We start from the raw sequence: 63,740 nt of genomic DNA on the forward strand, positions 1-63,740 counted from the left end.
CCCAGCCAGAAGGAGGAGCAAGGCTTGTAAGACTGGTGAGCCCCTATCCACTCTCTTCCAAAGCATTGTCTTCCCAGGAGGAAATGCGGTGGAGAGCCCCCACTACCTGCTCAGATGTCATCGGGAGCTGTGGGCGAGTCTGAGAGGAGCGTATGTGTGGTCCCAAAGAGGGATGGGGTGGGAGAGCTGAGTTGCTTGGCGCAAAGAGCACTGCCTGGGGTGCTGGGAGCTTGGGGGTCTAGTCTCCGCTCTGCCCTGGACAACTAAGTCAGAGTGCTTAGTCCCTCTGGGCTCAGTTTCCCTGTCTGTAAATTTAGGGAGAAAATGGGGAACTGAATTTGGAAGAATTTAGGAGTTTCTTCCCAGGAAGAAAAAGTGCGACCGTCACCTCAAACGGTCTTTATTTTTAAAGGCTAAGGAAGCTGGTGGTTTAGCTGGCAATGGGTTGGATTTCCAGCTTTTCTACTCGGGGCAAGGAGGCTCCACTTTCATATCCTCACTCCCTTTATATGTGCAATGGAGCCGGTAAGAATCTAAAAACCACCCCACGGAAGAGGAATGGGCCGCGATAATAAACACAGCAGAGCCGGAGGTCCAGGTAGTGAGGAGAATTTATTTCTCACATCTTCCCTCCACTCTCCCAAGGTGTCCCATGGCAACGGGCATTGGGAAGGACTCATTCTTCCATCTTCTGTGGGAGGAAAAAAGTCAGACTCAGGAAATGAGTCAAACGGAAGGCGAGGCAGAGCATCGTCTTCAAGTGGGGCAGCTGGGGAGGCTGGAACTTCAGGAAAATATCAAGGAATGGCGTTATTTCCCTTTGCGCGTTGTCAGAGCCAAGCAGCTGAGCCCCTGGAGATGAGATGAGTCCCCTGGAGACAGGGCGAGTCCCCTGGAAAGCAGGGGCTTCTTGGGCAGCATCTCTCACAATAAGGAGGGTTGGAGATGATAAGGTGTCCAGCCCCTGGTCCCTCACTGCTCCCTCCCCCGAGCTGGAGCACGGGGTCCTGGCTACAGCAGTGGCATCTGTGAGTGCACAAGCAGGGAAGAGGCACCGAGGGCACCCTCCACACTCTCCCTCCCAGTGCTCCCTTGGTCCCGGGTCTCAGGACTTCTGGAGAAGGCTCCTCTCACCTGGCCCCCCACGTCTCGGCTCTTGGCCCGCAGCTTGTTGACCTGGGACTCGGCGATGTCGGCCCTCTCCTCGGCCTCCTCCAGCTTGTGCTGGACCCTCCGGCACCTGGACAGCTGCGTGTTGGCCTGCTCCTCCTGAATGGGAGACGGAGCGGGTAGGAGGCTGAGGAGTCCCTCACTCTGGCTGAGGCCCTCAGTTCCTGAAGGCCTTTGGGGACCCGGGGAACCAGGAGAGCTGGGCCCCAGATTCCCTGCTGGCAGAGGAAGGAAAGCTGAGCTCTCTGGGGTGAGGACAATGCCCCCAGCTCCTGACCCTGTATACTGCCCGGATCACCTTGTGGGTGCTGCTGCCCACCTAGGTGCCCGCTCATGTTTCCCTGCACCCCTCCTCTATGCCGTCTCTCCCACTGGAGCTCTCTGGAGGAGACCCACCTCCGGAGTCCTCCCAAGGCACCCAGAGCTGTCAGAGACCAACGGCCCAAGTCCTCCTCGCCCTGTGCCTACTCTCAGCATCCTGTCTGTGGCCAGGCCATCTGGCAGGTCTATTTGAGTGTGAACCAAGGGTTCCTGACAAAGGTGGCCTGCTGGGCACCCTCCAGGCTGGCCAGTCCTGCTGTGACTGCCCCAATGCAATGGGCATGAATCCCTCCCTGCATTTACCCAGTTGCAATCTGTGTCCCTGAGGTCAGGAGGGAACCAACAGCCTCCTGGGCAGGGAGGAAAGAGAACAAGGGGAGAAGCCATGCGCTCAGTCATTTCTCCAGGGCAGGGTCCCCCTAGTTTTGTTCCTCAGAATCCTAGTCATGTGTGATACTCTGCATATGATAAAAAGGTTCCCAGGTCCATTAAGGGTGGGACATGCTACATTCTAGAACGCCTCTTCCCCTTCAAAGAGTCAATTACATTTTACCTACAAAATCTGAGGAGTCCTTGAAGTAAAGCAACGAGTTCAACTTTGATTAACCCAGAGTTTCCAAAATGATTTCTTTTCTATGAAGAAAAAGTGCGCCCCTCAACCCACCTCAACCCCGCTTCCTGCTATTAATATTCCTCACACCCAGCATCCCCAGAAGATACTCTGGAAAACACCAGTTTCAGCCCACTCCATTTCCTTCCTGTTGGTTTCACCTATTTGACCAAGGGCAGATGGAAAAGGATGGACTCCAGTGGGAGTCAGGGAGGGCCCGGGAAGGACGAGGTGGTGGGGACCAGGGAGAGGGGCGAGGTGGGATGATGTGAATTAGGATGAGGGGCCTCGGGCCAGGTCACAGGGGCTGGCAGGGCTGGTGGGGTGGGCTGAAGTGGTTAGGGAGTCAGGGCGAAGCGAGGCCGGCAGGGTGGGCTAAGACGCCCTGGGGTGGGGGGGTAGGATAAAGTGAGCGGGCTGCGGCAGAGGGTGGGGACGGAGGGGGCTGGGCCGCGTGGGGTGATGCACGAGGCCCAGAGGAGATGGAGGGGACAGGTTTGTTTAAGGCAGACCAGGGCCGGGAGGAGGAGAGGCGGCCCTGTGTTTACAGCCTGCAAATGCAAACTCAGGCCCTGGGAACTCTAGGAAACAGGAACGCACTCCCGCTCAGAGCTGGGGGCAGCCAGGCCAGCGTGGGCTCCGGGGACCCCCGTACTCACGGCCTCCTCAGCCTGCCTCTTGTAAGCCTTCACTTTGGCCTGCAGCTTGTCCACCAGGTCCTGAAGCCGGAGGATGTTCTTGCGGTCCTCCTCGGCCTGCAAACACAGCACCCGTGCAGGGCCCAAACCCACTGCGGCTTCCGATGGGGTCTGAGCAGCAAAGCGCTTGGGGAGGTTTCTGAGACCTCTACCTGGTAAGTCATTTCCTTGACTTTTCGTTCGTATTTGTGGGCCCCCTTTAGAGCTTCAGCTCCCCTCTTCTGCTCAGCGTCTAGCTCATTCTCCAACTCGCGCACCTGGGTGAGGCGAAGAGACCACAGAGTTCAGGTTGGGTCCCCGGGCTTCTCTGATGGACTTGTGTGTTAGTCATTGCAGGGTGAACTCAAGATCCTCTAACCATATTTTGCAAATGCGTCTCCTCCTAGGGCTCAAGAACCAAACTTTGTTCATAAGGCCAGCACTAGTCCCTGCAGTAGCTTTGTGCAAATGAGAATAAGATGCCCTCTTTGGGCAGAGGCACGCCCAGGTGCACACAGCTTGGCTACTGGGCTGGACTTTGCAAAAGATACCCCTTCCTGGGGTCACACAGTTTGGCGAAGACCGTGCTTCAGACCTGACTTGTTCCTGTAGGCGAAACCTGCATGGCCCTTCATGGTGGCCCTGATTCCTGGTCAAGTAAGGCAGCAGGGGTCATGGAGAGAACCTGGGCCAGGAATAGTCAAAGGCATGTTCAAGCCCCAGGTCCAGCTGATCAATTGACCAGCAAGTCAGCTGCCGTCTCTGTGAGTCTCTGTGTATTTAGGATGGAGGTTATAATTCCTGCCCAACCTACCTCAAATGTGGGGCTCTAATTAGACAGAGTACATGAAGGTATTTTTTAAATGATAAAGAGCTACACAGGCGTTGTTAATTCCATAGCTTCTTATGCCTTTCCTGAAGTCTTGAGGTGAGAGGACAGCCATCGAGAATGCAGGTCACCAACTGTGACCCAACTCTACAGTCCAGAGAGAGCCAAGCAGCAGGGGTGGTGGCCGGCCACTGGGAATCCCAGTGGCTGCGGAGAGTAGGTGACTTTGGCCTTGTAGGCTCACTAGAAACCCTGAAATTTACCAGTGGAATAGGCTGACTCTGGGCGCTGCTCCCACAAAGATCCCACCTCCCATCCCTACCCTCTGGGGGCTGGGAAGCTGTCTCCCACCAGCTTCTACAAAACATTTGTTCCCCTGGGAATGCGCTCAAGGCCTCTGTAAGGTCTACGGAACTAAGACAAGTGGGCAGCTGGGAACCGGTGCAGTCAAGGTGCCTTACCATGCGAGGGGGAGAGGAATCAGAGAATCATAGAGGGTGGCAAGGATCTAATCTCTCCCATGATGGAGGGATCCAGGAGGAGGACAGGCTCAAGCTCATTTTAGTGGAACAGGACTGGGAATAATTAAACATAAGCATTTAAAGAAATTTTTGGGAAGCTCTATCTTCCCTGACATTTACTTTTGTTACTCATGTGTCCATGGCCTAGTAGATTTTAGGCAAAAAATCCTTTCACATTTAAAGTGTACAAATGTGGGTGACCACATCCTTAGAGGCTGGCATAAAGAATGACTGCATTTTGGGGCTTTTCTGCTGGGGAAAGTTGCTTCCTTCTCTTTGCCTGCTCCTCATCCTCTTTGCCTCCCACTCTTTCACTTCCTCTCATCCAGGGACAACAGAGACGTTCTAACAACCTCCTCCGCGCAGCCCTTCTCCAAAATGTCAACTGGTAGTGGAGCCCATTTTGAAAAGAAATGAAATAAACTATCCCAGGTCTAAGGGAAAAGCAAGGGTACAGGTAACGAAGGGAGCAATCAGCAAAGGAACTAACCAAGTGCAAAATATGCTCCAGATAAAGAAAAAGCAGGACTGTCCTATTTGGGGCATTGAACTCCCTGGCGCATTAGCCTGGAGGAAGCGCCAATCACCCCGTTCAGGATGGGGTGAGAAACACACCAACACTGCAGATCGTGGTTAGGAAATCTGGGAAGGGAGTGAGACCTGGGAGTGGGGAGATAATGGAGAATACAGATTTTATGTAGGATGGGCCATTGTTTATCAAAGTGGAGTTTGGTCCAAAATGTAAATTACACCAAAATGTGGAATTTTATGACTGTAAAGTACATTTACCCCATTTATGTAGATCTGAATCTGTGTAAAAAACAGAACGTGAACATTTAAAAATGTCATTACACTACAGTTATTGAGGCAAAAGCATTCTGAAGTGGATTTGTGCTCATTGTGGGAGAGGAACCCGTGAAGGAGAAATAGGCGGGAAATTTGGCTCACAGAGAGTTTTGCAAGTAGTCCTCAAACTAAATTTGCAGTCAACTCAATCAGTGGTCACTTTCCCGCAAGCTAAATTTCCGGATTGTGGTTCTGCCTGTAGTGGCTGAACCGGTGTCATTTTGAGGATGAGAGTTGTCTCAAGCCACTCTACCCGGTTCTCCAGTTTCTGGATCTGCTTCTTCCCACCCTTCAGGGCCAGCTGCTCAGCCTCATCCAGACGGTGCTGCAGGTCCTTCACCGTCTGCTCCAGGTTCTTCTTCATCCGCTCCAGGTGGGCGCTGGTGTCCTGCTCCTTCTTCAGCTCCTCAGCCATCATGGCCACCTGGTTAAGTTCACAGGAAATATCAGTGGGCCATCCACCCATCCCTACCTGGAGCATAGGGAAGATGCTGTAAGACTGGTTCTGTACATGCTGACATGTGCCTCCCACTCAGCCATCACTGACTATCCATAGCACGTTGCCTCTCCTGAGACTCCATCTCATTCCGTTTTTCCAAGTTTACTAACTGACTGTAGGCGGTAAGGAGATGAAATCTACTTGTCATGCTCTGGCTTAGAAGCCCCTTTCTTATCTCCAAACACCATCTCTGAAAAGGAAGAACAGAGCTCACATCTGTGATGGCCTTCTTGGCCTTCTCCTCCGCATTCCTGGATTCCTGGATAGAGTTCTCCATCTCCGCCTGGCACTGGGCTATGTCAGCTTCCAGTTTTTTATTCGTATTTATCAGGCTCGTGTTCTACAAGAAAAATGAGACACCGAGGTATAGGTTATATTTGGACACTTAAAACAACTGGAAGGGAGAGAGTTGGGCGGGGAAGGAAATAAATCATGATCTATTTCTTATTTTTCACATGGGGATTTGCTAGACACTGTTTCATTCTTGATCAAACAGAAAGTCCTGAAACAGACCCAGGAATTATACATAAAAGAGCTGAATGAGTGATAAAGGTAGACTTTCAAATATTTGAGGAAGGATAGATTATTCAATAAAAGGCGCTAGAACAAGGAAATGATTGATAGACATAACCATATAAAGTAAAAAATAATTCTCATGATCAAAATATGCCATAAATAGAATTGAAAGGGTGATGACAAACTGGGAGACACTTGCAGTGTATATTGCTGAAAAAATATTTCCTTCCTTAACATTTAAAAAAGACAAATCATGCAAATAAGAAAAAAGGGCAAAAAGCACAAATAGGTAAAACACATCAGAAGACATACAAATGGCCAAGAAATATGATGAAACGTTTCACCTCATTAGTAACCAAAGAAATAAGAATTTAAAAAATGATGTATTTTTCAACAATAAAATTGGTGACAATTAAAAAAATAATAGCTAGGGTCTTGAGAATTTATAGGAAAGAGCTCTTACATATTTTCCCAATGGGAATGAAAATTGGGACAACCTTGTTAATGATCAATTAACAATATACTGCAAATGTCTTCATTGTTTTGACTGTGAAATATTGCTTCTAGGAATGTATTTACTTCTAGGAATATTAATAATAGTGGATATATGTGAAAATTTAGTTATGAAGAAGTTCATCATAGCAATCTTCCTAATAGTAAAAAATTTTATTGAAATCACTTTAAAGTATCCAACACAGAGGATTGATTAAATGAAAGTACTGTAATACACAACTATAATAGACTACTGTTCTGCCATTAAAAATATTCAGGAGCTGGCCTGGTGGCGCAGTGGTTAAGTTTGCATGTTCCACTTCAGCGGCCCAGGGATTGCTGGTTTGGATCCTGGGTGCAGACCTATGCACTGCTTGTCAAACCATGCTGTGGCAGGCGTCCCACATATAAAGTATTGGAAGATGGGCATGGATGTTAGCTCAGTGCCAGTCTTTCTCAGCAAAAAAGAGGAGGATTGGCAGCAGATGTTAACTCAGGGCTAATCTTCCTCAAAAAGAAAAAAAATTCAAGAAGACTATTTAAAGATGTAGAAATATGTTCATGATACATTTTTAAAATGAAAATAAGTTGCAAAAAGATTGATCACATTTTTTCCAAAAATATACTTATGTACACAGACAAGGGCTTAGAATGAAAGATCTCAAAATGTTAACAATATGGTTATTTTTCCTCTTTTGGTTCATTTGTATTCTCTATTTTTTTTTTGCTGAGGAAGACCAGCCCTGAGCTAACACCTGTTGCCAGTCTTCCCCTTCTTTTCCTTTTTTGTTGCTTGAGGAAGACCAACCACAAGCCAACATCTGTGCCAATCCTCCTCCACTCCGTATGTGGGTTGCTGCCACAGCATGGCCAATGAATGGTGTAGGTCTGCACCTGGGATCTGAACCCCCAAACCCGGGCAGCTGAAGCTGGAGTGTGCCAAATCCAACCACTACACGACTGGGTTGGCCCCCTATTCTCGATTTTTTTATAACAAGGAATTTTAAAAATCTTTCATAAAAATAATCAAAATAATTATTTCAAAAACAATCCTAATTCTAAGATTGCAGCTTAAATGTTACTTCCTCTGTGAAGACTTCTTCAGCCCCTTTATGTAATAAATTTATCCTTCCTCGCTCTGATTTCCCCACAACATGCATGACCTTCTTTCTTCAGATAAAAGAAAGCTCAGAAATCTGTCCATCTGGAGTCAAAGTTATTCCAAGAACTAAGCTTAACGAAACTTGGTCTTGACTGCTAGTCTGGGAGGAACGGCGGGTGCTCCTTTCCACTTCGCGGAGTCCATCCTGCCCCGAGGGTGGACCCTGAGTGGAGGAGGATGGGCACACCTGGGAGTGCAGGAGCTGCACGCGGTCGCTGGCATCCAGCAGCTCCTGTTCCGACAGCCTGCGGGTCCTCTCCGTCTGCTCCAGGGCCACCTTCATCTCCTCCAGCTCCTCCAGCAAGAGGCCATTCCTGCGCTCCACGATGGCCAGCTGCTCCTTGAGGTCCTCGTTGCTCCTCAGGGCGTCGTCCAGGTGCAGCTGGGAGTCCTTCAGGAGAAACCAGGAGTGAGGCCAGAGCCCAGGGCAGGCTGAGGGCCAGGCCAGGTCCAGCACAGGCCGCCTGCTCACCTTGAGCTGGCCCTGGACTGTGCGCAGGTGTTTCTGGGTTTCTCCCGCCTGGCGGGTGGAATGGCCCAGCTGAATCTCCATCTCGTTGAGATCTCCCTCCATCTTCTTCTTCAGCCTCAGGGCGTCATTCCGGCTCCGGATCTCAGCATCCAGCATGCTCTGCGTGGCCTCTGCGGCCCGCTGGCTGTTTCTTTTAAGTTGCTCGATTTCTTCATCCTTCTCGGTGACCTTGCGGTCAAGCTCGGCTTTCACCTGGCTCAACTCTAGTTGGACACGCAAAATCTTGCTCTCCTCGTGTTCCAAGGAACCCTGATAAAAGCAAAGCAGTGATTGGGAGTGCCGTGGGCAGCCATATTCTTGAATGAGTATTTTTATCCCCATTAAGATAAAATGGGTATTATCATACCCATGTTACGGATGAGTAGAACAACACTCAAAAAGGTCAAACGATTTGCTCCCAAATGTCCCTACTAGTAATGAAGCTGGAACTGAAACTTTGTATTTGTCATTAACAAACAATCTTATGTCTTGGGGAGACAGAGCATCTTTTTGAATTAGTAAAAATTTTATTGGGTGTCTATTTTAATAGTGACCATAAGTCAGAGCCAATCCATTCTCTGAAATGACAGAGCAACTGATCTCTCATTATCCTGCGTTATGGAGATATCCACAGAAACATCTCGACCATCCGCCCTGCACTGGCCACCACTGATTATTACATCAGGACCCTGCACTACTTTGATCCTACAGATTTCCCAATAGCCAGAGACGATCGTGGGCAACTCTCTGTCAAAACGGAGGGATTCTGAGCCGGCTCTCACGATGTTTGGTGATTGATTTCTCGCTTCTTGAGAGGAAGATATTGAGGGCATAATGAATAAATTTTTTTATTTTCCAAAGGAGAAATACGATGGACTAGCGGACACCCAGGAGGTGAAGCAGCGGGGCCTGGCTGTTTCCCCAGGGATGGCTGGATGTTCTTCCCCAGTGGAGCCTCAGCTCCTCCTGGCAGGAAGCGCCCAAAGGGGCGGTCGAGTTGCCCTCCTTCAGTGTCCCATCCTTCTGAGCTCCCCCGTGTCGGATCCCAGACACTTGCCTCCGCCTCCTCCAGGGCGGCCTGGAGGTCTGACTTCTCTTGTTCCACTTGTTTCTTGCTCTTTTCCATCTCCTGAAGATTCTTGCTGGTCTCTGCAATCTGCTCAGTTAGGTCAGAAATCTCTTCTGCAAAGGACACGCTCAATTTAGGCTGTTGCAACAGGCTCCGGTTGGCAGCACAGGCATTGGGGACTGGCTGTTCATGCACAATATTTATATCAAAGAGAATGCAGTAGAGCCCTTTGGGGGAGGTGTTGGCAGGGTACAGGCATGTCACCTCACCTGAACTATGCAGAGAGAACAGCAGCAAGAACTCTGGACAGCCCTAAAACCTCACAGAGGATACGGATGGTCACAGAGTGGACCAGAGGGGAGACTGGTGGGCAAAAATCCATAGAATCGTAGTCTTTTGGAACTAGAAGTGGCTTTAAGGCACATTGGACGGGTCTCATTTTGTTGGTCAGGAGTTTGAGGTCCTAAGGGATTTAGTGATATGCCCGAGGACACGAAGCCATGTGGAGACAGAATCCGTGGAAGATCTTGTTCTCTCACAGAGCGGACAGCTTAGCAGCCCACTGTGCCCTCCGCCCTCAAGGACATGATGTGGCTGCCACTGTGTCCCACATCAGGACGTCAACTGAGTCAATGCGTAAATGCGAGCATTTTGTGGGCAGTAGGAAGGAGGCCACGTTTGGAGGCGGCTGTGGCCAAGTCGGGGAGAGGTGGCAGGAAGAGCAGGGGACCATTACACGCCTGTGGTGGGGAGAGCTCACCTTGCAGATTTTCATTCTCCCGCCTCAGCGTCTCTAGCTGATCCACCACCTCCTCGTAGGCATTCCGCATCTTGAAGAGTTCAGTACTAAGTGACCTGGACTCTTTCTGAGCAGCTTCCAACTCAGCTTTGCTCTCGTCCAGCTTTTGCTTCCAGTCTGCAAGGACCTAGAAGATGAAAAGGGACATGTGAGAGGCAGAAACGGCCCAGGGACTTGAAGAGTCCGTGTAACCAGGGCTGTCAGCAACGCCAAGGTTACCCATCCATCCTTAGGGACCAAAGACACAGGGTGGGCCGCACTCTAGATCACAATAGCACTTCGGGTGATCTGCCGCATTCTTAAAAACACATTTTGATCTCAGAGTCATCTGAATTAGCTTTAAGTAAAAATAAAGTTCCCTTTGGAGGGACCAGCACAAAATTAAAGAGACACTGCAAATCCCACCCCTCTCCCAAACTGGGCCTTGATGCTCCCGCTGCGGGCCTCCCGGAACGTATGTGCATCTCACACATCCAGGCCTGAAAGGCTGTGGCTTTCATCACTGCTATCAAGAGCTTGGGACGGACCTTATCGAAGTTCCTCTGCTTCTTGTCCAGGGTGGTACAGGCGGTGTGGGCCCGCTCCAGATCCAGCATGAGGTCATCCACTTCTCCCTGGAGCCTCTGCTTGGTTTTCTCCAAGGAAGCACACTTGGAGCTCACCGCCTCTGTGTTTTCCTCGGCCTCCTGGAGCCTCTGGGCCAGTTTCTTCCTAAGAGAACCAGACCTTTTCTATTGTTGGCAAAGGTAGACTATTTTAGAAGTAACTGTCAAATCTAAAGAGAAATGAGCAGTCTATATGGGACTGGCACTTGAGAAGACCCAGACCTAGAGTTTCATGAATGGACGGGATCTAAGAATCACCTGGAGAGTCCCAAAATTCTTGGTGGCAAAGCAGGTCACCAAGGAAGCACCAAGGGAAGCAGGTGGAATGGACAGTTCCAAGGCAGGGACAGAGAGACCCTATCTGAAAACTTAAGAAAGCTCGAAGGCCTGGGTAGGAAGAGAGATTCTCCCAAGGTGGGAAGAACTCTTTGTCCCTTCACTTGTGTCTTAGGGTCACCTCTCCTACAGTAACCTGCGAGCCCATACTTGGCCTCCTCCAGCTCCTCCATGCGCTGGATGGCGTCCGTCTCGTACTTGGTCCTCCACTGGGCAACCTCGCTGTTGGCCTTGGACAGCGCCCTCTGCAGCTCGGCCTTGGATTCCTGCTCCTCCTCGTACTGTTCCCGCAGCAGGTCACAGTCGTGGCGGGAGGACTGCAGGGCGTGGGCCAGGGCGTTCTTGGCCTGCCGAATTACAGTGGTGACCAAATCGCAAAAACCTTTGGCCATTTTCCAAGTTATTTTCATTTAAACTGGCGTTTCCCAGCTTGAATCGTTTCCATGCTGCCTTCACAAATTTTTCTCTACTAGCGTATTGCCTGTTTTATTTGCTGAATTTTTAAAAAGTTGGCTCTTTTATTATATTCAGATATATTTATTTAAAAAGTAAATGACTATACTACAGTAACTGGAAAACCATTAACGTTTGCCATAAATAGAAGGTAAACATAAGAACAAACGCAATGGAAATAAAGCAACGTTATCACCTTCCAGGTAGGCACTCGGCTGCTGTGCTCTGTGCCTGAGGCCTACTCTCTATTGCTTAATAAGGAACATGAGCATGTGCTGGAGAGACGCATCCAAGGTGAGACCTCTTCCTTGATGGAATCAGAAGAATTGAGGCAGAATTAGAAAGGGAAGAATTTTCTCCCTGCTAGGTGCAATGTTATGAAATGCTGTGACCATGAAAAACCTAAAAGCGTCTTTTGGGGTCACCAGGGGGCTGTGTGCCCACACCGGGGAGCTCTGATTCGAGCTGCACCGTCTCCGTGGCTCTGCCTCCTCTTCCTGAGCAGGGAAGGACACGCCGGAGGCCTCCATGACTCCCTCCCGTCTGGTTAGGAGGACAGTTCAGCTCTCATCATGACGGTCACATCGAAGAAAGAGTTTTGTTGACGCAACGCAGTCATCTGTACATCAGTACAGATGATGTACATTGGTACATTTTCATTCTTTTCAAACACACATAAACAGCAAAACTTTGCCCAGGAAGGAAAACTTCGCTGCTACTGAATCCTGGCCTCGCTCCTGGGATGGACCTTCTCACTGCTCATCCAGACTCTGATTCTCGCCACTCCCCGCACCCCCTCGGTCCACCAAAGAGCCTTACCATGCACTAGAAAGATGGAGGCAAACATAGTGCTCGTTCTTTTTTGGAAGAGGCAGATGGATTTTGTGAGAATTCCAAAAGATTTCCTTGTAAGTCTTAGCTGATGCGTGGCAACCTCAGAATTACATTTACACAGTTTTGCCAATGCCTGGATTCCTATTCTAATACTTGGACACACATCGGCAGCATTTACTAAGCATCTGCTGTGTGCACCGTTCTACTGTGCGCTGTTCCTGCTGTTTACTATGACAGTGGGGAAAAATTCCTCTTGCCCTCCAGGAGGTTACAGATCAGTGGGGAGGCAGGCATTACAAACATGCGCATCTGGACATTGACGTCAAGAACACGATGATGATGGTGTTTGTGTTTACACAAATGTCCCAAGGGTGCCTCTAAAACCATGCAGTCTTTTTGGAGAAGAGGAGCTTAAAATCAGGTGTTGTAGTAGGTAATACACAAAGTGTGATGTAGAAGAAAGAGGAGGGCATTTCAAGCAACCTGGATGCACTGCGGGGCAGAGTAAAGGAACACAGAGGCAGAGATGGTCCAGCTAGTGCAGTGACATGGAGGGGATGGCCCTGGTTGGAGAGCGGATTTTATCAGACCATTCTGTGGGGCCAGAAGAGCCCAGAGGATGGACCACCCTTGCAGTTTTCTAGTTCTAAGGAGGGAAACCCAATGCCAAGGTCCTCTAACCTCAAAGAACGGGTTCCTACCATACTACAAGGCAGAGAGAAGAAGCATCAGACTTGGCGATGTAGCTCTGCCTCCAACCAGCTTCGTGGCTTCTTGGGTTCTTTCCGACTCTGCCATTCCAAAAAGAGGCATCCTCACCTTGGTTTCTTCTTCCAGTTGCCTCTTAAGATCCTCCAGCTGCTGGGTCAGGGCCTGCTTGCTCTTGGTCAGCTGTGAGATCAGAGACTCCTTCTCCTCCATTTGGTGGCTCAGCTCCCCTACCAAACAGATGCGGCCCCCGTGTCAGTGCCGCTGAGCATCCTCTCCCACGGCCCAGCTGGACCACAGCGCCCTGCCCATCCTCACCATTTTGGGTCTGCAGTCTTGCCTTCTGCATGTTCAGATCATGGATTAACTGTGTCTGTTGGTCATCCTTGGCTTTGATTTCATTAAATTGGTCTTCCACAGTTCGGCACATTCTTTCTATGTTACTCTTTAAAAAAAAAAAAGAATCAACATGAATGGGAAAAATGGATTCCTGGTGCTCAATATTGAACTGGGCAATCTGACGGTTTAGCTTCTTGTCAGGTAAAACAAAAATACAAATACAGAACACATAAAGTCAGTTTAAAAGGTCATAATCATTTCACATTTGTTTCACTTTTATTTGTATTGCTGCTTAATCACCAATAGCTTGAAAATCAGCTTTTGGTAGATAAGTACTTAATGATTTGTAAACAAACATTTGAGAAGATGCCACTCAAAGAAACCCGGGATCTTCTTGTAACATAAGCAATTTTATTGCCATGTGCATAATATTGTCTTGGATGTGTCTGTTTGCAAGCAATACATTCAGGTGACACTGTTGAGTGGTTCATTTAATTATATAAATGGTTCCCTACAGTGGAGGCAGTGTGGAGGGGTTCTCATCCTCGGCTTCTAGTCAGCCTGTATTTTTGTGAAATTTGTTTAAAACCTTGCATGTGTTGTAGAATTCTTCCCTCCTCCTCCTCCACCTCATATAATATAAAATAAATCTATCAAGCATATATTTTTCCTTCGACTGTGAAGTAGGAGATGGCAGCAGAAGAGGCAGGAATGTGAAATCCAAAGGAAGTTCTCAAGGGGCTTAGGGTATCTTTGAGAAGATGACATACGAACACAAAAGAATCTAATCTGGGGAAGCTGAAAAAGCGAGGGGGACTCAGAAGGAGAAAAAGCAAAGGATACAACAACTTAAAAAGTGTAAAGAAATATAAAATGCTTCTTCTACTGGGTTTTAAAATTGGAAACAGAGAGCAGACAGCAATGATGGAGACAGGGAGGTTGTAGGGAGGGACTGGCCATAGGCACGGCACGTGGGTGCTGCTGGAGCCACTCCTAACGCAGCCGACTCTGTAATCTAGCCTGGCTTGCTACAGGGGAGAGAGATGGTAGCAGAGGGAGGGAGAGAGAGAGAATGGGGAGGGAGGGTGCAGAATATACATACAGACACAACTTCTCAGAGAAAGGAAAAAAACCAAGACAGGCAGAAAAATGGGGAAGCAGGAAGGAGAGAGAAAGGAGTTGCAGTCAGGGAGTGAGGAAGAAATCAAGAGAAAGCACGGCTGTGTGGACCCAGACTGGACCCACACAAGGACAGCAAGGGGCAGCGTGGAGACCACCTTCATTCTCTGACCGGTATCTCCCACTCCTTTTCTCCACAGACAGCCTGACCTTCTGGGCACCCTCTGCCCAAGGCCCACGGCTCGCTCTCTGGGGTCACTGCTTCCAGCCCAGCTCAGCAGCCACAAGTACAGCTCTGAGCCCCCTGGAGGGAGGGCCACTCTTGAATCCAGGAGCACGCGGTCGTGCTCTGAGGACACCTTTGCTTTGAAGTCACACGCAGAGGTGGTTTACCACAAAGCTGGTGAAGTCTAAGCTTCCGGGCCCTCATTTGCATGGGCCCCAGAGTGTGCAGGTTGCTGTAGAAGGGTCCAGGTTGGGAGGGGAAGCGGGTTGCAAGCAGAATATATTTCTAGGTAAGCATTTCTGAAAAATGGCTAAAGAGGTCTTAGAAGACAGGGACCTGAGTGTCCAAGGCGCCAGTAATTTGTGACTTATTTTTCTCATTCTAAATAAATACTTATTTACCCGCTTAATTTTGCATTCACAATTTTGCGTATACTTTCTTTAAGAGTCCTTCTGGGGTTTTATATGCTTCGAGTGCCACCACACCTGGATCCACCCCAGCTCTCATGCATATCCTCACGGTGGTTGTGCCTCCCAGGGACTAATAGTATGGGCTAAGACAGAGACCTGTAGAAAACCACACCCAGCAAGGCCCCGTGGTGTGATCCATCCACAGGTTTAGTTCTAGAAAATGCCAGATGGATCAGAAGCTTTCTGAAAGGTTCCGGAAGGCTGATGAGACCTTGAGTCGTAGCATATCATTGGATCAAGCTTGACTGACTTGAATGAATTTGGGGGATTGGGAGCAGGCAGAAGTGGGGGAGAGGGTTTCAGTTTAGAACACGCAGGGAGTTTGGGGTACTGAATTACACAAGCGCCCTGGGCAGCCAGATATGTTGGCCTTGCATTTGCCAAGAGCAGAAGGGGCAGGTACCTTCGACTTGGAGACAGTCTCCATGTTGCTGGCCATGTCGTCGATCTCCATCTTCAGCTCGCTCTTCTCCTTCTCTAGTTTCTGCTTGACCCTCTGCAGGTTGTCTATCTGCTCCCCGAGCTCGGCCACACTGTCCGTGTGCTTCTTCCGCAGAGCGGCAGTGGTGGCTTCATGCTGCAGGGTGGCCTCCTCCAGGTCCCTGCGGAGTTTCTGGAACTCAGCCTCCCGCTTCTTGTTCATCTCAATCTGGGCTGAAGTCGCCCCACTGGCTTCTTCCAGCCGCTCGCTGATCTCCTCCAGTTCTCTGGCCAGATCCGAGCGCTGCTTCTCAATCTTGCCTCTGAGAGTGTGTTCTGCTTCAATCTCTTCCTCCAGCTCTTCTGTGCGGGCCTGAAAGTGTCACCGTATCAGGAATGTTGTGGGGGCAGCAGCCCACTCTGGGAGGGGTGGGTAGTGAGGGTTGGGAGTAGGCACGATAAAGTAAAGAATATACTGTCTCATTAAATTAGTGAAAAAAACTTGGCAACAATCTCAATGTGCATCAACAAGGGAATGGTCAAGTCAGCTGCGTTGGCGCCATGCTCCAGGGTCCATGAAGCAGCCAGATGTCCACCCACGTCTACCATGGACAGCTCTGCAGAATGCACTGCTGTGTGAAGAGAGCAAGCTGCAGAATGATCGTCTCAGTATGATAATATTTAGGCCGAAAAATATAAAGGATTAAATAGTTCTTGTTCCTTTATATTTTATGTATATATTTTTATGTGTTTATATCTTATATATTTCTGTATAGATATACATATACATATATTTTATGTGTACATTATATATATTTTATGTTCTTATTCCTTTATATTTTTATGTATATACATATACATATATATGTGTGTGTATATATATATGTCTTATATATATATATTTTTAAAGATTGACACCTGAGCTAACAACCATTGCCAATCTTTTTTTTTTCGTTTTCCTGCTTTTTCTCCCCAAATCCCCTCAGTACATAGTTTTATATCCTAGTTGTGAGTGCCTCTGGTTGTGCTATGTGGGACGCCACATCAGCATGGCCTGATGAGCAGTGCCATGTCCGTGCTCAGGATCCGAACCAGCGAAACCCCGGGCAACCGAAGCAGAGCGCGAGAACTTAACCACTGGGCCATGGGGCTGGCCCCTATCCTGTATATTTTTGAGGGGTCTTAAATGTGTACATAAATCCATAGCCAAAGAACCAGAAGGAGGCACATCCACCTGAAACTGGTGGTCACTTCTGAGAAGACGGCGAGGTCACTGGGCTTACGGGTGGCGGCCAAAGCATCCTTATCAGCAATGTTTAGCCTTATTGGCAACATTTTAATTATTTTCAAGGACGTCTATTTATGTGCTACTTAGAAAATTAAAATATAATTTCAAAAAATAAAGAGCAGGACAGGATGTTCTCTCCAGCTCCGAGGGGAGGAAGAGAAGCAGCTGAAGAAACACGGGGGAGGAGCACGGAAGGACACTTGTGAAGCGGTTTTCGGGATGGGAGGGTTGATGCCCTTACCTGCAGTTCTTTAATCTTCTTCTGTAACTGCAAACTGAGGACTTGCTCGTCGTCAATCTTGGTTTGTAACTGACAGATTTCAAACTCCTTCCTGCAAATATACATATATATATATATATATTTAAAATAAGATGAAATGCAAGCGTTTTAAAGGGGAAAGTTGGCTTTCAGGCTCAAACATGAGTGAAAATGCGAACGAAAATGCAATATCTACTTCTTCAATTTCTCCTCTGCTTGCTGCTTGTCATTTTCTAGATCTATAATGGATTCCTGGCACATTTTCAGGTCTCCTTCCAGCTTCCTCCTCACTCTCTCCAGGTCGGCCCGCAGTTTCTTCTCCTGCTCTAAGCAGCCCTCCAGCTGGGAAGACACGGTGGGTGGGAAGGTTAAGAACCTTCTGGGAAAATGAGCTTGTCCCTTCAGCCAGTGCAGCCACACACAGCCTGGGGCCTCCTTGGGTCCCGTTGGGTGTGGCTGCCTTCCTCTGGCCCCAAGAGGGAGCAAGCTTTTCCCCTGTCTCCCCACTCCCCCCTCCTCCAGCAAAGGCTACCCGAGAGGGCTGGTTACCCCAGGGGCCTCCTGGTGCCTCTTTCAGTTGATTCCCACTTGGCCTGTCTCAGGCCACGTTCCCAGTAGAAACATGGTGCCTGCAGGTGCATGCTCTTGCCCAGACAGGAACAAATGGGGCCTGTATGGACGGGCACTGCTGCACCTGTGCCTGTGAAGGTCCGGACTGCTCACCAGCACTCCTCCCCCACTTACACCATGCAACCGTGGGGAGATTCAGGCAAAGAATTTGTGTGTGTGTGTGTAGTGTGTGTATGTGTGTGTGTGTGTGGGCATTTGCGTGGATGCAGTGGAAAGGGGCTGGGGGAGGAGGACACCTGCTCTGGCCTCAGAAAAATTAGAGATCTGGAAAAGTTCTAGCCATAAACTGGAAAACCTGAAAACTTCAAAGCTGGCTCTTAGGTCAAGAAAGTGCTGGGGGACCAATGGAAATTTTCACGGCCACAAATGGAACTCGTTTTGAACAATGTCAGAACAGGTTTAGAGCTGCTGGAACCCAAAGGACCGACAAGTGGATGCTGATAATGATAATAACAAGGACGATGACGCTAGCAGCTAACGTTTTCTGGAACGCTCTGTACGTGCTGAGCTTCCCATGGAAACCCTCCGAGATGGAGCTAGTTGTACCCCCATTTCACAAGGTGGAAACTGAGCCTACGCGAGGTTCAGTGGCTCGCCCAGCATTCCAGATGTGTTTGGAGTGGACTGAGATCTGAACTCAGGGATTCTCATTCCAGAGGCTGAACGCTTGACCTCTGCATCCCATGTCGGCCCTGTCTTGCCTGTGCTTCCACAAGCGATAACCATGAGAGCCCCGCGGTAAAGCATCCTCACGTCATCGGTCTGCTGCTCCAGCTTGGCGTTTATTTTGATCAGACCGTTGACTTTGTCTTCTTCAACCTGAAGATCGTCCAGGGTTTGCTGATGGGCCTCCTGCAGCGATTTCTTCTCTTTGGTCAATTTGGAAATATTTCCTTCAAGCGCAGTCATTTCCTCAGAAAGATTCTTTACCTACGAGAATATCAACACCAACTGAAATGTTCAAACAAGTAAACCACAAGCTTCCAGCAAAGGCTATTGATTCTTTTTTCCGTTTTGGCTACTGCTTCTCTACCTCCGCAGCAGGCGCTCACTGTGTTGGCTGCATCATCCTGGAATTGGCAGCCTCTTCGTTCTTTATCTTCCTCACTGGCCTATCCCCGTGCCCGAAATCCTGCCATTAGGACTATGTCTTTAAAGAGGGCCTTATATGTTACAACTGTTAAACGCTAATATGCTACCTCTGAAGGGTGACACATCAGTCTATATTTGCCATGATACATCCATGGGAGTTTGCTTTTAGGTTGGCTGACGGGGGTTTAGAAGGAGGCAGGAAGGGGGAGGAGAGGCACGAGGAGATACGCAAGAATATCCAGAATGGGTGTCCCGTGTTGTCAGGAAGCAGGACAAGGCACCAGACACGGAGCTCGAACTTGTTTCCATGTGCAACACTCTTCCAGATCAGAGACGGCTAACTCTCGATCCACAGGCTGAATCTGGCCACAGACATCTTTTCTTTAGTCCACAGAGTGCTTTACAACTTTTAAATAAGTCATCAACACTGAAGAAAATGAGATTTCACATAAAATCTGGATTTCTGGCTTCCTACAGAAAGTTGGAAGCTCTGGCAATGCTGGATTGCCATTCCCACCTGCTAACAGTGCCAGGAGCTAGTCATAGTTGTCACTTGTGGACAGGGCAAGTGCTCTCTAGTTTGCCACAGTCTGCACCCCTCCCTATCGTGTCTTTCCACTACTCCCAGTTGTCTATTCGACACTGACTCTGAGTCATCTCACACCTGGCCAACCTCATCCCTGACTCCACCTCATTGGTAACCATCATGATATGAATCATGTATTGTGCTTTTCATTTATTTTTCTATAATGTTCACTATTTTGCGTGCATGTAATTTTAGTCTACATAGATGGTATCGTGCTGCATATTTCATTTTCTTATTTTCCCCCCAAATCAGCACTGGGTCTTTTACATTCGTTTTGTCGGCCTGTGGGCACGAGCCTGTTGCTCCTGATGGCTGTGTGGAAGTCTCTGGTGTGCATCCTCCACATCTCACCTCTCCATTCCCCAGTGCAGACCCTGATACTGCCTCCAGCTCTCCCCACCACAAGCAACGCTGCCACAAACATCCTCGTCCATGTCCCCTTATGGACCAGCAGAATTCCCTGGTCTATTCACCCAGGAGCAGAAACACTGGGTTGAAGCATATGTGGATTCTTAATTTGACTAAGTATTTCCGGACGCCTTCCCCAAAGGCTGCATCAGTTTATACTCTACTAATAAGGCACGAGGGTCCCTGTACCCCCCTCCTCCAATCTTTGCCATTGTCACCCTTCTGCCTCCTCCACCACTGGCCTCCCTCCTTATCTGCCTGGCCCTTGGAGGCATTTTGGTTTGCTCTTCGTGTGCCCAGGGCTGTGAGAAACAAAGATGAAGTGGACGCCATCCTTCTCAAGGATCTCTTGCTTTGTGGAGGCTGGCAGGCTGAGAGGTTGGGGCTGGGAGTTTGTGGCACATCCAGGCAGGCAGAAGGAGGGAGGAACGGAGCCTGCAGGGTGCATAATGAGGCCGAGGACAGACCTTGGGACCTGACCACCTGTCGACTCGCTCCCGCCTCTCACTTCCAGGCCAGGCTGGGTTAGCGGGGCTCCTGCTCCGCCTGGCTCCTCCCTACGGAGTGGGAGTCAGGGTCAGTCTGGAGACTGTGGGGATCCCGGGGGTGTGCCCACCTTGTTCTCTGTGGCGTGCTTCTCCTTTTCCACTTTCGTCAGGGTCAGCTCCAGGTCGTCAATGTCTCTCTTGAGAGAGGAACATTTATCTTCCAGGTTCCTCTTCTTGGCGACCAGCTCAGAATTCGCCTCTTCCTCCTCTTCCAGCCTCTCGCTCAGCTCCTTGACCTTGGCTTCCAGCTGAATCTTGCTTTTGATGAGCCCCTCGCACCGCTCCTCGGCGTCCATCAGGTTTTCTGTTTCCTGAAAGAACCAGATCACTGTTTTGCTTGGCCTCTTGACGCAGCCTAGAAGGGAAGGGCTTGGCTGCCAAAAGTCCATTAACTAGACCTAAGCCAAGGAATGCACACACACACTCATGTGCACATATATGCACACACACACACTTACATATCATCCATATATATTTTTTTAACCACTAAGGACATCATCCACTTAGTAAAAATTCATCTAAAGTAACTTCAAGCCAAGGCATTCACGAAGTTCGTGACGCCTCTGCAAATTTGCCAAATTTGAACCCTGGCCGTCTCATGCTTCCTACCACCCCCAGTCGAAAAATGAGTCATCTACTCTATGTTATCACAATATTTCCAAAACATTGCTACCTCTTGACTTTCACTAGGAAAGTGCTGCCCACCTCTCCTTAGCCCGGCCTCCCTGAGCCACAGAACAGAAAATTCAAAATAGACAAGAATAAGTAAATAAACAAATCCATGTGCCAGAAGACTCTAATGAGTCGCTGGGACAGGCCAAGGAGACTTCTTAAACTTCACTGGGCGACATCTTCTCACACAAGGGCACTGTAAGAACTGGACACACATCTCAAAGTTTTGGATGAAAAGGGAATGAGAGCCTGTGTCTACTCAGCCTGCACTGTGTGCTGGGCATTTCACACCCACGGACTCATCCCCTACTCCCGGCAGCCCTATGGGGTGGGTACCATTACTGTGCCTGTTTTACAGATGAGAAGACTGAGGCACAAGAGGATAAGCAACTTGCTCGAGGTCACACAGCTGTCAAATGGAGGATCGAGGATGTAAACCCAGAGATCTGGTTCCGGAACCTGTTCTCCGGTCCACTGTGCTTGGGCTAAGTGCTCCTAACAACCACATTATACTGTCCGGAAAGCGAACGGGGAAGAGAAAATGCTTTCTATGTAAGGCACAAGATAAATGCCTTAACTCCGTGAAATGAGATGATCACACGGCCAGTACCGTGTATATGAACTGCATATATTATGTACTGTGTATATTATGTACCGTGTATGTGGCTTCACTTCCGCTATTTCCTCGATAAAAGTGTGTAGCTTCAAAGTATTTTTTGAGTAAGATCATATTATTGAAAATCATGTATAGAAAATTACTCTTTATGCTTTGAACTGAATTATTTAACTTTAGTGATTTATTTTTATTTATAAGATTTTTTAAAGACCTGGGGCACTCCTGACAGCTTTTTATTTTGATGCCAGAAACATACCCCTCATACCCACAGCTAAATATGTCCAACCCACTGTTGAAGACAGGGAGAAATCAGGGCGAGTAGAAACTCACTTTGCAGATCTATTTTCCAGCAGGATCTGCCTGGGCAAAGCCAGGGCCAGGCCCCCCTTTCTCGGCAGGGTGGGGCTGCAATACTTTGTCCGCCCACTGGGTGGCACCACTGTCTCTTGAAAAGACCCCTGATGGGGCCTCAAGGTTGCTCATCCTTTTCTGTTCTCAGGAAGAAGGAAGGAACTTACAGACTGGACCTGCAGCTGGAGGTCATTCTTTTCCTGCAGCAGGGTCACCATTTTCTCCTCCAGCTCCTTCCGGCGAGCCTCAGATCTGGCCAGCTCCTCCTTGGCCCTCTCGAAGTCTTCCTTCATGGTAGCCATCTCCCTCTCAGCCTCTGCGCTCTTCAGCAGGGGCTTGATTTTGAAGAAGAGGTTCATCCAGGGCCAGTGCTTGACGTTCATAAAAGAGCGGATGTTGTACTGGATGCAGAAGATGGAGTCCCTGTACATGGCAGGATTGGGATTAATGAACCACAGCAGGGTCTAGTCTCCACCCCCACTCGCCCCCGTGGGCCCCAGGACCTTCCTCCTCCTGGGTGGGTGGGAAGGAGATCCAGTGAGCTCTGCAGGTCCTCAGAGAAGTTCTGCAGGTGAGGGCAGAGGAAACAGCACGTGCAAAGGTTGGGAGGCGAGAGAGAGCATGGGGCCATGTGTGGATCTCCATCCACCAGCTTCCACCTCCACCACCCTATTAAGAACACTGTGCCTACACGTATCAGGGCCTCCTAATTACTAATGCCACGAGCATCTTTCATTCCTAGCTTTTGGGGTCTTTCTCTCACACTTGAGTTGTTAACTCTCACCTTTTTGAGTCTCCCTTCTGCCTTTCATTCCAAGATGAAGCAGCTTTCCTGTTTCACAGCATTTGGCCGCACGGATTCCCTCTTTCTGCTTGAGTGCTGGTGTGCACCCAGGACCTGTCTTCACTCTGCTGCTCCTCTCCCAGACTCCAGCCCTCGTGGAATTGATCTATTTTCCTAATTTCCACTGTTGCCTACATCCCAGCGACACCCACGCTATCTCCTACTCTTCCTCCTCCACAGCTTCACAACACAAAGCTCATGTGTACCTGAGCCTGTACCTGAACTCTTGCTTCCCTTTCTCTTAAACTGGCACCTTCTTTGGGATTTCTTTCATTTCCTTGCTGGCTTCTATCTGCATCACTGAGCTAGATGCCTGGGAGATATTCTTGACTAATACATAATGGCGGCCCATCATGGCAAGAACAATGCTAGAGCTACGCAGGGTATCAGGGAATCAGGGGGAATGGGCTTCCACCCAAATTCCCCTCTCCCTGAAATTCCCACACATAACCAGCCATCCATGTTGCTATTGCTTCTTTTGACTTGTTGAGGGAATAAGACTCTCCAATAGTCCTTCAATCCATCCCCTCCTCTCTCACCCATCAACTATTTCTTAATTCAGGTTCTTGTCATCTTTTACTCAGACTTCTGTCACTGCCTGGTCTTGGCCTCTCCTGTCCCCTTGGGTCCACTCTTCTCAGAGCTGCCAGAGTGATTTCTCTGAGCTTCAAACTCGATCCTCTCACTTGTCTCCTCACATGCCTCCCACAGCTCCCCGCAACCAGATGATCCCATCTGGGCTCATTAACGTGGTGCATGGGGATCTCCAGGGAGCCTGCCTCCTGCCCCATGCTCCCAGCACAGTGACTTGCTTGTCAGTCTCCCTCCCAGGCCACCTTTCTCAGGTTACGCAAAGCTTCCTCCAGAAAGTTCTTTCTTTTTGCTGACCCCTTCATGCCAACGCCAACACCCAACCAGACTGGGGGCTTGTTCTTGTCAGTCCCCATTGCCCTGAATATGACTCTGACATTGTGCTTGTCACAGGTGTTAAAATTGGCCGCACACATGTCTGCTTCCTGCTCACTGTGGGCTCCTGGCGGGCAGGGTTCATTTCTGCATGCCCAGTCCCAAGAAGAATCCCAAGCACAGAACTTACTGCTCAGTGAAGGTTGGTTCAATGAACGAACGAGTAAATTAATATCCCAAAACTAAAGCAGGGAGCGATCATCAGCCCTGTAGCGAGGGCAGGGGAAGGTGGGGGAGGCTCTGCATCACCTCCTCTCTATCATCTTCTTGAACTCCACCCGCATCAGGTACCCCCGGCACAGGGCCTGCGTGCGTGTCATCAGGGTCACCAGCTTCTCATCTCGCATCTCCTCCAGAAGTCCCAGGAGCCCAGCTTTGAAGAACACCTGCATTAAAGGAGAGAGGAGTCGAGTCCTGCTTTGTCCTCAGCAGGCATTCAAACTGGGCTCTTATGGGGATCTGTTTCTGCCCAACCCCAACCCTGGGCTTCCAGAGCCCTGGGTCAGGACAGGCAGCCATCTGCCTCCCAGGACTTGCTTCTTGGCAGCTCTGGTCTCTGCAGTGGCCCTTCCTGTGTCCTGTTCCAAAGTATGTTCCAGGTCCCAGCACCCACATGGACGATTGTGGCAGAGCTCACATACAGCAAACCTCCTCGTGGTCCTCGCTCTGCCCAGCTGAGGAGGCTGGTCCCACCTCAGGCCCGTTCACCCACTGCCCATGCCGGCAGAGCTTCCTCGGTCCCTGTGATGTTCCGAGGAAACAGGGAGCCTTGGGGGCAGCAGGCTTTTCCCTGGTGACAATGGATGCTCCCCCCAAGCCTGGCCCTTTCTGGGATGGAGAGTCTTGGAGTTGGGCCAGGATCTGAAGCTGGCCTTTGCCAACTCATTATCCATGTCACCTGGAGCAAGTTTCTTGTCCTCTGGGAGCCTCCACTTCCCCTGCCCTCCCAATGACCCCCTGAGGTCAGTACCACCCTTATCACCATGAGGTTATTGGGAGGATTCAATGGAAGGTGTGCAGACGGCATGTCACAGGGCTCGATGCACATGTGCTCAACAAACGGGAGCCATTTTTCGGTTATATTTATTCTTCTCACATCCTCACTGTCCTGGAACTCTTTCTGTGTTCTCTTCTCCCTTGGCTCTCTCATCCCCTTTGAGAGGGCCTTTCCTCTGCTCCCTCCGGGACAAGCGAGCTCCCCAGTGCTTTCTTCCACGGCTGATGGGGCTTGGGCTTCCAATTAAGGCTCTAGACTCTTAAAAACCAACATGGAAATGGAGCCGTCTGTACTTAGACGCAAGGCTCCCTTCACCTGGGCTCCTGAGCAACGGGTCATCAGGTTGACCAGACGGGGAAAGGGGGAGACCCTTTCCTCTGATCAGCTAGCTGGTAGCCCAGGGCTGTGTGTGACAGGGGTGGGGGTGTCCCAGCTTCACCTGTTCTCACCTTGGTGTGGCCAAACCTGTACTGCTCCCGGTCCACGTCGATGGAGTTCAGAAGCTTCTCAGAAGCATTTTTGCTATCAATAAACTGCCCTTCTGGGATGGCACTGGCATTGAGGATCCGGTACCTGAGGAGTGAGCACGGTGGCGCAGTTCCAGGGCCTGCTGGCAGCTGGGTGTGAGCGGCATGCGGGGAGCAGGGCCTCTGGCCGTGCAGCCCTGGGCAGAGCCGGGACCCCACTCCCCGTGCTTTTTCCTGAGGGCTGCATGCACTCCTCTCCCTCGGGCGTAGGGTCCTCAGAGCCCAGTCATTCTGTGGTGACCTGGGCCAGGCCATGCCCTCCCCCTTCCCATGGGTGAGGCTTGCACAGGAGCAGGTGGTGTAGATCGTACTTGGGATGGGAACCATGAGACTGAGGGAAGACAGACTCAGAAAGCCACTGTGGCTTAGTGACAAGAGTCTGCCAACAGTTGGGCGGGCACACAGGAAGCAGAAGAGACGCCTCACTCTCACTGAAGCCCTGCACTGAGAGGTGGGGCCAGGCCTCCCATCTACTCAGATCCTCCTCACAGCTTGGCAGGGCTGGGTAGGGTGGTGGTTTCAGTTAAGGGATTAAATTTCCTGCTTGGATTCAATCCCTGAGAAAGGCCCCATACCTGAGACCAGGCCTTCTAGAACCTTCTGCTCCAGGCTTAAGAGGAAAATGGAATATTGTGCAGCTAATCTGGTAGAAGGGGAATCTAGGGATTGATTCTAGACAAGCAAGATGGGGCAGGAGGAAGAGAAACATAACAGAAGGGAGCTCAGCTGACCGCATGGATGGAATTTTGCTGTCAGAGAAAATGGTTCTAATCTGATGCAACAGAGCCTTGAAACCAGCTGTGACCTGCAGACCTCCGGTCCTCCCAGCTCTGGAGGGTCCTCTCCCCTCCTCCACTCTGGACAAGGCCTGGGCTTGCGGGCCCAGGTGGCAGCTGGGAGGAGAGAGTTGGTCTAGAGCAGCGGGTCTCAACGGGGGTGATTTGTTCCCCCCAGGGGACATTTGGCAAAATCTGGAGACATTTTTGATTGGCACAGCTTTTTGGGGAGGTGTGGTTTGTTACCAGCCAGGGTAGAGGCCAAGGATGCTGGTAAAATGCTACAATGCACAGGGCAGCCCCACAATAAAGGGCTATCTAGTCCCAAATGCCCGTGGTGCGGAGGTTGAGAAACCCTGACCTAGAGTCGCAGTCAGACCAGAGTGGTCTGGGCTCTGAATTTGGAGCCACTTTGGGCTGGCCCAGCACTCACTCTGGACATGGGATCACTCCTCCAGCAGAAGATGAAGCCCATGGAAACCCTGGGAGGCTTGTGAGCTCACCAAAGCCCAGCCCAAGGAGCGCCTTTGGAGGACGGAAGAGGAGGCTTCAAAAGGAGAGACGCAGAGGCGAGGCGACCTACCGCTGTTTGAAGTCAGCATAGAGGATCCGGCTGGGGAACCCTTTCCTGCAAATCCGGATGCCCTCAAGGACCCCGTTACAGCGCAGCTGGTGCAGGACCAAGTGGTGGTCCATCACGCCTGGGGAGAGAGTGTCCCGGGATGTGTCGGTGGCTTTTTCATGGTTTCCTTTGATGATCTGGGCACCATGAGACACTCCAACACACCCAGACTTGAGTAGAAAGGGTTAGTGCCAGCTCTAGGGTTGGGAGTGGCCGGAGCCTGCTATAGTCTCACAGAAGAAATAATCCCAACCTCTTGGGGGCACTCTAACACCCCATGAACCATGGGAATGAAAGCCAAAATATTGATCTTTACTGTTCATGGCCCCTAACTTTGTAGCTAGGCTCCAAAGAGGGCAGAATGAGTATGGAGTGCCCCTCGGGCTTCCCATTAGATAAGCTGAGATGCCCTTCTGCCTCTGCTCAGGGAAAGGGAGGTACAATCTCAGGCTGTGCCTTTAGTGGGAGAAGGGAAAGAGGAGAAAAGATGGAGGGCTGGGGGAGGGAGGGAGGAAGTCGAATGCAGGGCAGTCACCTGCCGACTGTCGAACATCTGCTCTGGGAAGCAAGGGGGAGATCACTGAAGCTGGAGTGGAAAAAGACGAGCTAGAGGAACAAGCCCCCATGGGGGCGGTGACATGGCCACTCTTGGTAACCAGCCTGGGTCAGGCATAAGTCAAACAGAGATCAAGAAAATTCTGTCTTGGGGCTGTGTGAGGGGTCTGAGGAAAGGTACTATGGCTACAGAATGGGTTCTCATTGTGGGTTCCCTAAGTTGTCAGGGAGAGGTGGGGCTAAAGCTGGCTTTGACTTCGTTTTCTGGAAACTTACAGAATGCTCCCGTTTCCCTAGTTGTTGTGAGGAAAGACCATGATACGTTTATACAATTTTCAAGATTCTGCTAGAGCTGCATTTTCTGATCCAGTAGTTTTTGGCCACATGTGGTTATTTAAATTTCAATTTATCAAAATGGAAATCTTGTGTTTTTAGTTGCACCAGCCACATTTCATGTAATAGTGGCTACCATACTGGACAGCACAGATATAGAACATTTCCATCATTCTTGGAAGTTCCAGTGGACAGTGATTCTCTTGAGGAAAAAGTGGTTAAGACCAAGGAGAAAATATATCAAAAATTCAGAGAATCTCTGATGTGAGAGAACCTTAGAAATCATCTAGTCCAGCTCCTGTTACTTCTTGGAGGAGGATTCCAAGGGGTTCAGATCCCAGCTGTGCTGTTTACTAGCTGCGTGAACTTGGACTTTCTATGCCTCAGTTTCTTCATTTATAACATAAGGATAATGAGAGTATCTGCTTCATAAGGCCGTTGTGAGGATTGAGTTAACATGAGGAAAAAGCTTCAAATAGCCCCTGACACACAGTCAGGGCACAAGAGACTCCTGCTATTGCTGTTCTTTGTTTGGTACCAACAGGCATGGTTAAGACGTGGTGGAGGCCTCCATCTCCACAAGAGCCAGAGCAGGGAGAAAAGGCATAAGCAGAGGACAATCGATCCTTCGAGAGACAGAAGAAAACTCAAAGACTATCATTTTACGCTGGGGAGACGAGAGCTGCCGCTCTGCTTGCCAAGCTGGGCATCGTGTTGGGGCTGCGTCCACTCAGAGGGGAGACTTTTTCTAATTCCCACAAAGGCATCCTACAAGAAGGAAGGACTCTGAGGGGCACTGAGCCTCGAGAGGTCGAGTGTCTTGCAGGTTGGTAGCATTGCAGATATTGGACTCCCTCCCCTCTCAGGGCCCCTCCTGCTTGTCAGGCTCAGAACTCTGGTTGAGTTCTCTTGGGGCTCAGCTCTGTCCTTCCCAACCTAGGCTGAGACAGGGTCTGGAAGGTCCATGAAAAGAATCCTCCTTTTGCCATTGCACCAACCAGCAAAACTTCTAGAAATTTCCCTGAGCCTCATCTTCTCACGTCACAGTCCCTGAAGGACTCTTCTCTTTATTCTTTCCCTCAGCTGTCATTTCCCTCCCCCTCCTTTCTCTGGCCATCTCAGCAGTTGTATTAATCACGTTTTTGGTATTTTATGATGCTTTGACATGCTGGGCCTTGCTAATCCAGGAGAGACTGCCCTTCCCAGAGCTAGCCAATCCCTAGAGATACCACACTACTCCCCTGCAAGCATGCCTTTCATATGTAGACCACCCAATCCAAAGCCCATGTCCCCCAGCCATCCTGTGTATTGGGCCCTCACACTCAGGGCCCGTCTCCCCATGCCCTAATCACCCCAGGCCGAGCACCAGACCACTAGGGACAGGCTGTGCACCCTGGAGCCTGCTGAAATTATTCACACCAGTCAATCGTAAACCTGCTCACCCTGCTCGCCCATTCCTTCCATAGAAACCACAATACAGGCCTTGCCCATGCTTTCTCCTTGCTCCCTGTGCCTCCTGACTAGCCCTGGTGCCTCCCCACGTGGCCCTGCCTGTGTGGCATGCCCCTTCTTCTTGGACACTGTGAGTAACTATCTTTCCAGTGGCAGTCGTCTCCTGATCTGTTGGCCTCCTCATACCTGAATAATAATAAAACCTACAGTTGAGAACAGCAGTCAGTCAACCGCTGGCCAGTCAACAGCAGGCGTTTAGCAGGACTCAGGTTCGCCACAGCGGAGGGTAAGAGGAATGGAGGCTGGAGCCTGTTCCGAGGGGCTCCTGCTCCGTTTGGCAAGAAGAGAACCTGTGCAGCGAAGCCCTGGAGGACAGCGGGAGGACAGCCACAGTGCGCAAACGAGCCTGCGGGTGGGGAAAGCAGCTTGCACTTTGATCCAGGACCGTGATTCCAGCCGGTTCTGGGAGCCCTGGGAGGCATGGAAGTCTCAAAGTCTCCATTCCTGTTCTGGAAGATGAAGGGGCCACTCAGCTGCTTTCTAAGGTGTCACCCAGGCTCCCGCATCAGTGCGTTAGTCTGTTCCCAGAGATGGGAAGGAAAATAGACAGGTGCCAGAGTAAAGGAGAGGCAAAACTCAGGAGAAGGGACAGAGGTTTCACGGAAATTGATCTTCCAAAAGAAACTGACTTCAAAAGAAAAAGTAATCCAGTGGATTAACAAAACCACGGGTTTCCCAGAGGCACAGTTTGACCCCACAGAGGTTCAGTCCATCCTCCTGTCACCTGACACCTTCCTGCTGGTGCTTCACAGAAGAGTCCTGCCACACGCACATCTGATTTGTGCAAATATGGGCCCAACAGCAACAGCAATAACGGAAACCAATTTTCTTTATGACAAAACATCTACATACAAGGCAACAATTGTGTTTGATGCTTAACTGAAGAAACAGCTCTGTTCCAAGACTAGAGGAGAAGCTGGCTGTGCCGGCCTCCCTGGGAGCGAGGCAGCCTGACCGAGACAAGGCGGGCCAAGTTCGTGCAGCTGATTTTGCCTGGAACTCAGACTTTAGAACCTGTGTTCCACAGGAGAGGAACTCCATGAAACAGAGGACAGGTTGTTTGGGGAATTAAAGTTTCTGGTTTTCAGTAACAATAATAGTAATTCCCACAATATTCTTATTGTCACACTCATTATTATCATTATACATAATATTATTCTCATAATTATTATTCTAAGAGTAATAATCATAATTATTATTCTAATTGACAGCCAACATTTACTGAGCGTTCACAATGTGCTCGGCCCTGTTTTAAATGCTTGACATGTACTCGCTCACTTAATCCGCGCAGCAACCCTCCAAGGCAGATTCAAGGAGTTAATATTTACAAAGTGAGTAAACACTTTATAAGTGCTCATTAAATAAATAAATAAACGAATGAGTGAATAACTAACTAACCATGTGAATGCATGAGTAAAATGCCCATTTTAATTCCTGTTTCATGGAGCAGAAAGCTAAAGTACTTGGCGCAGGCTCCCATGAGCAGCAAGGTGGAGCGGGAGCTGTTTCTTCCACCACCTGATTCCTCTGTTCATCTGTAGCATCGCAGGGCAGGACGCTTACTCACGGGCTGCGGAAGCGCACGTTTGGGACAGAATAACTCGGCTTTGAGTGAGCTACCTTGTAACCACAGCTCTGGGTGACAGCTTGTTCTTCTCTTTGTGACAACGACCCTGAAACACAGCACTATTCTAAGAATATTTGTGAATCAGGACTGGGTGGTGGTTAAAGGGCTACAGTAGTGCACAGCGTTCTCTATCTGTACAGGTGGGCTCTGATTCTCAATTTTCTCGTCTGTAAAATGGAGATAATTACACTTACTCTGCAGAGGTAGAGATAATATAATAAAGCGACTGATATACAGTATAGGCTCAGAAAACAGTCATTACTGATGCTGTTTTAATTATGGAATACCTAAGATGATTGATTATCTGCCAAATGTTGTGGTTCTTCACTTTGCCGGAAGGGAGCCATGAGTCCTTTTAAGAACCTGATGAAAGTTATGGATCCAAGGTACCTCTACACGTACATACAATATTTTGGGTATGATTTCATAGTAGGGGCGCCAAATAAAATACAAGATGCCCAGTTGCATTTGAATTTCAGATCATCAGTGAACAATTTTTTAGTACAAGTAAATCTCTAATATTGCATAAGTCATACTTATACTAAGAAATTTTTCATTGTTTATCTGAAATTCGAATTTAACAGGGCATCTGGTGTTTTTATTTGCTAATTCTGGCAACTCTATTTTTAGGCTACTTTGAGAAGTGAGGAAGATTATAACCCCTTCCTTAGGGAAACATATGCACGTGCACACACACACACGAGCGAGCACCCATGCACGCACACCCACAGAATTTCGCGTGTTTCTGGGAGCGCTGTTTTGGTGGATTCTTACTCACCAGGAGTCTTCGTCTCGTTGGGAATCAGACATCGCACAAAGTGAGGGTGAGTGCTCCTTAAATTTGTCATCAACTTGTTTAAATTTTCCTAGGACACAAACCAGAACAAGCACATTTATTTTAGCAAATGCCATCTCACTGGGCAGAAAAACCACCCAAAGTGGAAGCAGCGGGAACACCAACCCTGAACACAGCCGACACGGTCTGGAAGGAGGACCCCTTCTTCTTCCCGCCCTTCTTGCTTCCCCCAGAGTCACCTGGAGACAGAGAGACAGAGGGTATGTCAGATGTGGCCCCAGACACAGTTTTTCTAAACCACCCTTCCCGGCCCTGAAACGGGAGTTTTGGTTTTCTTTTGACATAACAGGGCTGAGCATTGCTTGTTTGTTTGTTTTTACCATGTCTCCAAACTACTCAGCTTTGGGACCGTTCATCGTTATCGCTGAGGGAATGGGGTGAGGTGGGACGTGGGTGGCATTTAACTAGGAGTATAACTTAGACTCTCAGTATCAAAGCGGAATCTTGTCCTTTGGAAATCAGACATGAAAGACTTCTGAACAGTTGGCAAGGATCAGACATTCCCCTTGATGACAGCAGTTTCTTTCATGAGTTTCCTTCCTTTTATTCTGAGTCCCTGTTTGTCTTTTAATGCGGAAGTAACTGGAAATGACACAACTGAAGTTTCTCAAGAATATTCTGCAAGTAAATGTTTTTTTTCTCGTCTAAAAGAAACAACCCAAGTGGCCGTGCTGTGCTGGTGGCCCATATACTAAAAAACAGAGGAAGATTGGCATAGATGTTAGCTCAGGGCGAATCTTCCTCTGCAAAAACCAAAACAAAACGAAACATTAAAGAATGTGGTATTGGCTATCGTGTCCACCCAGAAGCCCTGTTTACCTCCATAGAACTCAGTCTCTTAAGGCAGACCAAGAAGAGGAGAAAGAAAAATGGAGATCAGAGCCAGACAAATACATTAAGCTCCACCTGAAGCTCATGTTCGACTACTGGTTCTTCATGAGCAGCTTTGGGTTGTGAGTAATTACACAGAACTTTCCACAGGAAAAAAAAAAATTCACCTGCTTCTGCACCAGCATAGTTGGAAAAAAGGAAGGAGAGCAGCTTCAGCGAAGACTTCTGGTACAGCCCGACCACGGTCTCGTTCAGGGGGTCCTTGTTCTTGTCAAGCCAGCCTGAAATGTTGTAGTCCACGGTGCCAGCATAGTGGATCAGCGAGAAGTGGGCCTCAGCTTTGCCTTTGGTGGGTTTAGGCTTCTGGAAATTGCTGGACTTGCCCAGGTGCTGGTCATACAGCTTGTTCTTGAAGGAGGTGTCTGTGGCCTTGGGGAACATGCACTCCTCTTCCAGGATGGAGAAGATGCCCATCGGCTGGAAGGAGGAAAACAGACTATGCCTCAGCATTTAATATCACATCCCAGTGACTCCACTGTCTACAGGAGCCAAAGGGAACTTCTTTGGTGCAGTCCCTCTGTTACTAGGAGCATTGGCATATAAGCACTCTAAGAACAAGCCTGTCGGTCTGCTTGGTGTGATGACAGGACGGTGTTAGACATATAGTATGTGCTTAATTAATATTTGTTGAACAGAAGAATGTGGGGGGCTGGCCCCATGGCCAAGTGGTTAAGTTGGTGCGCTCAGCTTCGGCAGCCCAGGGTTGCACCGCTTTGGATCCTGGGCGCGGACCCAGCACTGCTCATCAGGCCATGCTGAGGTGGCATCCACACAAAGCCAGAAGGACCCACAACTAGAATATACAGCTATGTACTGGGGGGCTTTGGGGAGAAGAAAAAAAAAAAGAGGAAGGTTGGCAACAGATAGCTCAGGTGCCAATCTTCAAGAAAAAAAAAGAAGAACATAGAATGAAATTATGTGCCTATACAAGTAGCTCACTTTTAGCAATAGGTTTACAAAAAAAAATGTAAAGGTACATACTCAGCCATAAAGTAATCTGAGTAAAACTTTAAACAATAATGTCTGGCTTTCTCAGTAGCCGCCTTAAGTAGATATACCCATTCCAACAGGATCAGTGGTCAAAATGCTATGAGAATTCTTTTTTCAAAAGTTCATGTCATCTGCTGTTTTCATAGTAACGTTCCTCTAAGAACCCCACTGCTCCATGGTCCTTCCTCCACGGATCTTTGGACAAATCAGATAGGCATGAAATGCCACAGTCCCCACTGGTCTCCTATCCACATTCTTGGGGATAACTGAGCCCTTGGATCTTAGCCACATAAGCACCTCTTTAGGTGTCTGAACGGATGCTGGGTGCTTTCCAAACACTTAGGCTTTCTGCACAAGGGGATTCAGCTACCTGGAGGCTCACAGGCTGGGAGAGTGGGGTTAGGGACACTGTCTGTTAGCAGGGAAGACTTTGAGCAAAGAGGTGATGGTCCCAACCAAGGAGGAGCTGTCCCGGGGGACCAGCATTTATTTCTCTACCTTCTCGATGAGCTCAATGCAGGCAGCCAGGTCCATGCCGAAGTCGATGAACTCCCACTCGATGCCCTCCTTCTTGTACTCCTCCTGCTCCAGCACGAACATGTGGTGGTTGAAGAACTGTTGCAGTTTCTCGTTGGTGAAGTTGATGCACAGCTGCTCCAGGCTGTTGAACTGGGTGTTTCAAATGCCAAAGAGTTGGAGTGAGTTTGGAAAACCCAGTGGGGATTCAGCAAAGCAGACACAAACTGGAAGGGCTGTTTTAGACTAGTCCTTTACCCAAACAACTCACATCAAAGATCTCAAAGCCAGCGATGTCCAAGACCCCTATGAAGTACTGCCTGGGCTGCTTGGTGTCCAGCTGCTGGTTGATGCGGGCGACCATCCACAGGAACATCTTCTCATAGACGGCTTTGGCCAGGGCGCCCACAGAGTTGGTCACCTTGAAGAAGGATCAGTCACTCAACCCTCCAATTAGTGTTTTTATGGTTATATTAAGTTGAAACATATGAAATTGATGTCTTGAAGGTCAAAAGCAGTTGGAGATGGGCAACTTCATACAGTCCACCCTAATATTAAATATTTCTTGAGGTGTTTGCCCAACTCGTGATGTTCCTCTTTCTCTGGGAATTATCCTATTTACCGAGATAGTTGTCTAACAACCATGGTTATAACACGTGACTCTAGCCCATGGCCATACTTCACTGAACCAGACATGGACATTTGATCCAAGTTGGATTAAACAGAGGGTCTCGCCTGAGAGTCTGCAGTTGGGATCAAAAGACCTTGGTCTCAGGCTCAGGGTGAGGCTGGAACCATGGGAGCTACGGGGTGGCCACAGCTGGAAAGATGGTGAAAGCTTATCTGCCTAATGAGGACACAACAGAGAAGGAGAGAGAGGACAGCCCATGGAGCCCCACAGAAGGAGGTGGAGGGAAGCTGCCTGGCTCCAGAGGGCTCATGGCACCCAGTGGACACTCCTTAATTCAAATACCTTGAGTTATCCCTGAGGTCTAAGAGTAAATTCCCCCTTAATCCTGAAGCCAGTTTCATGTGTATTTCTAATACCTGCAACTGAAAGAACTTTAAGATGATGGTTAAAATAGCAAAATGCCTGAGCCAATTGGATTCAGAGCATCTCCATTACCTGCTGGACATTTTGCCCTTTAGTGACATATTCATTCCCAACCTTCACCCTTGGACAGCACAGGCCTTTCAGCATTTCTGCAGAATTCAGACCCATCAAGTATCCAGCTTTGTCAGCCACTGAAGGAAGAGGAAAAACAGCATCACATAAAAACAGCAGCTGATAAAGTGTCCAATCAGGCCCTGGGTCCTCCTAAGAGTGATTTCAATAACCCTTTCTGATGTTTTTATGTTTTCCTATGTGCACCAGGCCTGGACTTGTCCAGTGAAGCTTCAATCCCATAGTCCAGGGTCCCAGGTTTTCAAGAACTTTCAATTTGTGTTTTAGATGCAATCTTTAAATATAGGTTGATCTTGACCTACTGATATTTAAATTTCACTAAAAAAAGATAGAGATATATGGTAATATTGGAGTCTGATAATATAACAAAATGGTTTATAAGTAAAGGAGGCACCATTTGCACAATTAACAACATAGGTTAAGCACCTTCCTAATTTGTGCAAGATGAGAAAAAAGTACAAAACCTTGTCCCAGGCTTCAGTTTTTGGAGATGGTCAAAGGCAGTTGAATATGGGCAATTTCATATAGTTCATTGGGAGTTCTGTCGACTTTTGGATGGACCTGGCTCCCTACATTGAGCTCATTGAGAAGGTAGAGAAATACTGCTCCCCAGAGACACCTCCTTGGTTGGGACCAGCACCGTATTGCTGGTTGGAGAGACAAGTTAACGAAAAGCCAGGGCAGCACCAGTTAAGCACTTAATAAGAGGCCAAATGCATGCTTTACTCTTTGCTCAAACTCTCCTGTTCCTGCTTTGCCCTTTTAGGCGGATGGCACCACTATCCTCCCAGTCACTTAAACTTGAAATCGTGGGATGATTACATCCTTCCTTCTCACCCCTGACATGCCTTTGTTCAGACAGGCACCAAATCCTGCTCATTTCATCTTCACAATAGCTGGCATCTCCACTGTTTTTAAGAGTTATGGACTCAGATAGTGGCAGAAAGCCTGGGCTCTAGGGTCAGACTGCCTGGGTTCAGATATTTTTTTTTTTTAAGATTTTACTTTTTTCCTTTTTCTCCCCAAAGCCCCCCAGTACATAGTTGTATATTTTTAGTTGTGGGTTCTTCTAGTTGTGGCATGTGGGACACCGCCTCAGTGTGACTTGAGCCCCCCGGTACATAGTTGTATATTTTTAGTTATGGGTCCTTCTAGTTGTGGCATGTGTCACGCCACCTCAACGTGGCTTGATGAGCAGTGCCATGTCCGCGCCCAGGATTTGAATCGACAAAACACTGGGCCGCCTGCAGCGGAGTGCGCGAACTTAACTACTTGGCCACGGGGCCGGCCACGCTGGGTTCAGATTTTGGTTTTGCTGCTTCTTTTTTTTTACTCAACTTTCCTTCCTTCCTTCCTTCCTTCCTCCCTCCCTCCCTCCCTCCCTCTTTCTTTCTTTTGTTTTGCAAGGAAGGGATTTGCTCTTAGCTAACATCTGTTGCCAATCTTTCCTCTTTTTTTTCCCTTCCCAAAGCCCCAGTGCATGGTTGTATAGCCTAGTTGTAAGTCCTTCTGTGTGAGCTGCCACCACAGCATGGCAACTGACAGATAGGTGGTGTGGTTCCATGACCAGGAAGCGAACTCAGGCAGCCAAAGTGGACAGCATGGAACTTTAACCACTAGGCCATCAGGGCTGGCTCTGGTTTTGCTTCTTTATGCCTCAATTTTATGACTTGTAAACTGGGGGATGGTGACAGTACCCCACTGATTGGGTTGTGAAGTGGGCCTGGTGCATTGCAAGCACTCAGCAAATGTTAGCTTGGATTGGTATCATCAGCAGAGGAGCTCAGATCCAATTACAGCCCCCACTTTTCCCTTTTCCAGGCTTTCTCTGCTCCTAAACACTGAACAGATAGCTATCAGGGCTGGAAGAGGGCCTGGGACCCTGCCACGATAAATTTCAATACGGTCCACCCTTGCTGAGGAGCCTGATACATTTTTTCCAAGGTTCTACACTCTTGGTGAGGCTGCTCACAGATTAATTCCATGTTGTCACACGTACTTCTCCTGCTACTTGGAGGGTCCATGGCTTCCAGTGCCTACTACACACATTCTAAACCATTTATCTTAGCACTCAAGGCCTTCCCAAACTGATGCCAAAATAATCACTTTTTAATTCTCATCTTTTACAAATCCACTACATGTATCCTCTTCTGTAGTCAAAGTGGACCACTCTCTGCTCCTCAGTCCCCATCGCATTCCTTCCTCTGCCCTCTTGCTCATGCTGTTCCTTCTGCCTAGACTGCACTCTCTCTCCCACCTTTAGAATCCCACCCATCCTTCAAAATCCATGTCAGTCCCTCCCTTTCCACAGGAAGCCTTCCTTGATTACCCCAGTCAGAAGTGCTTCCTGCTGTGAACACTGAGTTCCTCTCCTGTTTCTTAGCATGCACCACTGTGATAGGCAGGATTTCAAGATGGCACGCAAGATTTGTGCCCCCTGGTGTACATTCCCTGTATAATCTCCTTCACTTACGTGATGAGGTTACTAGTCACTTGATTTTGAGTTAATAAAAAGAGAGATTATCAGGCTGGCCCAGTGGCATAGTAGTAAGGTTCAAGTGCTCTTCTTCAGCGACCAGGTGTTCAGAGGGTCCAATCCTGGGTGTGGACCTACACACTGCTTATCAAGCCATGCTATGGTGGCATCCAACATACAAAATGGAGGAAGATTGGCACAGATGTTAGCACAGTGACAGGATGGTGAGATCATCCAGGTGAGAGTCATGGGGAAGAGTATTTGTATACCAGTCCTTGGTTCAGGGTCAAGTTCAACAGGTGTCAGAGTGGAAGAGACAGCGATGGGAGGAAGACACCTAGCTGCCACCTTACCAAAGGCCTTGTCCTAGGCTGGGGTGATGAGGACAGTATTCTGGATATTGATATTGATATGCACAGAGAGAAAGTGAGGTTCACTTACTCATAACCTCTCATAAATGTCCACCTTACAATAACAGGGAAACTGTGATGGTGAGAGGTGCAGAGTGGAGAGTGATTATTCAGTTTTGAGAACAGTGCTTTCTGTATTCCAAGGATTTGCCACTATAGGAATCCTTAACTGAGTGAATGGACTTCCCCAGTGCATGCACAATGAGCTTTAGACAACCCAAATTCGGTTTGTACAACTTTGGAAGAGCAGCTCTTGACATGAATACAAGTTTCTGTCATAGGGCCCAGTCACTTGTGAACAGAGCTGGAGAGTCAAAGCCAGTCCCCTTCCCAGATGCGGTTACCTTCTGTGCCATCTGGCTCTGCCTGTTCCTCACGCTGCTTCTGCTTGAACTTCATATTCCCATAATGCATCACAGCCCCCGTGAGCTTGTAGATCCCAACTTTCTCCTCTGAGCTGAAGCCCAGGATGTCAATGGCATTCTGGGAATTAAAAAAGGACAGCCATCACACTAGGACCCAGGGAGCCAAGTGCAGCTATTTCCTGGTAAAGACTTCACCTTCTTGTATAGCATTTTCCTAAATAAGTGGATGACAGGTGGGGTATGGTAAGTTAGGAGTTAAAAACCATTCCTTTAACGTGTTTGTGTGGGTGGGTGGAGACTGTGAAGAAAATGTGAATAATCCGCTTTCTTCCATCCAATAAGAAGTGATTATAATCTTTTCCCACTGTACATAGATTTGGGGCTGTTTTCTAGATGAAGCATTGAGAACTATTGTGGGGTACTGGGAGAAGGAGGTCTCATGGATAGTATTCGAGAAATTGTGTCCAATAGCTTGAGAGTTTGGCATTGTGATCCAGGAATTCCAGTGTTGTTCAGAATTGAGACAACATGGCATCACAGAATATTAGAACTGGAAGTGAAGGTTATTGAAGGAAATATCATCATTTTTCAAATGAGAAAGGAGTAAACTTTTGCAGAGTCCCGCTATGTGCTAGGCAAGGGGTTAGGCACCATCCATATGTCATTTCACTAAATACCTATAAGAAGCCTATAGGGGTACAGATTTTTCTAAATTTCCAGGTGAAGAACTGATATCCTAAGAGGGTAAGTCACCTGCCCCATGTCATGCAGGCAGAATGTGATAATATTGGGACTGGAGCTTGCACTGGGTCCCTTCAAAGCCTACAGCAGGTGCTGGTTTGGTTTTATAATCATTTGTTCCATCTTCCACCACAAAGCTTTCAACTAGAAAATCCTCTGGGATATACATATTGATGGGTAGCAGGGTTTGCAGCCTGAGCCTAAGCAATGTCTATTGGTAGGGCTAGAACACCTCTAGACCTGTCTGGTGAGCTGGTGGGACAGACCCAGTAGGTCAGTATCAGCATGGTATTGAAGTGAGGCATTCTTGGCGTGGTGCCTCCTTTTGGGGGAAGAAGAATCCATGCCAGGAGCTGACCAAGGGGAGGAGATTCTGAGGCCTTGATGGCCCCCCTTGAATCCATATCCCACCCTGGCAGATGCAGATCTGTGTCCCAAAGAGGGGTCACTGTAGGTTAAGAGAAAAAGAACTTCCACTAAATGCTGAAAGGAACCAGGGGAAAGCAGTACCATCTAGGGAGCCTCTCGGAGAACACAGTCCTCGGAGAAGGAAGCAACCCCCCTCTACCTGGCCATAAGCCATAGCTCAGGAAAACCCCACGACAGAGATGAGCAAGAGCAGCCCCTGACAGCAGGGCATGTACGGTGAGGACTTGAGACACCTTTGGTGACTTTTAGAATTACGTACGAGGGCCTTTCTTGGGGGCTGGAGGCCCTGCATCGGTCATTAAGTAGCCCTTTCTGTACTCATCAGTTAGGAAAGGCTGGGGAATCCTGGTTAAAAATACGTAACGACTAGACTTAAGTTAACCGAAGTTTATTTGATGGCGAAAATTTTCTACTTGCCTTAAAACAATTAGTGTCACCTGGAAATGTCACAAAATGAAGGCCAAGAAGCCAGGGATTGGGCAATGTCCCTGGGATGTTGGACAAGACCCCTTTCTACAAGCTCTTGCCCTTCTGTGAGGGCGGAGCTAGCAGGGGTGGAGGTTAATTGCGCAGAGATGGTGTATTTTAGTTAAAAATGCAAGTTCTGGGGTTGGGCAGAGCTGGGTTCAAACACTCCGTCATTTACAAGCTATGTGTCTTCCATCAGATTATGTATTATTTATAAGACTCAGCGTCCACCTGTGTGAAAGGGGGGCAATGGTGAACCTATCCCAGAGGGCTTTTTGAGGCTTAACTGAGAAAATGCAGTTCTCAGTTCCTCGTATATGCAAGTGCTCAGCACATTTGGTTATTACTATTATTATTAGAATTACTGACCCTGCAGACACTCCCCAAAGCCAAAGGCCAGAGGCCTGACCTGCCTGCAGAGGAGGTGAGTGTAGAGGTGAGCTCGAGGTGGTGGGTAGCAGGAGGAACAGAGCAGCTGTACAGAGTGGGGTTGTTTTTTTTTCTGCTTTATATTTTACTGTATTTTCTAAATTTTCTTCAAGAACTGTGTAGATGGTTTTATAACCTGAAAACTTCCAACAAAACCTTTAAAAACCTTATACACGAAAAATTGACTCTAATTAAAATGCTAGAGAACAGCATGAAGGCCTGCCTTGGAGAACTTTCTGTATTCCTATTTTGGAGTCTCCTGCAGCGGAGTTGAGTGGGGAGGGGTGCAATCTGTACTAATTCTCTGAGATATCGGGTCTAATTGCTTAGCATCTCTGCATCCTAGTTTTCTCATTAGATCACTAAGGTGCCTCACAGTTCATAAACTCAGTATGCCTGTGCTTAAATAAAAAATAAATAAATGAATAAACAAAATGCTTACATCAGTCGCCAACAGCTCCTCACTGTCATCAATGCTGGCCACGGTGACCTCTCCTTGGCTCATGAAGGGGAAGTCAAAGGGATTGGTTGAGATCAGAAGCAAGTCTGAGAGACACGAAGATCCCTTTAGCATCTTATGCACAACTTACTCTGGGGCTTTTATCCAACGTGACTGGTTTGGAAGATGAGAATGACATCCTAAGAACTTACCAATTAGTTCTGGCTTCTTGTTTGACATGATTTGGTAAAATATATGATAACTTCTCTCACTGGATAGCTGAAATGTCACTCTGGATTTTTCTAAGAGATCTAAAGTAACAAAAAATCATGTGATTTCAGGTGCCGGAGATACCTCTGATGCTGAATACCAGCATGCCCAATAGAATGTTTGGACTCACAGGTTTCAATGTCTGCTGATGCCAGCTTTCCCGTCGATCCAAAATGAATCCGTATGAACTTCCCCTATCCAATGGCAGATTGACAAACACCTCAGTTATTTTATTTATATGGTGCTGTGGCTGGCCTCTGTTAGGTACTACCACAGATGGGCGGGAAGTGTAGGGTCAGGGAAGGAGTGATACCGGAAGCATGAGGACCTCCGTCCTCTTGGTTTGCCTGGTACCCAGAGTCCCCAAGCTAGGCCAGCCAAGACTCACGTAGCTGTAGTCAGAGTGCCTGGCTCTGTTCCTACAGCTCAAGAGATGCCCAGATCTCTGCTTGGGACCGCCCCATTCCAGACTGTCTCCTTGGTTTTTATCCTGCTCTCTTGTGCTTGGATTCTCAAAACCTTTATAACACCTTTGAATTGATAGCCTGGATGGACCATCTCTCTGACTTCTTTTTTGCATCTGGGTGTTACTTCTGAGATTTCTTGCCTCAGTTTCCCTTACCACTTACTACACGCAAACCTAGTTCTCATTCTCCCAAATGACTCACTCAGGGTCTAGGTTCCCCTGTTTTTGGGGATCAAGAGATGAAATTTTATATGTGTGTGTGTGTGTGTACACTCCCTTCTTACATTATTCACTTACTTGGTCTCTATCACACTGTGAGCATACCTAAGGGCAAAAAAAAAAAAAATGCTGCCTTACTTGTTCACCCACAGAATCTGGAATGTTGTGCGTACTCAATAATATTCTCAATATTTCCAAATGAAGCCTAAAAAGAGTTAGGAAAGGCTCAGTGGAGGTATGTGTAAATTTTAAGTGTTTGGTCTTCAGGATTTTTAGCTGCTTAATGGAAGATGATAAAAGTCATTCTTAACTTGCACATGTTTGGAGAGTGGAACGTGGACAGAAAAATCAGAATGACCGTGATTTCTAGGTCAGGGCCAAGAGGAGAGACCTATGAACTAAATCAATGAGAGTGAAAACATGGAGTGCCCGAAGGCATTGTCTTCCACTTTAAGCTGGTGCCTAGTTAGTGCAGTAACTAGCTTGTCTAAGCAGGTGTAACATATCCCTGCTGTGTAACATGCATCCAGATCCTCCACACGGAAGAGTTTAGTTGTGCACCTGGAAAGACAGATGTGCAAATGGATAATGTGTAGGGGACCAAAGGAAAGAAAGAAAGGTCAAAGCTTAGAGCCACAGTCTTCGATGGATGTATCTACTTTCTCATCAGTAACCAATTTATCTTTGAGAGGTGACAATAAAATCCAAGCTTGCAATTACCAGCTCCTGAGACATGTGAAGTTCTGATGCACTTTTGCAACTACAGGCATAAATGATGGCTTGACCTCAGGGTACTTACTCTACTGGCCAGTGGAATTAGGTAGAGGGCTGAATGTTTGTTTGCCAGTGTGGAAGTAAATGCCTCTTTGGTGGAACTAATCCAAAGTGAAATGTTGGAGGATGGAACACATCTTCAATATCTTCACTATCAACTTACTCCTGATTTTTGAGCTCTTCTGCTTTCACCAGGTTTTCCCTACTCCCAATGCCTCCTGACTCGGAGGAGTTCAAATCCACTAACTTAATTCACGCTAAAGTTTCTGTGGCTAACAAGCCCACGGATATTGCTCAACAGACTTCGGCATCTTAAAACGTTCCCACCTAGAGAGATCAATTTTAGCATTAGGGAATCACTGTGATTTCAGGATGCTCTGAGGTGATGCTCACCAGCTGGGAGGGACAGCTAGGTCTTCCCTCTGCCGGGCACAAGCCAACACGTTCTTCAAAGTATATCAGACTATCAGTTGGGTAGAGTGACCTGAATTGCTTGGTGGTGGAATAAGGCCAGGTATATTCTAGTTTATGCGACATTTGAGGAAAAGATTTAATTATTGGGGATGGCTGAAAATTGGACTGGGTCTTACAAATCTTGATGAGTTGTCATTCCTCACGGTCTTGGCATTTCCAAAGGCCTCCAGCAAAGGGTTGGCCTGGATGATCTGATCCTCCAGGGTCCCCTAATAATACACAAGAATAGGAAAAGAGAGGACTTAGGACTTCTGAAGTAGCCCATTGATGACTCAGAAGTGTGGGTGCTCTGGGCAGGGTCCAAGGAGAGACGTGGACCAGCCCAGCCTGGTAGCCAGTGCAGAGGTGCCCAACTCCCCTCAACCCCTCCCAGCTGAGCAGTCTTCAAGGTCCCATCCTAGGGAGGGTCTTGTTAGTATAGCATCAAAGTAACTTCTGGCCACACCAGATTCTGGGCTCCAGCTTGATTTCTCAGACTGTCTTTCTTCTCTGATAATATTTCTTTATAAATCATGGATTGGTACAATATATACCTCTGTTACTGCATGCATCATGACCCATCTAATACAGATATTTGGGTTCAGAAGTATAAATAGAATGTGGGCAATGAAAGTCACCCAAGAGATCACATGATAGAAACAGTGGTTCTCAACAAAAATTTTACGTAGCAAAAAATATTTCATCAGAATTATTGCTCAGAAGCACCTATAGAAAGCAGAGTTTTCACCCTCATCCCCCATGATTGCTTCTCTTTCTGGCTCCAGAGCAGTTTGGCAAGTACTGTCCAGCCACTGGTTCTCAAAGCATGATCCCTGGACCAGCAGCATGAAAGTGGGAACATGTTAGAAATGCAAAATATCAGGATTGCGAATGTGAGATAGGAATTTCAACCAGAAATTCTGGGCCTGGGGCCCAGCAATCAGTGGTTAACAAGCTTGCCTGGTGATTCTGATGTGCTCTCCAGTTTGAGACCCGCTGGCCTAAACCATTCCTTCTCCAGAGGAGGTTGTGGAGTTGCTCAAGGTCACTTGGTATTACTGATGGAGCTGGTGCTACAGGCTGAGTCCACTGGGTGGGACCACTTCCTGCCTTGCCCCATAAGCACTCGTGGGGCAAGTCCTTGTGCTGTGCATCTCCGCTGAGCACAAAGCCCTGCATACGCTTGGTGCTCACTTGGATTTCAGTTATACTTATCCTAGCCAGCCTCTGGGTGCAGGGAGCTGCTCACCTGCATTTTGCCTGGCTGCTGCTCCTTCTTCTTGTCTCCAGTAACTGCAATTGTTGCAAAGTACTGGATGACACGCTTGGTGTTCACAGTCTTCCCAGCCCCGGATTCTCCGCTGCCAATTTAAAAGTAAGTGCGATCAAGCAGAGTAGAAGGGATGGCCCTGGCTTCCAAGTCATCATAGTGCAAACACGGTTACTCACGTGATGAGGATGGACTGGTTGTCTCGATCTAGAAGTGCAGAGGGAAGCAAAATGAAATAAATAAACAACAAACAGGCAGAATATAAAAACTGGGCAACATTAGGGGTGGTTAGCATACATGGGTTCTAGTTCTGGCTTTGCCATTAATGGGTGGTGTGATGATTTCAGCATCTCTAATCTTCTTTGAAACATTTTGTGCGGATTTCCCAAACGAGGGATGTGTGACATGGGCAGCATGGGAGGTGAACAGGAATCCCCCAGTATGAAAGCTACTCTTGTTCACAGACCTTTAACTCTTCCCCTGCACTTTCTCATCTCCCTTTTTAATAAAGAAGGCAAGTCTCAGACTCGGAGCTTGTAAAGCCTAACTCCCAGTACCTCAGAATGTGACCTTATTTGGAAATAGGGTCATTGTAGATGTAATTAGTTAAGGGGAAGTCATCCCGGAGTAGGTGGGCCACTAATCCAATATGACTGGTGTCTTTGTAAAAAGGGAAATTCAGAGACAGATGCACACAGGGAGAACACCTTGTGAAGATGAAGGTAGAGATCAAGGTGATGCTTCTAGAAGCCAAGGAACACCAAAGATTGCCGTACCACTAGAAGCTAGGAAGAGGAAGGAAGGATTCTCCTGAAGTTTTCAAAAGCAACGTGGTCCTGCCAACACCTTGATTTAGGATTTCTGGCCTCCAGAACTGTGAGACAATAAATTTCTGTTGTTTTTAAGCCATCTGCTCTGTGGTACTTTGTTACAGCAGGCCTAGGAAACTCTTACAAACAGTGATATTAACCTTCCTTTCTGAAGCTAATGTTACTTCAGCCAATTTCAAGAAAAATATTGAGTATTCAGAAATAACTAGGATGATGAAGGTGAGACCAGAATGACTGAAGTTTGGGCAACGTTGTACTAGATGATGTGTAAGCATCATCAGATCTCAGATGCTTGCTTCCACTTCTCGTATCTGTGCCAAGTCAGGTGAAAGTTGAACAGACAGAAGGATACTAGCCACGACGGTGTGACAGTAGTACCACATCTCTATTCCCGGGGCCATTCTGGCAACTTAGGGAGGAGAAAGAGGAGCCTGAGACTGGAGAAGAAGACAGGTGAAGCGACATTGCTTTGTCCGTTTCTCCAACTTTGCATTCCTAACTGGCTACTAATATAATCTGTCTTCTAAGCATGTCCATGTTGGGAAGTTCTTTGGAGGTGGGGCCAGGGTATCTCTCTATGTTCCACAGTCCCCCCAAATAAGCATGTCCTTGGTGTGGTTTCAGTCATGAGCACCGGCCATGCATCGTGACTGGTAATGGAAGATCCTGCACCCCTGGCTTTCCATCATGAAATCATTGGAATCTCTTAAGGTCATTTTGATCATTGCACAAGATGACCGAGGCCTGTGAAGGGCGTGAATAACTAAGAACCAGTCCAGTTAAAGGATTTGAATAATTAACTAAAAACTATTTTAAAAAATTGACTGGAAGAAATTACTCACCAGTCAGCATGAACTGATAGGCGTTGTCAGAGATGGAGAAGATGTGGGGTGGGGCCTCCTGGCGCTTTTTGCCTCGGTAGGCTGTCACCACCTCGGGGTTATACACCGGCAGCCACTTGTAGGGGTTGACGGTGACACAGAAGAGGCCTGAGTAGGTCTGAGAAAAATCAGAAAATTCAACACGTGGATTTTATTTTTACTCAGAGAGATCAGTGGAATAAAGAGATGTTGAGGAGCGCTCACATAGATCATCCAAGCTGCGTAGCGCTCTTTGAGGTTGAACAGCACAGCAGGCTCATGCAGGTGAGTCATCATGGCCATGTCCTCGATCTTGTCAAATTTTGGAGGGTTCATGGGGAACACCTGGTCACTGTTCAGAGTCAGTGTCTGGGTATTGAGAGAAAAAGTACATGATGAAGGGGAGAGTTGAGATTCATACCTCACTCTACTAGTATGCTGGAAGTAGAGAGATGTTGTGGTGCGATTACCCCATTACTATGAATAACTTCATGGATAATTTCCACGCCCAGAGATGATCTGTAAATAACAGTCCTTGATTAATCTAATTCTGGTCAAACTGCACAACCAATTCTAGTCTCATGCCCCCCAGGAGGCATACCATCCTGTGTGCCAGGAGCAGGTTGCAGGTGTACAGAGTGATAGCGCCCTTTAGCTCTGAGGGTGGCCAGTTGGGACTCAGGGTGGCCAAGGCCAGGCCGGGTTGCCTCTGTTTACCCCATTTGCTGTAAATGCTGCGATGAGAAAGGGTTGGGAAGAACTACTCCAATGCATTCTGTGTATTTCCACCTCAATACCTCGGCTCACGTGGGTTCCTTTGTCTGGAATATCTTCATTGAAACGGTGTCTAGAAACCTCCAAAGCTCTTCTTAAGTGCCCCTTCTCTTATGACCCATTTCCTCTCTCCCCTGTCTTTTCAAGGCTTTCATAATTCCTTGTACCTCTGCTCTGATAGTTAAAACATTTGGATTTGGACTTGCAGCATGGTGCATGGCTGAACAATACTTTGAGACTATCACTTAATTTTCTCCTTTCCATTTTTTCCCTTCTTTCTCCCCCATTCAAGCATATAGCTGGCTCTGCACTCTGTTACTCAGGAGAGGTAGAAAATAGGGCAGAAAAGAGAAAGAGCCGATAAGGTTTTCTGGCTTCTGTTTTCTAAAAGCCTAAGTCATTAGAAGAGCTTGGAGGGTTTTACTGAAAAGACAAAAGAAAGAGGATGTGTTGGTGTGGACCACATCTCTTGAGGAAAGGAGACTCTTCTGCCCACTGCCCTACACTAGAGAGAGACACCCAAGGTAGCAAGGGGAGATGGAAAAGTCCGTGCATCCTGAATCTTCAGAGACTGGGACTTGTTTCTTAGAAGATCCTCCAGGGAAGCAGTGAGACCCCAGTGTGGTATGTGTAAGGTTCCGAAAATGTGGCACAATTCTGGTGAGGCCCTAAAAATGACTGAAGAAAATGTATTTCCAGCCCAATGAAGAGAAGCTGAAATCAGAGGTTTAAGTTCAATAATAAAAACATAAATAAAAGAAAAATCTATTTGGTATGCCTGAGTTTTTGAACTGAGATTCACATCTGCCATGTACATCTTGCTTCTGACACTAGATGGTAAGCTTTGGGAAAGCAGGTGCTGAGATTTGCTTATATGTGCAAAGTAATGGACACTGTGACCTAGACATAGTGAGTGTTCAGTACATGTTGAATTGAACGGTGCACTGTAATTCTCTGCATTAAACTAGACTTTGCCTCCGGAAGTTCCTCTGTAAGTCACCCTGCAGCCTAGAGAGTTATTATTTGCTGGGTCCACCCAGCAGCAATTAGCATCAATCTCTCCTTTAAATAGTCCAACCTCTTCCACCTTCACCTTCCCCTTTCTCCAAAGCAAATATCACAAAAACACTCGAAGCCCAAGTCCTCAGAGAAGGAAAGAGGCAGGAGCAAAGGAGTGTGCAATAATGGTTTTTATCTGCTACTTTACTACAGAATAGATAGATGTAAATTTCCTTCTGTCTTCAGATTCCTATGGACCATGCAATCTTTAGTATTCCACTCCAAAGAAAAATGAGGACGCCCATATTAGCAAAGACATCTGAGATCAACACTTACCCGGTCATCGACGGTCTTGACTGTGACTTTGTCGTTTTCCCTGCTCTGGATCATACCTTTCACATACAATTCCTTATCATCCACTGCAAAGCAGGCTTTCTTAGAATCGAATGGGCGATTTTGAGCCTCGATTCTCTCCTTCTCTGGTTTCCGCAGATAGGGAGCTGCTTCTCCGAAAATGGCCATCTCTGCATCAGAGCTCATGATTGCTGGGGGCTGGGAAGACCAGGGGGGACTTCTGAGTCTGGAGCCTGGGTGACTCTTGAATCTGAAGGGTTCCACCCTGTTATTTCCATTCAGATAGGGGGCCAGATTCAAAAGCTCCCGGGATTAACCTAGGTCTTCAGGAACCTAGGATGAGGTCTAGGGGCTAAGAGAGGGCAAGTGGGAATGAGGTAAAGGGGATATTTTACTCTAAGACAAAAGTTTGGGGGGTTGTTTTCATCTCTGAGTGTTGGTTTTGGGAATATCTCTTAGTTCAGCACCATGTGGGGGAGTCTGAACCAGGAGAGGAAGCCAAGGGGAGCCCAATAAAGAGGCCTCGGGAAGCACTTCCTTAATCACTTCCAAAAGCATCATGTTTGAGCCCTGTGGTCCCGGTGTTGTCCCCAAATGTCTGAAAAGAATTATTGGAATGTTGATAATTCCTAGTAGAAATTTCAGACAGCCCAGTGAAAAGTAATAACTTGAACACAAAGATTGGCTGCACGTTTAACTAATTATAGGTAACAAGGTGGTGAGAAGCATTAGGTCCTGGTGTAATGATTCCAAACTTTAACGTGACCAGAATTACCTGGAGGGCTTATTAAAACACAGATTGCTGGGCCCCAACCCCGGAGTTTTTGATTCAGCAGGTCCGGGGTGGGGCCTGGGGATTTGCATTTCCAGTAAGTTCCTAGGTTATGCTGCTGCTGCTGGTCCAAGCACCACATCTGACAACTGTTAGCACAGAGCCTTCCTACTGCAAGTGTGGTCCTTTAACCTGTTGCATCAGCATCACCCAGGAGTGTATTAGAAATGCAGACCCACCATCTCAGACACAGCCCAGATTACGGAATCAGGATCTGCATTTTCCAGGCATGTAGACAAAAGGGAACCCTTTTGCATTGTTGGTGGGAATGTAAATTGGTGCAGCCACTATAGAAAACAGTATGGAGGTTCCCCCCAAAATTAAAAAAAGAACTACATATGATCCAACAATTCTATTTCTGGGTCTTTACCCAAAGAAAATGAAGACACTAACTCAAAAAAAATCTGCACCCCCATGTTCATTGCAGCATTATTATAATAGCCAAGACATGGAAACAGCCTAAGTGTCCACTGATGGATGAGTGGATAATGAAAAACGGACAAAGAAAAAAATATATATAATGGAATATTGCTAAGCCACAAAAAATAAGGAAATCTTGCCATTTGTGACAACATGGATGGAGCTTGAGGGCATTCTGCTAAGTGGAATATGTCAGACAGAGAAAGACCATTATATCTCACTTATATGTGGACTCTTAAAAAAGCAAAAAGAGCTCATAGATACAGAGAACAGATTTGGTGGTTGCCAGAGGGGAGAGGTGGGTGAAACGGGTACAGGGGATCAAAATGTACAAACTTCTAGTCATGAAATAAATAAGTCCTGGGGATGTAATGTACAGCTTGGTGACTGTAGTCAATAATACTGTATTGCATATTTGAAAGTTACTGAGAGGGTAGATCTTAAAAGTTCTCGTCACAAGAAAAATAAATGTCCTAAGAATATGTGGTGGGAATAGACAGGGGCCCAGAAGGAATAGACAGGGGATGTCAACTAGGCTTATTGTGGTGATCATTTTGCAACACATACAAATATAGAATCATTATGTTGTACACTTGAAACTAATAGAATGTTATGTCAATTATACCTCAATTAGAAAAAAGAATTATAGGTTAAAAAAAGAATCTGCATTTTAATGAGACCTCAGGTGATTTCTACACATAGTAGAGATGAGAAATACGGGGCCTAGTGCAGGGGTCTCCAAACTTCAGTTGTGTGTAGCAGTGTCAGGGGGTGACAAACAGTGTTTAATTAGATTAATATCTGCCTTAGAACTCACAGCCTGATGCGTGTATGTGTGTGGTGTGTAGGAGTTCTCTCTGCCTCTCTCTCTCTCCCTCTCCCTTCCCTACACTCCCACTCATCCTTCCTGTCACCCCGTCCCCAAACCATCCCTCTTTCCAGTTGGCCCTTCTCTTTATGTGTTTTCCCTGCTGACAAGCTGGAAAATCTGGCTTAAAGTCCTGGGACTTAACTTGGTCAAACCACTTAACTTCTCTGGGTCCCTGTCTATTCCCTCCGAAAATGAAGCAGCCAGTCTCGCTCACTTCGAAGTCCCTGCAGGCTGTGCGGCTTTATGATTCCTTTTCCTCATTTCCCCCTGGATCTCTTTTCTCCCGAGTCCTCTACTTCTTTTCCCCACATCTCTTCCCTTTCCCTTTCTTTCTCTCTTTTTTTCCTTCCCATTCATTCTCCTTTGACTGTAAAATGGAGTTCAATTACACACATGTATCACCGTATCTCGCAAGAAACAGCCCCTATTTTTTTAATAAGGTCTTTACGCTCCCTATTAAAAGAGGGAAAGTTGAATATTTTATAGTTTTCTCTTGGAAGTCACCTCCTCGTTCTCAGCCTTCACGAAAGCACTCTTCATTGGTAAGATCCCTTCTTGTGATTCTGCAGAGTTCGATTCCCGCAGAAAGAGAAGCATCTGCTTCCCTCTGGGCCTTATTCAGTTGCATTTTAGTTTTACTTTGGCCGGTGACTCTGCTGAACTATCTGTGGGATTGTGGTTAAGTTTTCATGGTAAGAGACTGGAATTCGATAGCACCCTCAGACAGAGCTCCCGGCCTCTGCCCGTTAGGCAGGTTTAAATTTTCTCGGTTTCTACCTGTAGGAGGAGGAAGAATTCATCCGCGTTGCTTTCCCCTTCTCTGAAGGCGGACCCTCATGTGTGGTGTGGGTGGGGTTTCCTACAGCAGCAGTTCTCAAACTTTCTGTGCTCAGAAGCCCTTCACACTCTTAAAAATGACTGTGAACTCAGTGAGTTTTGGCTTATGTATTGGTCATAACTATTGATATTTACTATATTAGAAATTAAAATAGAGAAAATTTAAAAATATTTCTTAACTCGTTTAAAATTACTACCAAATCCATTACATGTTAACACAAGTAACGTATTTTATGAAAATGACTATATTTTCTAAAGCAAAAATGTTAGTGAGAAGAGAAGTATTGTTTTCATTTTTGCTACTTTCTTTCGTGTCTCCTGAATAGAAGACCACTGGATTTTCACATCTACTTCTGTATTCAATCTGTTGCTGTATGGTTTTTTTTTTTTTGGTTAAAGTAACTATAGAAAATCTGGCCTTACATAGTTATGAAATTTCGAAAAACAAAGAGTATTTTAATTGCCTTTTCAAAAATTGTGGATATTTTTCTTCGAGACTATACCAAAACTTGAAAAGTGCTAGTTTCTTAAAGGCTAGTTGCAATGTGGAATCTGAAATCTCATCAACAAACATTTTGTGCTCAGTTACATTATAATCCGTTGGTCTGGCTTAAACTTTGAATGGATCTTTCACCCATGCGTGAATATCATACATTGGTTATTTGGAAAATATTGGTTCACTGAATTATACAGAACTTCCAAATGTTGACACGTTTCATTGTTTAATAGAAAAAAATCACAATCATTAATATCAGCACTGTTCTCATTAAAAAATTCTTTCAGTATTAGGAAATTGTCAAGCTAATGGTGGCAGGTACAGATTTTCCAAAATTCTAATTTTTGCTTGAAAGCTCAAAGCTGTCATTAGTAGCAAATATTATCAGTTGTTTTCCTTGAAATAATGAGCACACTATTCTTTTTCAAGAAAATGGCTGCCAAATATCCAACTCTGAATAATCATAGTTTGCCCACTAGTTGTTCTCTCAAGTAAAAATGGTCTTTGAGAATAAAGTGGCTAGTTCATCTTGCAACTTATACAACTGCACATGTGCTCTTCCTTGAGACAACCCCAAACTCTGGTGTGCAGCGGGAGTGCTTTATGCAGACTTCCCATTTTATCACATAGAATATTATAAAGATGTGTACACAAGTGAGATATGATAAAATTAATAATTTTTACTGCTGTAAATTTTAAGTCATTTTAAAGCGAAGCTGGCTTTTTAAATTAAAAAAATTTTTTTTTCAGTGCCAGTGTATGGCAGTAAAGAATACAATGATTTCTAGTAGTTTGGTGCTGTCCCTCAATTTGTAATAAAGTACTAGAAGTTTTATCCATCCTTGCTTTTGCATCATTGGGAAAACACAGTGAAAAAGACAAATAGCATCCAGATATTATTATGGAAATTGTTTTGACCTCATGTACCTCCTGAAAAGTTCGCAGGGATCTCCAAGGTTCCACGGCCACACGTGGAGAATGGTTGCACTGTGGCAAGAGGGAATCTTGTCAGGTTACAGGTTTATGACCTTGTATTACTTAACTTGACTTAGTGTTAAACACGATACCCAAAGTGTTGGAAGATGATCCACGTTAAAATCTTCTGCAACAGTATCTCTGTGGTGGGGACTGGGGAATCTGAATTTTTCCCAAGGGCCTCAGGCACAGTGATGTGTGGGAACCATTGGTTTAAAGCATTATTTTGCTTTTCTAAAGCCACTCTTTCTAAAACAATGGCATGGTCCCATTGGTCATCCACAAAAAGATTTTAGGCAAATATTTCTTAATTTTAATAATTATATACTCATTTTAAAGCCTATTACCTTATTCTATCAAAATATGCCATCAATTGTAAAATAAACTATTTTGTGTTTCCCAAATCAATTAAAAAATACAGCTAATTATGATACTCCTTCCATTGATTATAAGGTGCATCCCAAGTTCTGAGATAACATTTTGTGAAACATGTGAAGAAAATTAGAATTGATAAAATACGATAATATGCGCTTCCCATTTATAGATTGTGTGATATCCGTTTATACTAGTGATATAAAATGGTGTTTCTCAAACTTTGGTGCGCTTATGAGTCCAACTGGGAGTCTTGTTGAAATGTACATTTTGATTCAGCAAGTCTGGAGTGGAGTTTGAGAGTTTGAATATCTAACGAATGACTCAGCTGATGCTGATGTAGATGGTCCATGCATTCATTGCAAGTATATAGGGTTACTTTAAAAAACAAACCTAAGAAAAAGAAAGGAATGAAAGTAAATACAAATATTAAGTGAATTAACAGTAATGGTGTTAAATGGATACGGCAAAATTTGTGGTGGTGGTATGAGAATAAAGCCTGAAGTTGGGGAAAGACTGCACTAGCTCATAGTCAAGCTATATTTTTTAGGCCTCTTAGAAAAAGAAGACTTTCCATCTGGGATTCAAGTCACTACCAGTTTTGAGGTGGAGATTTTTCTCTTTTCACCCTAGACCACTCTCACGGTGACTCAGAACCCAGTGGCTCCTAATTTTACTACCTAGATGGTATGTGAGTTGTATCAGCAATGTTCTTGCAAAAGTGATGTCTGGCCTACTTGAAATTGTTCAGGGACAACTCATTTCCATCTTGGGCAGGTTTCACAGGCCAAAGATTCTTCTTGCTTTAAACTAAAGTCTGGCTTTCTGTAACTTCAGGTCGATCTATCCTCATTCCAGCTCTTGGTAACAACAGAAAGAGTTCAGACCTTCTTCCCGCAACACACCTCTTCACCTATTTGCTGGCTGCTCTGTATTCTCCTTAGCTTTGGCTTCTCCATGCTAAATAGCCCCAGCTCTACCTTCATCTGCTTCTTCCATGACGTACTTCTGTCACGGTGAACCTACCTCTGTTAATCTCTTAAAGTGAGACATCCAAACCACGCGTCATCCTCCATCAGCATGTGCCCACACCTCTCTTGACCTAGGTGTAATGCCTGAGGTGGTGACTGCCTTTTGGCAGCCTCGTCACACTGCTGACTCACCGCTCACTGTTGAGCAAAGCCCCTCAATCCTCCGCGTGCGTGTGGTTGCTAAGTCAAATCTTCTCCCCATATTATGCACCTGTGTTCTGGGACCCAAGGGTGAAACCATTCTTTCTTGGCTGATAAACTTTGCCTTGTTAGGTGTGATCCAACTCTCTGACATGACTCCTGGTGCCCCTGGACTCTAACCCCAGAAAGTCCACTAATTGGCCTCTTCTCTATTCCAAGAGCTTGAACTGCTTCCAATCCTACATAACCATGTCCCTTCAACCACCAACTCTATTTCTGTCTTTAGAGGTCTTCTAATTGAGATGGCTACCCCAGTCCACCTAATCCTCACCACCGCCTTCTGAGTGCTCCTTCTTCTCTCTGTTTGCTGTCAGTGCACCATGCCACGGCTCTTGACTTTCATCCCTCTCCTGGGGATTTCTCAACTATATCTCGTCAGCAATAGTGTGGTCGTGACTCAATTATACTTGTGTTTCCTTGGTCCTAATTCATCTAGAATTACCTCTAATAAACACAAATTTTGCAGGAGAGGAGAGGAAAGTGTTTTTATTACCATACTGTGCAGAGGTTTGAATTTCTCTCTATCCTCTCAGTGTCACTTGTGAGTAAAGGCACAGCCTGGCGGATTTAGGGGTGCAGGCTCTGCTCAAGAAATGGCAAAATTAGCCTGTGTGTGAAGACTTAATCTTGACCCTATAAACACCACGTTCTGGGCCAGCTAAGTATATTGACCTGGAGCTTCCTTGTCAAAGTTCTGCACTGCATTTTATACCTATTAGTGTAACGAGCAAATTTGGGGAGACATTCTTCCCTGAGTAAAAACTGCACATTTCATAATCTGTTTTTAAGAATCCTTAAGTAATTGGTTTCACTTTCATCAATGTCAGTTTCTTATGAGTGCCCCAAGAATGAGAATGTGTGAAGCAGTGTTTGCTAGTTTCAATTACTGCATTCGCAGTCAAGCGGAATGTAACTCTTACCTTCTTGGTTCCCAAAGTGATGGTCAGTGTCCTTCAGGAATGAAGTGTCTTCTTGGGGGTTATTTCAGATATCAAACAAAAACAAAGAATAAATCAACTACAAAGAGTTAAAATAAATGTAGAAACTGTGTTTGTTCCAAGTTTAACTATATTCAAATAGGTACATAGTATACGACGTGGGATGGAAATAAATTTGCCAGTTTTCCCTTCACTTAAATCATCATTCTTTACATAAGTGGTTAACTACAACATTTGATTAACACTTTCTCTGAGTATCTTCTGTGTGTGCAAAGTACCATGTCAGCTCCTTAAGGTGGTACAAAAAAGAATAAAGACAGTCTTTGCCCTTTAGAGGAATGCAAAAATTCAGTAACTGTTAAGGGAAATGCTCAAATAAATCTTTGAACAAGGAAGAACAGGACAAATTCTGTAGGAGTCTAAATGAAGTGTTGTGGGGACTTAGAGAGACGATGCTTCTGGCTGAGGGTAGAGGGCTGTGAGAGGTCAGGGAAGAAAGAAAGGAGGGAAGGGAATGATCCAGATTGTAACCTCGATGCTTAGAGCCAGTACTTGAATTCTTTTGGCAACAGGAGAAGAGTTGTAAACTGGAGGCAAGACTTTAAGAGGTCTAAGGAGAGCACCTCTGTTAGATATCATAAATTCTCTCGGAGAAGATGAAGGTAGGTAGGGCAGCTGAAAAATCACCTAAGACTAAGAAATCTCAGGTCAGAAATAGGAGTTTATAACCTATGTGATGATCTCAAGGAGGCACGAGAGTCTGAAAAATTTTCGGTATCTAATTTAATTTAAACAAACTTCCCACGTACTCTGCAGGACTTCTGTGGAACCGGTGGGGCGTGTCATGAAACACCATTGAGGCAGGAAGAGACATTTCAACACTCGGTTTCCTCCTTCCCTGTCTTTCATGAGTCTCTAATGGTCTCCAGCTATACCCTAAAATTCTCACAAATTTCTCAGGAAAAAAAAATTAAATGGTTACATAATATATTTTGAATCCTTAGTTCAAAGAAATACAATTTGGAGGCAGAACCTCGGTTTTGTAATTCCAAGTTTTGTTAAGTAGCTGTTGTAATTTCTTTGGGCTTTGGTTTCCTTCTGTAAAATGAGACAGATGGATCAGAAAAATCTCTAAGATTCCTCTTAGCCCTGGGAATCTATGACAGAAAGTACTCTGGTGGAGATGGTGGCCTGAAGTCAAAGTGTTGCAAGTCTCCCAAAGCTGGAGTCCCTCTGAGGGGTGCAACTACAGTATCAGACATGACCCAGCCCAAAGTCCACAAGGCATCCCATGCAAGACCAATCTGGAAAGCAGTCAATGTTAACCAGGCTATGATGCATTCTAGGATGGATAAAACGCTTGGGAGAATTTCTTCCTGCAATCACCTCCCAGAAATCCTGACATGGGAAAAAAATCTAAACAACCATGAAAATTTCAAATAATAGTTCATGGCAATTACAGAAGAGAGATCACAAATTAACATGTTTATTTGCTAACTGCATAGTATAACACCAACCTAAACAATTACAGGGGGAATTATGCATCATATTCAGTTTTATTCTGCAGGTTACCTTATTTTTGTTCATAATTGCATATCTTCTTATCTTTTTACTCCTTGTAAAAGCTTCTTGAAAGACAATGACCTGTTTTGCTGTCTTGTCTCCCACACTGCCCTTATCGCAGGACCTTACATTTGGTAGGCCCTCAGTAAAGGTTACTGTGTTGTCTTCCCTCCTTGACTGGTAACCTGATTAGGTGTAATCACAGCTACATGGAGCAAAAAAGTGGGCACTTGTGAGCACTTACCTTGAGATGCTGCGATCGGAGCAGTTTCAAAGTGTGGCCCCCACCTCTCTTTATACTCCCAAATCTGCCAGCCCAGCACTCTATCTTGGCTATATTTGGGGGATCACCATTTACTCATTAGATGTAAATGCGTTGCAGCCCTGATCTCTCACTCTTGTTAAATTACTTGGATAAATGACCAGCGGAGGCTGCATAATGCCAAGTCAGCTGGGTAGGGATTTTGACGCTGGACACAGATCTTTGAGACTTAGAGTCCTAGGGGCTGGAACTGGGGCAGAGTGTGCTAAGGTCAGTGAAGGGCAGAACCACAGGGTGAATTGTCAAGCAATGGGTGATCAATAGCACGGACGTTAACCACATCTCATCTACCTAGCATCGATGTGGGATGGTGTTCACTTCTTCTCAGAATTTTCCGGAAAATTTAAGATCTACCGTTTAACACATTGTTATTTATGTATTTAAAAAAATCCATCGATGAAGAGAAGGTTTCTAAAATGTATTACTTATTATCTTATTTCATTTAATCTAGTAACTTGAATAGAATTTAACTTTTTCCTGATCACACAGGGGTCTGGGAGGTTGACGTAATGAAGTTGTCCGAGATATTAGTTTCTTGGTGGATTTTACCCTGCACTAACTGTTCTCAGATGGCTATGAATTTTTGTGTCTACTCGTTAGTTTTTATATCTTCATCTTCATGGCCAGTGTCTCAGCTGTAATTCTTTCTGTGGTTGTATGTTTGCCTCTTGTAGGCATGATTTTGCTTTTTCTAATCTGCTGTAGACTGGGAAACAGATTACAAAGATCAGGCTAAAGTCATAGTCAACAATTTCTGCAGGAAGTTCTAGAGGGTTCTAATGGAAATACGTGGTCTTTGTGACAACTCTTATGGTTGCCCTGGGGGATTTTTTTGCCAAAACATTTGTGATTTTGGATGTAGGAACAGCTGTACATATAGAAGTTAGAGCCACTTACAGTAATATAACCTGACCAGTTTAAATTGTATATGATCAGTGTTTACTGAATCAAGGTTTCCCATCCAGGCTTCCAGTGGGTAGTCTCTGGTAGGTGGAGCATTTCCAAAGGAGAGTTTGTATTAGTCAAGATAAATTTGTGGGCAGAGGAGGAACAGATAGGAATAGGACTTCCACATAATGTTTTGCAAGGTAGGTTTGACAGAATGCTGATTCTGAGAGAAACTGTGAAATAAATGGTCCCATGGTTAAATGCATTTAGGAAATGTGGCAAGCTCTATTCCCTGCTGTTAGAGATTCCCTGTAAATACTAGTATGTCAAGGGATCTGACAAAGCTTTCAGTAAAGAAATATGAATAACTTCTTTGTACCTGGTGACTTGATGTTGGAACACCATCTTACTCCCTGTTCCAGAAAACAAGAAGGGAAGGCTGAAGTCTGTCACCCATATGGAAGTTGTCTCTGTTTCTCAGCACCATTTGTCCTAGAAGAAAGCAACAGAGAGATGATCAGGCATAAATCCAGCTGCTTTTATTCAAGGAACAGCCTTTTGTACATAGCAGATGCTCAATAAACGTTTGTTCTGGTGAATAAACGAGTCAAGATGATTCATGGGGAATCTGTGTTGAAAGAGGACTGAAGTGATAAGGGGGAAAGAATGGGACCAGACTCCATCTCACTTAATGGTAATAGTTTACGTTTATTAAGAACTCTCCACACGCCAGGCTTTACCCACACTGGCTCACTGAAGCTTTGTGAACAGTGCGGGGAGGTAGGTGCTGATATCATTCCCATTTCACAGTCAAGGAAATTGGGCCACTAAGAGTTTAAGTAAGCTGCCCAAGGCCACACAACTAGTAAGTGGCAGAAATGAGATTCAAAGTTCTCTGGCTCCAGTGCCTACGCCTATCACCTTTCACTTGATAAGCATGTCATTTTTGAGCACCTGCTCGGCACAGGGCTCTGTGCTGGGAATAGGGAATGGGATGCGAAATAGGGTCACTGCCCCAAAGGAGCTGATAATGGACGTGGGAAGAGAGTACATAGACATGAAAAGGATAAATCACTTCTCCAAGGTTAAACTAAATGTCAAACTGCCAAAATGAGCGGGATGCACAGTGGATCAGATGTGCGCATGAGGGATTTGAAACTATACATAAAATATTATCACAATTGCTACAGATGATAACGACACTACTTTGGAAGAAAGAAGAGATCTAGAGGGGAGTGGTGACTGTGGAGATAATAACGACCTTTTTGTAGTACTTTCCAGTTTACATAGCATCTTTGTATATTTTATTATGTTTAATTTTCTCTGCAAGCCTGAGGGGTTTCTACTATTTATATTATCATTATTCCCATTGTCCAAATGGGGAAACTGAGGCCCGAGAGGCTTAAGAGATTGGCCAAATGGCCCTACAGCAATAGAGCCAGAATTGAAATCCAGGGTTTCTGATTCCAGAGCCTCACTTTTTCCTCTATCTTCTCCACTCTCTTTAAGAGGGTGGGCCTGTATATGGGTGAGAGGAACAGCGAGGGGGATCCAGTCTTGGGGAACTGAGGGATCATGGCTTTGAGACAAGACTTCCCAGGGTGTGTTTCAGGAAGGTCGACCAGGCAAGCCTGGAGTGAAGGGTTGGGGTGGGTAGGGGGCAGAATGGCGGTGAAGGCTGGAGAAGTGGGCCGGGCTTGTTTGAGATGGGCTTCCAATGCCCAGCGAAGGAGTCTGGACATTATTCTGAGATCCCTGGGGAATCACTTGAGATTTTGAGCAGAAAAGTGAACATATATATATATTTTTGAACATGACTCCAGAATTGATGATACGATATAATGAAGAGGGGAGAACCTGGGGGCCTAGAACCATTTAGCAGCTATTTAAAAATTCTTAGTATAAAACTTGTTGAGATGATCATACAGGCTCTCATGACTTGTGGGGGCAGCTAGCAGTTAGAAGGGTTAAAATTAGCTCCTGGATGCCTCTGCAAATTCAGATCTGTGTTAAAACTCTCCGGAGCACCAGAGCGCTGGCCTTCACAATGGCTGTGCCCTGTGTCTCTGAGTCCATCCTGCAGAGTCGAGGAGAAGTGCATTGTGAGGATCAAAGTTTTTCTGCCTCACTGTCCCATTTAGATGTAGCAGAAGAGAAAACTTTTAAGCCCCAGGAAGTAAAAAGACCTCTGTGAGTTGCAGGCTTATTTTCGGAGGCCCTATCTCATGTTATAACAATACCTTAAAATCCACTCAACATACATTAAAATCTACTTTCATTGAATGTAAACAATAATTGTGGTGTAAAGTGAGGAGGGCCTTGACTAAGCAAGATAGAAATGAGATTTAAGAGGAAAGGGGAAACTCAGAGATAGCCGGAATGCAGGATCCACAGGACTTTGATGACTGCCGGGTTTGAGGCGGGAGGAGGAATCAGAGAATCCTGTCGTTCATCCAGCCCTCATTTCAGCCTGGAAATCTAGGGGATGACACCAGCCCAGAGGAAATACTAAAGAGGGGAAAGACGAGTTTAGGTTTTAGATGTATTGAGGTCAAAATGATGGTAATGTTCAGCTGGTAGAGAGAGATAAGGGGTCAAAGTTTAAAGGAGAAGTCAAGGCTGAAGATGTAGGTCTGTGTGTTTTTGTGTGTGTGGAGGTGTCACCTGTATAGAGGTGACACGAACTCATTAAGGAGGTTGAGTTCTCAGAGGAAGGCTGCATGTTTAGGAGGTGGGAGGAGGGAAGGAAGGCAGAAAGAATGGGGAAAATAAAAGCTCATTCTGCAGGGAAGCAAATACCTGAGTGAGATCTTGCTGGAGCCCAAAGAGCCAAGTGGGTCCATATCTTACTTCTGCCCTTTACTGACTGTGGCTGGTCACATCACCTCTCTCAGCAACTGTGGTGTTTTCCCTTTCAGCCGCAAAGTCAGACAAATAATTCTGTTTCTGCCCAAGTCACGAGGATGGTGTGGGGGGTCAAATGAGATACTGTCTTCCCATGTATATGTGGCTGTCTCTGCATGCAGTCTGTTTCCAGCCCATGCCAAACAGTGTGTTTTGATCTATGTCATCCTTGACACAGACTTTAGCAGATAATGCATGACTGCCAAAGACGGAAGCCAGCAATGTGGACTTTACTGAAGATTTTGTATGAAGAAACATAGAAGAGGATTATATTACACACCTTGATGCTAGTGGTTCATTCCTTTCTTCCCCTGAGGTGTATCTCCCCCACTCTTACTGGCACTCAGTTGTTACTGTATTATGGGGAGCCTTTTAGCTCTGCCATAGACCTGCATTCCTATTCATCATGGTTACTCAAGAAAATAAAAGTCCTCAAGTAAAGAAGACCACTTTCATCCTTGGAAAGTTTGGTGACCACCTATTTTTACTCACATATGCCCTTTTGGGGGACTCACCTTACCCTGCCACTACCCCCTGTAGTCCACAGCTCACATCCCACACTGCCGTCCCATCTCTCTCTAACCTGAGAGGAGTTCTGTGAGTGAGGGTTTTCTCCAGGCTTGTTACAAAATTGTTTTGTCAGCTCTAAAGTGAAAGGAACTTTATTATTAGTATCAAAAGAAGTCAGGGGAAGCGATATTTTCAAGAGAGAGGACAGAATGAAGAGCACTAGAGAAGCTGGAGAAAAGGAGGATCATGAGAAGGATATTGGACTGGTCAGGGAGGTGATCTTGACATTAATGTCAGCAGGATGGTGGGGGTAGAAGCTTTGACGGCCAGGGATTAAGGAGTGAACAGCTGGTAGGGAGGAGGAAAAGTTTTCCTGATTTTCCTAGGAGCAAATCTCTCCACCAATCACGATATAAGATGCCTTCAGAGGAAGTGCAGATTCGGGTGGTGCAGAAAGACAAGGCAGTAGCAGGGCCAACGAGAGAGGACTAGGAAAAAGTGTGATCCACGTCAGTCCTCAGAGGGCTACTTGAGAAGAAAGGGCAATTAGCTGTGCTGATAGCGGGATCACACTCACCCCTCACAGCTCTCTAAGAGCTTATGTAACAGATGAAGTTTCAAAAAGCAGCAGGAAGCTCCCTCGCCAGGAACAGAAATTTCTAGGTGAAAGTCATGGGACAGGTACGTTAGTGAGCGACGTGAATTTATATTTGAATGCCTAATTAAAGATTTAAGAGAGAATATTAGATTCCAGAATGAGAGAGGGCCTTCAATATGATCTAATCTAACCCTAAACTTACAGAATCAGAAATTGAGGTTCTGGACAGGTTACCTAATTAATACTAAAGGTAGAAACAGACTCTCCTCTTCTGCTCTCAAACTCAGGAGAGCTAGTTCAGAGCTCTTTCAAACGCAACACACAATCTTCTTCACTGCTAGCATTTATACACTGAAAATTTGCAAAGCAGAAAGTTGATAGGGGATTATCAAGAGAATTATTTAAATGGACTCTTCTTAAATCTTAAAGAGGAAATAAATTTGTCAGTTTTATATGTTGGAAAACTGAGGCTTTGCAAGGTTAGGTGCCTGGTAATACAGCTAGCGAGGGGCAGAGTGAGAACTGGAAGAAACATCTTTGATTCCGAGTCTGGTTTGTCTTTTCACTACAATTCAGCTGCTTCTGGTTTTGCAAGATCCTGTAAGACACTAATGCTCTCAGAATCATACATGCATCTCAGAATTACACACAAACCAGGCGCCCTTCTCTGAAACAACTTGGAGAGATGTGTGGATGGCCTGGGAACATTATGTTCAGAGAAGAAGTCCTACCAGCTAGGTCTGCTCAATAAACTGGAGACTTCCCCGCCTGGCCCCATCACCTTGGCTGATACCTGCAAGGGTCAGAGTCTCTGTCATTTACCTTTTTTTGTCTATTAGTTGTGTTTTGGTTATTTCAGTTGCTTAAAGCCTCATTAGAACTAAGAAAAGAATAAGCAATTCCTTTTACTTACTGCTATTGGGTCTTAAAAGATGTGTCCTTAAACAAAAAAAAAGATATATCCTTTGCTGGACATAGCCAAAATATGCATTTATATTGTTAAAATTGCATGACAATGTAGTAACTAAGAATTGACCTTGACCGTCAGAATGCTGGGATTCAAATACTGACTTTACCATTTAAACTATGTGAATTTGGGTAAGTTATTTAACTTTTTGGAGCCTCAGTTTCTTCATTGATAAAATGGTGGTAATAGCGACATGAGATTCTAGTGACAACTCAGTTAATGAATGCACAACAGGGTACTATTTAGAAGTGATGTGATAGTTTGGAAAAAGGAGAGTGGGCGGGACCTGAGATTTAGAAACCAGGAGCTTTCAGTAGAGAAAGCACCAACCCCTGCCGGTGCCAGAGGGCCCCGGAAGGCAGGACAACATCTATGATGTTCTCTCATGTCTTGTTTGTTGCTGTTTGGTGAGACTGCCAGCTGACTACAGCCTGACCATGGTCCATCTGGTCCCTCCATCCTACCTGCCATGTGTAGCCAATTTCCTGTTCAGATGGCCCAGAACACTCTTAGGTCCACACCCTCACCCTGCCTGCCGATACCTCCCCCCACAACAATAAAACAAAAGGAAGATGGAGCCTGGATACCTGAAAGTAGGGTGACCAACAGTCCTAGTTTGCTTGGGACTGAAGATGTTCCTGAGACCTTTAGTTTTAAAATTGGTACAGTCCTGGGCAAACCCAGATAAGCTCCTCATTGAAAGGTTGTTGGGAATATCATGGCAAAAGCCTCAAATCTGATCAAGCCAGGGCTAGGTGAAACTAGCTTGAGATCTTTCACCAAGCTAGATGGTGAAGAAATTCACACCT

At 46.5% G+C, this 63,740-nt stretch overlaps 1 protein-coding gene across 1 annotated transcript; it reads right to left on the reverse strand.

Annotated features, from left to right (window-relative positions):
• Positions 1-593: 593 nt before the first annotated feature.
• On the reverse strand, positions 594-48,392 carry MYH13 (myosin heavy chain 13). Its single transcript, XM_005597784.4, has 39 exons — positions 48,189-48,392; positions 46,305-46,448; positions 46,062-46,218; positions 44,569-44,596; positions 44,369-44,480; positions 43,257-43,349; positions 41,338-41,401; positions 41,150-41,248; positions 40,941-41,044; positions 38,411-38,549; positions 35,121-35,239; positions 34,266-34,415; positions 33,977-34,147; positions 32,596-32,905; positions 31,703-31,776; positions 31,520-31,607; positions 26,676-26,793; positions 25,239-25,362; positions 24,042-24,178; positions 22,150-22,405; positions 20,412-20,654; positions 18,463-18,639; positions 17,276-17,421; positions 17,062-17,152; positions 15,516-15,905; positions 13,277-13,403; positions 13,070-13,188; positions 11,114-11,310; positions 10,550-10,733; positions 9,984-10,149; positions 9,212-9,336; positions 8,116-8,424; positions 7,831-8,034; positions 5,688-5,813; positions 5,228-5,398; positions 2,952-3,056; positions 2,761-2,856; positions 1,135-1,269; positions 594-691 (listed from the first exon to the last, which is right to left on the reverse strand). The coding sequence occupies exons 1-39, from the start codon at positions 48,390-48,392 to the stop codon at positions 677-679; spliced, it is 5,817 nt and encodes a 1,938-aa protein (XP_005597841.3). The 3' UTR covers positions 594-676.
• Positions 48,393-63,740: the final 15,348 nt, after the last annotated feature.

Source organism: Equus caballus, chromosome 11 (assembly GCF_041296265.1).
Source record: "Equus caballus isolate H_3958 breed thoroughbred chromosome 11, TB-T2T, whole genome shotgun sequence".
Taxonomy (NCBI): Eukaryota; Metazoa; Chordata; class Mammalia; order Perissodactyla; family Equidae; genus Equus; species Equus caballus.

Bases quoted from the DNA above. Each gene is read 5' to 3' on its own strand.
- MYH13 (XM_005597784.4), bottom strand. From the start codon at position 48,392: ATGAGCTCTGATGCAGAGATGGCCATTTTCGGAGAAGCAGCTCCCTAT. The intron at 22,406-24,041 runs GTGATGCAGAGC...TGCCATGTACAG, and splicing joins AAGAAGATGATAGAGAGGAG to GGACTCCATCTTCTGCATCC. The intron at 20,655-22,149 runs GTAAGTTCCTTC...TGGTTCTTTCAG, and splicing joins TCCAGCTGCAGGTCCAGTCT to GAAACAGAAAACCTGATGGA.